This window comes from Manacus vitellinus, unplaced genomic scaffold (genome assembly GCF_001715985.3).
Source record: "Manacus vitellinus isolate BGI_N305 unplaced genomic scaffold, ASM171598v3 scaffold_6_pilon, whole genome shotgun sequence".
NCBI classification, from domain to species: Eukaryota; Metazoa; Chordata; class Aves; order Passeriformes; family Pipridae; genus Manacus; species Manacus vitellinus.
In genome coordinates this window covers 34,770,474-34,842,120 of record NW_021940750.1, presented here as the reverse complement: position 1 = coordinate 34,842,120, position 71,647 = coordinate 34,770,474, and the positions used below count along the sequence as shown (strand labels likewise).

The window sequence follows — 71,647 nt, the reverse complement described above, 5'->3', positions numbered from 1 at the left end:
AGAGGGTTAGTCACTTGTTTATGCAGACAGGTGTTCCCTGACTAGTACAAAGCTGTTGTTACCTCTCAGTGGGCTCCACTTTCTATGGTTTGGATTCAGGGACTGGCTTGCATTGAGATGCTCCCACTGTGATATTCCTCACTGTTGACTTTTCAGGTGTAATTTATTCTTGATGATTATGATTCTTACAAGGATAAAAATAAGAAGTAGAAGAAATTAGAGATCTTAATCCTTTCTTGCACAAGCAGTCTTCTTGGTATAAGGTTCACTCTCTTCCTTTGAAATACATTCCTAGGGGTTTCCAAGGTCTTTCTACAAGCTGAGTTCAGAGAGGCCTTAGGAGAACAGTAATTCCTTGAAAGTTCCCCTCTTCCTTTTGTTTTGACTCTAATATGGCTACAAACATATGATGTCAAAAAATAGAAGAAGAGCAGAATTATTTTTGTTTGTTTGTTTGTTTTGGTTTTGTTTACAGCTAACAATATTTCTTTCATGGTATTTTACATCAATTGTTGTCAAAGTGTTTCAAAGGAAGCCACTGTCCCCATTTTACAGATGTGGAAACCAAGGCACGGGAAAATGGCTTGCCTACAGCCTCTTAGGAAGCCAGTGGCAGAAAATGAGTGATCTCAGTAGCCCAAGTTCACAGCATTTCCTGCACTTCAAAGAGAGCTTTGGCTGCCAAAAATCTGTTTAGTCTTTACAATCCACCTCTCCCTTATTAAGATCCAGCTACTGCTGTACCTTCATTTTCTCATATCAAAAACCTGGAAGCAGTTGGAAAAGGTTGGAAACAAAGTGAAAGCCCTCACTTCTCACTCTGTGACTGTTCCTGCTGCAGGCGGGAGTATGGCTGTGTGCTTAATGCCTGTGGGCTTGATCCTAGTGCTGGAGTTAATGAAAAAGCCCTCTAAGGCAACTGGCTCCACTTTTTGGCAGCTGCTGGGATGGCAAGAGCCTTGGTATCTGCTGCAGGTGGAGCCTGGGCCAGCAGCAGCAGCAGTGGGTGGCAGATGTGGGGGATAGTGCTGCTAAGACCCTTTTGCTGGTCTCTGTGCCCTGCAGCAAAACAGTGAGGCAGTTCCACCAAGGAACCATGTGAAGGTGTATGTGAAGTATGGAGATGAACTGTGAAAGGTAGGAGGCTGGGAGAAGGTGTGTCGTAGGATCAGTTTATAGAGACTAGGGGAAAAGTCCTCAAAACGGAAAGGAATTTTAAGAGTTACTTCAATTTGGGCTTGTATAGCTGAAGGGATTAGAGACAGGATATAATAGCTTTAATCTCTGGATATTTGCTAGGTTTGAGATAGGTCATGGTTGGGAAGAGATTACCGTGGTGGCTGCCATTTCATCTACATGCAGTTGTGCTGTGGTTTGCACTCAGGCCTTTGCAGGCAGCTGTAAGTACCACAGAACACTCCTTGTGGAGGTCAGGGTCCAGGTTTCTAAAAGCAAAGTAAAGCAGTTGAAAATACCTGAAGGGAGAAAACCCCCTTCTGTTCTGTTCTCCCTGGGGTCTCTTCAGTTAAAGAGATATTTTTAGAAAAACAAACCATTTGTCTGTTGTGGTAGGTTGACCTTGACTGGACGCCAAGTGCCCACCCAGCTGCTTTATTGCTCCCCTTCCCAGCCGGACAGGAGAGAGAGTAAGGTGGGTAGGGATAAGGCAGTTTATTTAAAGCAAAAAGTAAAGTGGAGCTTGCGTGCACAAAAGCGAAAGATAGCAGGGTTTATTCTCTACTTCCCACGAGCAGCGATGGTTGGCCACCCCTGAGCAGCAGGGCTTCAGCATGTGTGAGAGTTTCTCAGCAGGCAGCCACTGGAAACAATCAATGCCCGCCTTCCTGCTCCTTGCTTCAGCTTTTATATCTGAGCTGATGTCATATGGTATGGAATATCCCTTTGGTCAGTTTGGGTCAGCTGGCCTACTTGGGTCCCCTCCCAGGATCTTGCTCTCAACTGAAGGAGGAATGTTACAGTGCTGATGCTGTGCTCAGCAGCAGCCAAAACAACGGTGTGTTTTCAACACCCTTCTGGCTGCCAATGCAAAGCACAGCACTGTGAGGGCTACTGTGGGAAACGAACTCCAGCTCAGCCAGACCCAACACAACCTCTCCCAGCTTCCACCCCTGCCTCTGCGAATCCCATATTTAAGAATTTTAAATTCCACATTCATCACACAACCTTCCCTTACATAAACAAAGATAACAACCAACCAAAACAGAATATAACGAAAATTCCCCCCAAAAAAACCAAAATAACATAATCATAACACAGTGGACAATTTACAGAAAATTCACCCCTTCTACCTTTACCATAATTACAGCAAAAATTCCCCACGATCATTTAATTCTCTAATATTGTTCAGTACTTATTTTGCCCATTACCTCTCCCAGTCACTATCCTTATCTCAAAATCCTCATGACTTCCCCATATGGGCCACCAAAAAGACTGTAGTGGGTTGACTCTGGCTGGATACCAGGTACCCACTAAAGCCACTCTCTCACTCTCCCTCTGCAACTGGACAGAGGAGAGAGGAAAAAACTAAACAGCTAAGGATTCACGAGTTGAGATAAGAGCTGGGAGAAGTCAGTGACTGATTACCTTCATGGGCAAAACAGACTCAAAGCAGGGATAATACTTAAACTTATTACTAACAGGATAAGAGCCAATGAGTGAGAAATAAAAGTCTTTAAAAAAACACCTTCCCCCCACCCCTCCTTCCTTCCATGTTCTCCCTCCTCCCCCCCAGTGGTGCAGGGGGACAGGGAATGTCTGTAATCAGGGGTTACGATCAGGTGTTGTTTCTGCCGCTGCTCAGGGAGAGGAGTCCTTCCCCTGCTCCTGTGGGGTCCCTCCCACGGGAGACAGTCCTTGATGGACCTCTCCAGCGTGAGTCCATCCCTCAGGCAGCAGTTCTTCCCAAACTGCTGTCCCATGGGTCACTCCTCCATGGGGTGCAGTCCTTCACAGGTGAGCTGTACTGACGTGGGTCCCCCACAGGGGCCACAAGTCCTACCCAGGAAAAACCTGCTCCAGCACGGGCTTCCCTCTCCATGGGCTGCAGGTCTCCAGCAGGACCCCACTCCATCCTGGGCCTCCTATGGGGTCACAGCCTCCTTCCTGCATCCACCTGTTCCAGCATGGGCTCCCCCATGGGCTGCAGAGGCACAGCTTCTCCACCATGGTCTGCACCAGGGGCTGCAGGGCCACAGTTCCAGTGCCTGGAGCACCTCCTGCCCCTCCTTCTGCACTGACCTTGGGGTCTACTTTGTTGTTCCCGTGTTCTCACTACACTCTCCCCTGGCTGGAATTTCTTCTGTGCAACAACCTTCTTTTCCTAAATATGTTATCACAGAGGTATTACTATCACTCCTAATTGTCTCGGCCTTGGCCAGTGGCAGGAAGTCCATCCTGGAGCCGGCTAGCATTGGCTCCATGGGACAGGGGAAGCTTCTAACAGAAGCTACTCTTGTAGCCCTCACCCCCTCCCCCCCCGCTACCAAAACCCACCCACAGAAACCCTCTACATTTGTGATTCAGGATGGATTTGTAGACTGCTGGTACGGTCTGCTAAAACCTTGAACTGTGAAAACCTGAAAGAATGGAGATTAAAAAATGTGGTGAAATGCATAGAAAAACCTGTTGGTCTCAAAGGATCACTCCTTTGTGTGCTATTGGGGGTTTCATTTAGGTTACAAAATTGAGTAGTGGGTTTCAAAGGTTTGAAAGAACCCAGACTTTGTAGAGCTACTGCCCTTTTTGCATGTGCTGCCTCTGCTTCTCCTCTTTCTCCATCTATTCTGACTGATGGATTTGGTAATTAATTGTCACCAATTCATGAGTAAACTCATAGCAGATTATGCTGTATGAAGCTTCATAAGTACTAAACAAACACATCAAGTTCTGCATGCCCAGAGCAGGGCAAATCAACCATAACTGTAATGTAGGTGTCATCAGTGAGGACTGCTGATCCTAGAAAAAAACCCCTACTTTTACAGGCTGGGCATGTATCTAAACTGACTTGATAGGAGCTGACTGCCACAGAGTGATTCTTGTCTTCTGACTTTGAGTAATGCAAGCTGAGCCTGCTTAAAGTCTCCATTAAGGAAGTGCAGGGCTCCTGCTAATTCCTACCGACATCTGGCTCTGTATGAATTGTCACACACAGTTCTTGCAGGAGCTGTTTATGCTGCACCAAAGTGAGCATTAGAGAGTCCCTAATGTGAATTAAGTGCCAGCACAGCACGGATGAAGGGGTGAGTTACTCACAGTGCTGAATATGTTGAATAACTTCCAGTGATCAAAATCTCTGCTGCTAATTTAAGGTCTGGTACCTGCTCTGAACTAAGGAGTTGGAGACCTTTTGCTGTACTATGGACCTAATTTCCATTGCAAATCCTGCAAATCATGTGGTTATTTTGCAAGATTGTCAGTATGCAGTAATTGTGAACACCTAGAGAGGTCCTGTCACTATCTCTGCCCCATTTTTAACCCTCTGTAGTTATGCTTCTAGACACGGGAAAGCTGTTTATCACATCCTACCCACAGCTTGGTTGTGAGGTGACCAAACAAAATGTGGTTTGTGATGGAGCTGTTTCATGACTGTATTTGCTTTCAGATACATTATGTGGACTAACACGTTCACCCATATTTTGTGGCAATGACTGTTATCACACAGACAGAGTGAGCTAGGGTTTGTACAGTGCTAATGTTTAGCATTGGTAAATTTGTACGTTGTACTTTGTTGACCACTGTGTACAACAGCAATATGATGCCATAGATCCAGGCTTGATGTTTAGACAGAATGAAAACTGGCTAATTTTGATGAAACTTATGCATTTTTCTTTTATTTAAATTTATCTTCTCTCTTTCTAACTGGAACAGAGAGTGTTCCTCAGCCCCCTCTGCTCTACAGAATGTAGGGGAGGACTAAATGGTATGCTCAACCCAAAAGATACTGGCATAGCTTTGAGAATTCAGCCATGCTCTAAGTACAGTCCAATGCTGTGGTGGTGCTCCATTTATATGTCTCTGTTTCACAGAATCATTAAGGTTGGAGAAAACCTCCAAGATCATTGAGTCCACCCTTTGACCAAACACCATGTCAGCTAAACCATAGCAGTAAGTGTCACACTGAGTCCTTTCTTAAACACTTCCAGAGATGGTGATGTCATGTAGAGAGAAAATTAGAAAGGTAAAAGCTCAGCTAGAACTCAATCTGACTATACTGCTGTGAAAAATAATGAAAAAGTGTTTTTATAAATACATCAACAACAAGAGAGGGCCAAGGAAAACCTGCACCCTTTATAAGATGTGGAGGGGAACACTATCACCATGGATGAGGAAAGCGCTGAAGTACTCAATGCCTTCTTTGCCTCAGTCTTTAACAGTAAGACTGGTTATCTTCAGGGCAATCAGGTAGACAGGGACAGGGAGCAGAACAGAACCCTGCAATCCAGGAGTAATTAGTTAGTGACCTGCTGCACCACTTAGACACTCACAAGTCTATGGGGCCAGATGGGATCCACCTGAGAGCGCTGAGTGAGCTGGCAGAAGAGCAAAACAATTGGTAATTATTACTAAGTATATAGAAGAACTACATGCTTAGGTGTTCTGTATCCTGTGTGGGAAATATAGGACTTAGATGTACAAATTCTTGTGAATCACAGGTCTTCTCCATCCCCACCAGAGAAAGGAAACTCATCAAGTACTTATTTTATTCTAAACTTTGAAATATTTTCAATATTGAAATAAAAAAAAACAAATGAAGAACCAAAAGTCCCCAAAAACTAACACTGAAAATCCATCTCATTAAACATATCTCATTTTTGATGTCAAATACTTGGAAAAGACTTTTGTTGATTTCTCTCATACTTTCATTTTATCTCATAGCCAATGCTTAATTAAGGAATATGCATTTATTTGGCAGCAAGAAGCTTGTGGTGGTCACAGCCTGCTTTATGTACTAGAGTCCATGTGCAGTTGTTGTAATATACCACAAGAATTCTTTTTTGAGGTCCAAACTCACTGTTGGCTTAAATAACCACAGTCCTGTTAAAGTAGCTATGAGTGATTTTTTCTTTTATGGGCAATTAATTTGGCCTTGCAACCACTGAAAAATCTTCAGGATTATGAGCTTTATTTCAAGCTCACAAATGGAGTAAAACTGCACATCTCAGTTGAGCATCAGTCTTTGGCCTGCTCTGATTCTGTTCCCCTGCTTTTCTTAAATAACCACTGTAATGGAAGCAGAGCTGCTCTGGAGTAATAAATTATAAATACTGTGCTTGAGTCTGCTTATTGGGATGTGACTGAATAGATAATTTAATATAGTTTTCACAGATGACTGTTGAACAAAGAGCCTCCAGTGGCTCAAAATTACCCATTTCTCTGTAAACTCTTAAAAGCAGTGGGAAAATAATGCCAAACATTCTCTCTTTGAAGGCCAAGGTAAGAACACAGAGCAATAAAAACTGGCTGTGGAAATGAGTAGCTCTCTCTGAGTGGAAATGGGTGGGGGAAGCTGAAAGATCCAGGTGGAGAAATGGACACATGCTGCAGCATCTGAAGCAAGCAGCTTTTGAGTCCATCAGCAGGCAAGGTTCCCTAGGTAACATAGAAAACCTGTGTTGTTACATAGACCAAAAAACCTGTTTGTTACACAAAAATCTGTTTGTTCCCCACTCCTGCATCTCCAAATGGTGTTGTTCCTGTTGATAAACCAGTGGGGTGGTGAGGAGGAGGCTGGCTGTGCACTGCTAGCCTGGGCTGCAGGCTCTTGCTGGAAACCTGGAGGTTGCAAAGCTGCTGGGAAAATGCATTTCATACTCAGATTTTTGTAGCCTGGGGTCTAGTCTGTGAGCAGAGGAGCTAGACTGAAGAGCAAAAGGATGATGCTTGAGTGATGTGCTCTGAGACTGGAAAAGAGGGGAAAAAAGTGGAAACCTGTAAATGTGATGGAGACAATCCTGCAAGTCAAACCTGGAGTGAGTGCCATGGTTCTGCAGGGAATGGTGGGAGTATGCCTGTTTCTGCCAGCAGGAGTGGGTTTTCTGCTGCAATGGGGCTGTGCTGCTCTGCAGGTTCTCCTGTACTGAACCTGCCCATGTGTCTGCTCCCAATTCATCTCTGCTTTTGTTGACCAATTCTCAGTATGCTCATAGCGATGCTTTGGTTAAAGCAAATCAGTTTCGTTTCTAAGTTTCCAGCGTTACAAGGACATTACAAGTCCTATTGAGCAAAGCCTGCACATTAGTCTAGCCACAGTGAGTTGCAATATAAAAGAATAGTTCTGAAATGTACCGAGCTCTTCCACTTGATTCATGTTTCAGCACAGTATCACACTATAGTTCAACAAACATAGATCATTTAAAATGGACAGGTATGTACAAAACTATGATACAGTGTTATTACAAAACTTGAGAAATAAAGCTCTGTATTTTGAAAACACAATACTGCACAGTCCCAGTTTTAAAGCCAAAGTAACATGACTCAAAACATTCTGCAGTTTGGACATAGACTCTTGAGTGCAAGCAGCTGACAACAGAAGTCAAACCCAGAGACTTACTAAGGGATAAGCTGAAAATGTGTCTGGCAGAGCACTCTGGAAAACATCTTCCTGTTGCTTTAATAAGAGAAACTAGGCCCCTGGTTCTCCAAAAGTTGATGGACACATCAGTGTGTGTGACAAGACTACTTAAGACTACTGACGTGCTTCAACTTAATTGCACATAAGTATCATGTAGGAACCAGACACTGTTTATATGGCCATATGCCTACTAAAACATATCTTTTTTCTTTTACATGTTTTTTTTTTTCTCCCTGTAACTGATTTCCCTTGCTTTAAATGACTGAGAGTAAAAATACATTTGTCTCATCTGGGTCTCGGACCTGATCCAATATAAATCGTCAGTGGGCGATGAGAGGAGGGAGTTAACACACTTCCACCTGTGGTGGTACAGCCACTGCTTAATTTATACCCTTAATTTAGTTGAGGCACTGCTATTTTTAACATTTCTCTGAGGGCTAAACACTGCAGTCCGTTCTTAGGCCACACTCAGCTGTCATTTCAAGAAGAGTTTGGCCTAAGAGCAGGTTGAAAGACTCAGCTTCCAGGATGGTGGATGACAGGTCTGACCCTTTCACTGCTGCCATGTGCAGAACTGTCCCCCATTTCCCAGATGCCCAGTGTAAGGCATGGGCTGAGGGGTCCAAAGTCTCTGAGGAGGCTCTTTAGGTCCTCGGGAGGGGAGGGAAAGGCTGCAGGAGGAGAAGTGGTGCATCTAGGTGGGGCAGAAGGTGTCCATGGTGGCATTTCGTTGATGCAGAACCTCGTTTCTGACAAGCTGGCAGCACTCCAGGGGCATGAGAGTGGTTCACTTGGTCCCTCTTATACCTTCTGCCTTGCTGTGACACCTGCAGGAGGAGGGGGAAATGCAAATTATTTGGAACTATGAACAGAAGCATCTTTTTGCATGCATGTGTGTCTAATGGGGCACTACTAGGGAAACCAGTTTAATCTGTTCTTCAGATAACCTAAAAACAGGTAGAGTTTTATGTATTTAATAAAAACCTCATGTTTCCAGAACCAATCCTAATGCTCAAGAGTTTGGGCAACTTTGCTTTCAAGCTGGGTGCTAGTTCAGTCCAACAACATATATTTTTCTAGATATTAAATCGCTGAACTTAGTAAATCCAGAGGATTTAGCAGGACTGTCAGAAGGCTGGGGCAGCACACTGACACTTTTAAGAGCCTGTCTTACTCCAAAACCAAACCAAATACCATTTCTAATGGCAGACACGAAGGCAAAGGCCAAACAGGAGGATGACATTCTCATGGTCCATTTAAAAACTGCCCACAGACAATACTGGGTCTGCAGAAAGGGAGGTGAAGCATTTGTTCCTCTAGAATTAAAGAAAAACCTTGACTGTCAAACACTTCTGTCTCTTTGCAAGGGTTGATGTGCTGCTGTGCCATGTGCGTGTCAAAGCTGCCCTTCTGCCCCTTCCCTCCCTCCTCACCAAGCTGCGGTCTCTGAGTGCTGGCCTGTGCTCCTGGTTTGGTTTTTCTTTTATTTTCTAGGGAATAAATCAAGTAGATTTGTGAGCAGGGAAATTGCCAAAGCCCAGTTGCTTATGGACTTATGTTTTCAAGGCTTTTCTTTCTCCTAACTTTTCCAAGTAACATACAGATGGGAGGAGAGGAATAGGGAAGCTGCACAAACAGACAAGAGCATTTGTCAGTAGGAATTCTCTAGAGTCTAAGCAAGGAAACTTAAACAGCAGCTCTCCTGAGTTCAGGCATTGTTACAGTCCCTCTTCTGTTTGACTATCACCTTTGTTAAATGGTCCTTCTTCCAGCTCTTTCTGAATTTGGTTGGAAATGAGTTCAGATGTTACCAGTGTGCACACAAACATAGTATACCCACCTGTACATTGATTTCAGAAGAAAACCAACTAAACCGTTTCTTTCAGGAATATGAAGATAATGTGGGATATTAATCTTTGGGTGAAAAAGCTGACATTTAAGGAACATCAACATTACCACAGAAATTTCTGCATAACAAGATATAGTCAAGGTGAGGCCAGGACTCAATATCTGCAATATCTTGTACCAAGATGGTGACTTGAACAGATCAGGTGTGCTTGTGCCAAAACATAGAATAAAATAAAAAAAGTCAGGTGGAACATCCTAGTTAAAAAGATTGAATGGGAGCACTCCAGGCTTGCTGAGTCTGTCATATGAAGAGGGATGGACCTGATCTGCACTTGAGAGAGGAAGCACTGTGGTGGGAGACAAAGAGAAGCAAATGTTTTTTTTTTCCTGCTGACCTTGCTGTGTGACATAAAGATAGGAGGAGTAGAAAAAGAGAATTGTAGATTTCAAGGTGCAGCTCATCTCTGCCCTCTTGGCATTGAAGCCCATGTAGATGTTCCTGGTGTGATGACAGGCGCTGCATTCCAAGGATGCATTGAAACTCCTGCCTCACTTGGCCACTTCATAAAGGCACTGTTTGTCCAAGCCTTCCTCTGTGTTGCATTCCTATGTCTTCTTAAGGACAAAGCAAAGCTGTCTGTGTTTTTTTTGTTCTTTTTCTTTTTTTTTTTTTTTAATTTTTCAAAGACTACGTTTTTAAGACTGCATGCTGGAACCCCAGAGCTTGAAAAGATACATAATTTGTATTATGTATTAATACATATAATTCTAATATGTATTAATAAGCTTAACTCACAGTTCCAGCTGCCCTCCCAGTGCAGCATGACCACTGGTCCTGATGTACTTCCCACCTATGCTTCACTGCTACTATTTTCTGCTCCTGCAGTAAATCTTCCTTAGGATTTTTAAATCCACAGAGCTACTTCCACTTAATGTGATCCTGTGGTACTGCACAGAAAGGGCCGAGAGGAGGGCAGGAGTAGTCAGGACTGTAACTACCCAACGCATATCCCATTTTCTTCTGCTAGAAATGATAATCCAGGTGCAGGAACAAAAGCAGTTCTGTGGGGAAATCCTGCACAGATTCCTCTGTTCTGCCATCCCAGGGGCTGGGGCTGATGGGCTGTGTGGGAGCAGGGCTCCCAGCTGGGCTCCCAGCCCCAGGGAACTGGGCATGCTGGAGAATAAATACATTCCTTTGAGGAAATGAGACAAAGAGCAATTTGACAATATTGATTTAGTTCATAAGAGATGCTCATCAGCATGGAAAGGGCAATGCGTAACTATGCAATTTCAGTACAGTGGGTGTTTTGGTTGTTTCTTTTTCTTGCTTTTCTTTCCACTTGCTGTAAAAGCAGACAAAGTTTTGCAAAGGAGAGTCTCATCCTGAAACTGCTTTTGAGGGGCAACCATATGTTGGCAGCATCAGTGGAGGATGCAGGGAACTTGTGTGCAACTCTGGAGTCGTATTTAGCTTTGAGTGGGAGCTGGTATCTTGCCCCAACAGGTACTTGTTCCTGAGTCCAGTGTTTTATCCCCTTTTCCAGATACCCATATTTAAATGGTGTTACAGAAAGTGGTTACCCACAAGCAAACCAACCATTCTTTGCTGGAGGTAGGTACTGAAATTGCATTTTTACAGTTTTTGAGAAAATAATGGGATCAAAGCAAGGACTTTGTTCATCATGTGAAGTTTGATTATTTGGTTAGAATAATTATTCTAGACTTTTAATTATTTGCAGGGAAAGGCAGTTTGGCTGCTGCTGACACAGAGGATGAACATGAGGGCTGTGATCTTGTGTTGAAGGGAGGTCAGCACTGACTCCACTCAATGCAAGATCAACACCCTGGAGAGTAAAAATCAGAGTAACAAATTTATTTCACATGTATTCGTGATTAGACACAAAGACAAAAAGCTTAGCTGATATGCTGAATACTGATTAGGTCTGTGAAGTCCCAATGCTGTGGTTAGTTCACACAAAAACACCTTTGTGAGTTTACATACCTCATTGTGTCACACAACCTTTTTTTGTTTTATTATCTCCAGTATCACTCTCAACCTCTGCTTTTAAACAAAAGAGAGACACTAAATATATCTGATCATGGCAAGGCAAAGGCAACAACAGGGAACTTTTGATGATGAAAATGCTGTCTAATAGCAGAGACGTTCCCAGGAACATGGAATCATTGAATGGTTTGTGTTGCGAGGGACTTTAAAGATAATCTGGTTCCAACCCCTCTGATGCCATCCCTGGATGCCCCAGGGAACCCTGTAGCTTTTGCAGGATGGGGGCAGTTCTTAAGCTAGAAGTACTAATTTCAGGTGTCAGGAAAACATCACCAGGTCTGGGAGCATGGGATGCTCCCATTGCTGCAGCTCCTGCCTCCTGGGAAGCAAGTTTGGATACCACTGTTCTAGGAAACCACTTCTGTTTTGTGGCTTGTTTTTAACTAGGGGAAAGAGGCAGGTTTAGAAAGGTAAATAACTACAGCCTTGGGCCATGCTGCATTAAAAGGGTAAGTCCCTCTGTGGTCGCTGCTTGACCCATGCTGTCTTTCTCAGAAATGGATGCTCAAACCCTCCTTTCCTTTCTCTTCCATTTTCCTTGGAAGGAAAAACATTAAACATTGATAAAAAGAGACTTTCCCACTTTCCTGCCCATTTGTTTGACCCCAGGATCTTGCAGAAAACAGGTTTTGGACAGTATACTGTATCTTTCTAAAGGCTGACAGACCCACGTCTTCCCTATGAGTCATCTCTAATTTGGGACTAATTAGCCACCCAAAGGTGGCTTCAGCTCGGTAGAGTCTAAAGGATTGGGACATTCTTCCCAGTTTTTGGACTGGGTGTGGACTTCTGCTGTGAGGTTGAGACCTGTGTGGCTCCAGCAGCTGAGCCCTCTCCCACCAGCAGGGCAGCCCAATTCGGGGGCAGAAGCATCAGCAAGATGCTCTTTTTTAATGATTTTTAATGACTTTGTCCCCTCACCCTGCAGTAATGGTTTGAGGGCCTGATGTTCAGGAGCTACCTAAAGTACCCCTGGGGCAGGCTGTCAGGCAAAGTGCTCTTTCAAGGAGGCTTAGCAGGGGAAAAACCAAACAACCCCACGGCAGCACTGATGTTGCTGCCTTTATGTGTTTATAAGTAGTTCAGAGGGGGTGATCGCTGATTAAGTACCGAGTATTAACTGCTCTTAATCACTGCTCTGGAGCCTAATGGAGCTCTTGTTTGCACATAACCATGCCTTGTAGCTGTCTTTAGCACACTTGACAGATGTGCTTATTGCCATCCTTACTGCGTATGTGTAATGGGCTTTTTAATTATTGATTCATCATTACCCGTTTATAAACTACTTATAAATGTCACACGAATGAACTATGCTTGGGTTTTTCAGGTTTAAAAAAATAATAAGCTCTGTGAAACAGTGTGGCTCTAGAGGCATTGGGCCTTGAAGTGGGGAGGAACATCTATATGCAAATATATGAGGAGGGCTCCCACACTTAAGTCAGTTCCCAAGGGCTATTTATGACATAGGCTACCTGAGTAGCTTTTGCTGTGCCTCTTCTTCTTCTTCCGTTTCCCAGGTGGCCTCTGCTTTTCCCTGTCGGTGTGAGTTTGCTCTGGGGTGAGTGTTGCCGAACAAGAGGAGTCAGTGGCTGGCTCCTCTGAGAAGGACTTCTCCTGAGAGGTGTCCAACAGCGAGTCTGTACCAGGGTCTTCATTTTCTTTTGTCATCTCTTTTGACTCTGCCTGATGAGCCTCATTGCAGGGAGCAGACTGAGCGCTGCCGGGGTCCATTCTGGTCTTGCTCAGCTGGGGTTCTGGCTCCTGGGCCAGCCTGTAGCTCTCTGAGCCATCAGATGGGCATTCCTTGTCCTGGCCTTCTGAGAGGGACCCATTAGTCCAGCTGAGCTGGTCTCTCAGAGCAGTGGCTGAACTGCTGCTCACAAACCTTATCCTTGAGCCTGTGTCAGCCAAAGAGAAGGCAAGGGAGCTGCCCTTTGTGCTCGGCTGGAGGCTTGCCCAGTTGTCTGTCTGCTCCATCCCAGTGCCAGGCATGAGCTGAGCAGCCCCATCAGCTTCCACCAAGCTCACGGATGGACTTTTGGTCTGGGACTCCAATGGCAAACTTCCTCCAGCGCTGTTTTTAGGTAACACCTGGTCTGAAGGTGAAGCATCTGTAACACCTCCGCCCATCTCCGTCAGGGCAGTGGCTGAGGGGGGAGCGCTTTCTGAGGGATGACCATCCTTGTTTTGTTTGGTCTCATCACTGATCTGCTTCCCGGCTGCTTGTGGATCCTTAATGCTCTTTCCTTTAAACAAAAAACATGCAATCAGCCACAGCTGCAGAGTTGCACCAGGGATCAACCAAGATGCTTCTGCCACTGGGAGAGGTTACAGGTGAGCAGCTGCCTGCAGAGGGAGCACTGACCCTGAAGCAGCTATGCAGAGCAGCACTAGTTTATCCTCCCTGTACCTCTCCCCGCCTTATACCCACGTGGTCGCCCTGGCTGGACTACAAGGCTCCAGCTCAGCAAAGCCCCTGCTTTGTCTTCAGCAGGTGTGTTTTGCTGCCAACTGAGTGATTTCCATGGAAACTCCTGGACTTGCAAGGAGGCCTGAAGGTCTATGGCAGGAAGAGAGAACCTGCAAGGTCCTGAACCAGGTTGGACTGCTGGCTTGGCTGTGTGAGGACTTCAGAGCTGCCCATTAACCAGTCTAATCCTGCTCTTGCAGAACAGGTCAAGGAAAGCCATGGGCTCTGTGGTAGACCAATGTCCTTGGACTTACCTAGTGTGCACTAACACTGAGGTCAAGAGACCAAAGAAAAAGCTAAACCCACGGGCTGTCTCCTCACAAACACCTGAAGAACTTGGGTGCTTCTGCAAATAGGGTTTCTAATCTTTTCTGAAGGGCTTCTTCAGATTCCCAAGCATAGACTAAGATGGGGTGCAGCAGACTCCAAGGCAGTGACACACTGTGCTACTGAGACTCAACAGCACGGAGGGGACTTGTGTGGGGATAACACCAGTGCCCCATCAGCATGGTGCTGTGGCTGACACATGGGTCAAGCATCTCAGAGGGCTTATCAGCACAGGTGCAAGGCCATACTGCTCCAAGTTCCTGCTAATACTGGAACAGATCTGTCTGGCAACAGCTCAAGGCTCTCTGCTCCTCTTCTCCTCAGCACTGGCTGCAAAGCTTTCTTAAATAAAATGCCCCAAATGCAAACGCAGAGGCTTCTTGCTGGTGCTTGCTTGGCTCAGGCTCAGAGGCAGATGGGAATGAATAACAGCAGTACAGTCAGGTCTGTGCCCTTACCAGACTGGCTTTCCTCCGGGCTCTCCTCAGACAAGGGTTTAGGAATTGCATCCGACTCGTGCCTGTTCTTTGTCTTTCTCAGTGTGAACCCTTTCCTGATGTCGGCCAGCAGTGCATCGATGACACACACCTCGTCCTGCTTCCCCAAACCCTTCTTAACTGGGAGAGAGAGAGAGATGAGTGTTAAATCTGCCCATGGGGTGGGTACTGCTGTCCCAGTACAAGCAACCACTGGGCAAGAGCAAGGCACCAATATCAGGCCTGGGAGCAGCTCATGCTCTGTAACCCCACAACAGTGTGTACGAGCTGAAGAAAAGGCATTTACTCCAAAGTTTCAGTGCTACAGGCTGGCACCAGTGGTACCAGCTCAGCCCAGATGTGTCCCTGGTTGTGCTACGACCTTGAAATATGCCCTGTTTCTTATCCATGTTGGTAGGGGACTTTTTTTTTTGGAGGGAAAATACTTTTGATTTTTCTATCCTCTCAGCTTCTTCAAATCATATTTTGCAGTCTTTTGCTTTCATCCAGAGATGAAAGTTATAAGTTATATGCAAGATTTTTGGGACATCAGTAGCCTGTGATAAAGAGAAATTATTCAAGTGTGTACAAGGTTCTTGGAGGAGAAGACAAATTTCTTGTTAGATTTGGTATTCATAAGTTATGTTTAGAAACTGAAAAAGTTAACTGAAATGTTTTAATTTCTGGTGGTTTTTTTTCTTCTGCTGTTCAGTCAGCAAACCTAAAATTAACTTCTTTGCCCAGCTGCAACTGCGGAAAGTCAATTCTTAGCTATGGCTCTAAGACACCTAAAAGCCTTTAGTCAGCTGGCACCTGGAAACCCACAAAATAGATTACCACTATTGGTCCATTAAAGCAGGACCAGCAAAGAGCTCCTTTGGCTCCATATCTCTTTTTTGAAGCCATTTCAGATACTCACTGACTTTTCCATTTTCTCCCTTTTGTCTCTTCCCCTCTTCCTCTTCCAGCTGTTTTTTCCTCTTCTCTGCTTTGGCAGCTTGCTCCTTTCTGTCCTTGTTTTCCTGCAGTGAGGTAACAGGGGCATGAGAAGGTTGGCTAAATGTCTGCTAGAAGCTGATGAAGAGAAAGAAGATCTATAGATGAAGTAGGAAAAATTCTGGCCTTATCCTGTGCAATAAATATAACGGGCACTGGGAATAAGGGCTGCTTGCCAAGAAGGTGAGAGGGGCCAGGTCAGGAGCACCACCCCTGCACGAGGATGCAGTGGAGAAGGGTTAAGACAGTGCTTCACTGGGTGCCTCATGCCAAGTGCCAAAAGGAGGAGCCCATAACCAGCATCTTCCCCCCACCAGATTCCAGTGCCCATCCCATCCCTGCCTATTGGAGTGGAGGATGTGCCAGTACTAAGGATGCTCAGCATCATTCCAACCTTCAGAGCTCGGATGAAGAGATCTCTGAAGGTCTTCATGATGCTAAATATGTCCTCTAAGGACAACTTGCTTGGGTCTTCACAGAGATAATTTGCAAGTTCTTCTCTCTTCCTTTCAATGGTTTCGAATTCTTCTTCCAGCTTTTTGGAGGCATCGATGCTATCCTGAAATGCATTAAACACACACAGTAAAACACCATCCAGAGGACAAGGAGTGAAGTGCACTTACAGAGAAAGGATGTAAGAGCTTGGAGCAGGACTCTGGGTCCTGGCTTTTAACTGAAGCAGAGCTTATTGGAAGCAGGTAGGAAGAAATGAAGATTTGCAGATGATCTTTGCTCCTGGTAACCATCCTGTGCCAGTTTAAAGGGGTGGCTTGAGCAAGACATGGAAAGCTCCATGCAGAGCTTAATCCTGAGCAAAGGGCTTTACTCTGGTGATCCCCACAGCGGGTGAACATCTTCACTTAAAGTGAGGAGTTACACAAAAGCATGGAGAGAGCAGCTGGGACGTACACCTCAAGAAATGGCCTCACCAAAGGTATGTAGTTTTGGAGTGGAGCTAGCAACTGCACAACAACAGTTTGTGTGGCATTGCAGCCTATTTCCACATCTGAGAGCATGTCTTGTGGCAATATTTTCCCTCCTGTCTTGAGCCTCCTCAGCTGCAAATGTACCACGCACAGCTTCTGAGTGTGTAATGAGGGAGACTTAAGTGAGCTCCATTACTGACCTGGATTGGCTTCTCATACTGTTGTTTCACGTCATCATTTGATGATAAGACTTTCCGCTGAAGCTCCAGCAACTTCTTTAAATTGGTACTGGACTCCGTGCGTATAATATCAAGATTAATTCTGAAATCATACAGAACCCTACCGTTAGTTGACACTCCAGCATCTTGTGCTGACCAAAGAGTGGGCAAGTCTGAGCTCATGGTTTCGATGTCCCTCTGCTTCCCACCACTTCACTGAACTGAAACCTGAGCTCTGAACTCTCTGTACAGTCCAAGCTCGCAGAAAACAGCTTCCTTCCACAGACCTTATGGAAAGGCTGTCAGGTCTACCTAAAACTTTGTGTATTGGATAGATGAAGGCCAGAAAAAGTCCACCTGTTCACAAAACTGTTATCCACCTGGAGTGCTCAGCATTAGCTCACTTTCCCTGGCCGAAGGCACTTCAGAAATGCTTCTGGGTAGCTGGCCTTCACAAGCTCCTGCCACCACAAAGGCAGTGCATATTTTGGAAGGGTCTGGAAGGCAGCTTTAACTGAATGCTCTGCAAATTTCAGCCCTAAGTGTTGCCAGCTGTAGTAGAATTATTATATATTAAAGGGCTTTCAACATTCATCAACCAAATCTTTTGGTTCAAACTATATAAGATGCCATCTTGTTAATATGCTATGCCAGCTGTGTGTGTCCTAATTTCTGGTATATTGTTGATGTTCATGCGATTTATTTTTGTTTTTAATTCAAAGGAAGTGACACACAATTTTACCCTGCTGCTTTTGAAACATATTCAAGATCCTTTGGCAGTTCCAGTAGGTCCTTGTGGCTGTTTTCTACTTCCTGAAGAGGAAGAGAGAAAGAAGAGTTATTTGCTGTGTGGCAGGAACTGGGGGGAAGCTGGGGGGAAGGAACATGGCCAGAAGTGTCCAGGAAGGATAACTGTGCCATGACCTGCTGCTGCCCAGCTGTCTGTAGTTTGCACATTTGGAGAGGAAAAGCATCTCTCTGGGCTATAAAAACATACAAGAGGACTGAACCCTGAGAAATACTCATAGTTCAAAGCAAAGCTAAGCTCTTCTTTTGCCCTTTTTTGAGACACCTACTCTTGAGGATGGGAGGAGGCAGGACTTTGATGCAGTCTGACACTTCCTACAGTCTCAGGAGGGTACTAAAAGGCCTTGAATCTTATTTGCATTCTTTACTTTCTCAGCTGTCCTTGCTGAAGCTACTGCCAGCTAAAGTGGTGCTTGAACATGCATAACCAGAACAGAGGGACCTTGATGAATGAAAGTGGCAGAGCAGAGCATTCAGAAAAAAGGTAAAAACAGCATTGCAGGGAGAAAGAAAGCCACAGGGGCTTAGGAAATAGCATGAAAAGCTCAAGCATAATCTGGTGGAAAAGGGAGAGGCCATGGAAAGGCAGAAAGGCTGAATGGGTACAGAGCAGCCAGGACAGCTTTGGTAGTCACACGCTCTGTGGTTTGCAGCTGCTGATGTGCAGATTGCACAAATATGAAAAAGGAAGTTCCAGACATTGTAGGGAAAGATTATGGAGGGAAGCAGAGCAAGTCTTAAAATAAGGAGATTCCTGAGTAGTGACAACAAGCAACCTCCCCCAGCCAAAGTGATTCAAACACTCCTGACTTGTGACACTCTGTGGGTAGCCGGGGAGGGTATGAGTATGAGCATGTGGCATTAACTGGAAGTAGAGTAGGAGAAACGGTTTGTCCATAATAAAACCCTCCCTCTTCCCTATCATGCAGGACTTGGCAGTGGTACCTCTAGAATATGGTGGAGCAGTGTGATACGGGTCTGGTTTGCTTTGGTTTCTGTTAGTTTGAGCAAAGTGCTGATCTTAAACCCATCGGCATCGCCTGTGTGACTCCCCTACAAGAGAGAAAGAAAGCACATGTAACTCGTGTCCACCCAAATTACAACCCTAAAGGAGATCAATCACAGACTGTAATGGGCGAGGGCAAGACAAAATAAGCCCTTACATAGTTCAGGAAGTTTCCAACTTTGAGAATCAGTTGACAAAAGAGTGGCAGGCGATGACTGGTCAGAAGATCTGAAAAACATAAAGGACTTTTAAGTAAAAGCCTCTGTTACACCAGAACGTTTCCTAAACTGAAACTGGGATTCTGAATTCCACCAAATCAAATCTGGTATTTCAGCTTTGCAGCCCAATGGCACAACCTCCAGAGAAACTGGTTTAAATAGATTCAATTCCACAAGTTGTACAAGCTTCTGTTGACTTATGTTTCTGTCTTCAATCTGGTCTCTCATTCCTAACAGCAAATAACCTGGAGTTGGACCCTCCTCGCTTACAGGCTTCAACTCACCACCTTCCTTGGAAGTGCCCCAGTGTGGGTGAGGGTAACTGGGCTGCAAATTTAATCCTGCCAACTTCATTCAGCTGTGCGGTGAAGCCAGTTCTGACAGCCCTGTGATTATCTACCAGCTGGTAAAACAAGACACTCTCACCCTGTTCTTGGTCTTGCATGGTGGAGGTGATTATCATCGGGGTGTGAAGGGTACAGTCCCTGTCCTCGCGCTTATGACAGGGTGCTGCAGTGGTGTGCTCTCTGAAGCACTCAGCTTTGAGTCAAGAACAGCTCCAAAAGGACAACTGGGCTGCTGGGAAGACACTTTTTGGGAGAACTTCAATTTATCCCAGCAAGCAGCTGTAATGCCAGCTGGAGAAACCCACAGCAGGAGTTGGCGGAACCAGCTCTGTAGGACAGGTAACACTTGACAGTGCCAAGAAGAGCATCCTGCTCTCAGTGGAGTGGGACCAGAGGTTTCTGCCATAGGAAGCCAAAACCTATTGCCTAATCTCCCTGTGTACTCACCAAATTTGAGCATCAGCAGTTTTATAACCCAAAATAACAAGCTTATTCTTCTGGTTCCATTTGTAGGCAGGGAAATATTAAAGCACCACTACTTTCTGGGGGAAGTTTGGGGTGGACTTTTCTGGCAGCAGAGAAAATTGCTGTATGAAGGTCTTAACTTGGCAAATAATGCTGGATGGATGAATTAGCTGCAATGGGGCCAGCTCTGCTGCCTAAATTCAGCTCCTTTGAAAGGGCTGATGAGTTTCCAGCGCTTCACCATTGTTTCAGAGGAATACATCTGCTGCAGAAAAAGAGGGCTGAGGGTAAGGGAAAATGATCTTTGGTTCTGTTAATGGCCTTAACCATCACTAGAAATACCTACAGCTTCACCTCATGTGCTGCAACAAACCAGTGAATGGACCATAGGGGAGTTCTTTGGGGATTTGGGGATTGGGTAGTAATATTGCAGAGCTCCAGGGCAGTTTTGGGGTTAACAGTGCAGTGCTCCAGGGGAGTTTGGGTGGGGATTAAAGCTTCCTGTCATAAATCAGATCCAGAAATAAGCTCAGGTCACTTACCTTCGCAGGCTCTCCGGATGGCTTCAGCTTTAGGCTGGATCATGTCCAGCACGACGATGGTCTCTTCACAGATCAGCATACACTCAATGCGCAGCTGATAGCTGAGGATGGAGATTGATTCACAGTGTAAAGGAACTGGGATCTTGGCCACCACAGCAGCCCTCTTCCCACACCACCAGCAAGTCTGTGCCCAGCCCACAGCACTGCTGCCCACCACATCCACATCAAACCACTGTCTGTGGCTTGTGGAGGGAGGCGAAGGGCTGCCTCTCGCCCTGAGGGCCAGGGGGGATGTAGGTTCTGCTGACACACTGTGATCAGCAAAGAGAAGACTGACCACTGTGTGAGAGGTGGGCTCCCCCTTCTTGGCACTGCATTTGGCACTGCCTTTTGGTAGGTTATGGAGCCTCCTCGGGCAGATCTGACCTTGCGTCTGGATCAGCTTCTGCTACTTCAGAGGGAGAGGAGCTGCTGGAGCAGGAAGAGCCCTCCATCTAAGGCTAACAGGGAAAGGGACAGCTCTAAGGTGGAAGAGGGAATCCACCAGTTATACCCATCAGTGTTGGTCTGTCAGGCTCCTATAAACAGAATTAAACTTCCCAGAGGTAAACCAAGAAAAAGACTGGGCTGAAGTTCATGACCAACATCCTTACCTGGGAATCTGAAGGAGGAGAAGATAAAACTGATCTGCGTTTGCTAGCTTTGATTTCTCTTCTTTGAAGGCCTTCAGGTTTTCTATCTAATGGGAAATAAAGAATTAAGACTGCAGGACTGCACTGTGTGTTCAGCTTTGTGAACCTTTGGTAAGGGTACCATTTTCCTCCTGACCTCATGCTTTTCAGGAAGCAGCTTCAGCAACTGCTTCAGAACCTCAACGTCGAACTTGGTCCGGTCCCCATTCCGGATCATGGCAGTCACCTCTTCATTGGAGCTGCAGGAAGGAGGAGAAGAGGCAGCCATCACCCAAAGACCACTCTTTCACTACCAAGACTTTTATCTGTGCAAGCACTCTGTGCTTTCCCTAGTGAGAGTCACAATAATCCAAAAGGAAAGATACCTCCCCACAATTAAATTAGAATCTGGATCTGGATCCCTGCTATGACCCAAATTTTGCTTCTGGCCCTGGTCAAATGACTCCAGGCCAGAGATGAATCCTGCAACTCACATCCTGTCTCTGGGCACTTTTTTATCTTAAGATAAAATTTAATTCTTAACTTTTCCATTGGACCTGTTTTGAGGAGGGATTTAACTTCCAGATGCATCTCACAGCCTAAGTCACCCTAAGAATCTGTGCCACAACTTTATCTGTAACATGGAGATGTAATGCCTTTGCCAACATATGGGGATGTTGTATGTAAAAACATAACTAAACCTCTAAACTCAGTATTTTAAAGGCACTGTAGGACCAGCAGGGGAATGTTCAGATGATTCAGTAACATGGACCACCAAAGCACATTGGCTAGAACAGATTTCGTGAGGACCTTCCAGGTACCGCAAAACCTGCTCAAAGTTTTGTCAACTGTCATGAAAACTGGCCATATCTTACCATTTAAATTGCTTCAAAAATATGTTCAAATTGAGACTTTTCTTGGAGTCCAAAAATGTGATCTTCATTAAAGAAAAAGAAGATATCTCACGTTAGATGAGCTGTCTGCAGTGATCTTTACTCAAAAGAATGAGTGGGACCTCCTCACCTCCTTTGGCTCTGCCTTCACTGGGGTGACTGTCTTCTCCTTGGGGGTTGGTTGTGGAAAGCAAAACAGCTGCTCTATGCTGGTGTAGTTGGGCTCTATAGTTTCCTCACTGCTGCTGCTCACTGAAGCCCACATCGAGTGACCCTCTGAAAAAGAGACAAAGTGTTCAGACTGGCTACAGGGACAGCTGAAAACTCCTGGCTCTTGGGGCAAAGTGAGTTGCTAGAAGGGACACTCCTCAGAAGATGAATGAAATAAGAAGGGGCGTATTTACTGTTGGATAAATGGTCATTATTGAGGAGGGGCAATTCCCAAACGTGGGATTCAAAGGGCCTGAAGGGCAATTCAACTTGGTGCTTTACCCCAGGATGTGCTGGTAAGGGGAGGCAGCACTGGGCACACAGAGGCTGTACAGCCCCACCCCTCTCTGTACAACTGCATTTTCCTTCAGGGTGGGCAAACTGGGTCAGCATAAGAGAGAGCTTGGACATTTCTTTTTTAGTCCCCTGGCTGATGTTATTTTTGCTTCCTTGCATGCTAACTGAGGGACTGGGCACAATCTGGACATTTTCTGACTCTGACCTTCTCCATTTATCATTTTATAATTGAGCTTTCTTGTATAATGCTGGCTATGGGACTGCTCGAATGAATTCCCACTGTACTTTCTTAAAATCTATTTAAAAAACAATCAGCACCCTAACATGCCTCTGGAAGTCTCTACTGAAATAATCCCAATAATTTACTGCTCTTGTGATTGAAAACATGGCTTATTTAGATTTCACCTTTGCCTACTTCTATGCACTGGATGCCTTGCTTGTATAGGACAAAGCTGACATTGCTTGTCCTGGCTTCTTCTCACATTTCATGCTCCTCTTTGGATCCACTAGGAGAGGGAAATGTAACCCAAAAATCAAGAGATATGTGATGTGATCCTCAAATGCACTCTTACTCATGACTTTAATATTCCAAGATACAAGTATAGACGAAGTGGGGAATGAAAGTTTGGGGAACTCAGATCAGAGTCTGTTGAGGACTCAGGCCTAAGGCATGTCATGGTGGATTAGGAAAATATTCCCATCTCCCTTTCTTTTCTTTTAATTTCTAACTATTTTAGTTATAAACAAGCTATCCCACAGTACTGATTTAGTTGGAATGGTTACTGTATTATACTAGTAGTTTCACACTACTTTTATTTATTTAAGCTCTGCAGGTCAAAAGTAAAGGAAATCAGGAAAGTTCTGTATCTAAATGGAGTCAACCACATTTGACAAACTCAAAGATAGTGTTTCCTCCCCTGGATCACCCCTACAGCAGCTGTGACTTTATGCCACCCACCTCTCACCACGTTGGAGGGCAGCTTCTGCCAGTTCAGCTTCTTCATTCTCAGCGTTGGCGTCTTCACTGCCTTGCGGGGAGGCCGGCCCATGCCAAGAGGGCAGCTGAACTGGGAGGCCACCACAGCTTCTATGTGATCTCCTGCCATGCCAGGCAGGAGGGGTGGAGGGGGTGGAATGCCACCCATGCCAGGCAACGGAGGGGGAGGGGGAGGGATACCACCCATGCCAGGCAATGGGGGTGGAGGAGGTGGGATACCACCTGTGCCAGCAATGGGGGTGGGGGTGAGGGATGCGGCAGGGTGGAGGAGCCCACCATGCCAGGCAATGGTGGTGGAGGAGTGGAGCCAGGCAATGGTGGTGGAGGAGGTGGGATACCCCGCAGGCAGATGGGGGGTGGGGTGGCAGGGATGCCCACCCATTCCAGGCAATGGTGGAGGAGGAGGGGGAATACCCTCCATGCCAGGCAGTGAGGGTGGGGGTGGAGGGACGCCAGGGAGTGGAGGGGCTGGAGGTGTATTCGTCATCAGGGATGTGGGGTTCATGGCTGCTGTGCCAGAGGGTGGGGGTGGAGGTGCCGGGGGTGGAGGTGCCGGGGTGGAACCAGTGTTGTGTGGAGGGTTAGACATCTCTGGCAAAGCAGAGCAGCCTGTGAACTGGCAGGATGAGATCTTCTTTTCACTGGCAAGTGGCCCTGAGGACGTTGTCGGTGCCTTGGAGGGGTTTGATGATCCCACTGGACTCCGAGCTGCACGTGCACATGGTTCTGGCTCACCCTGGGCGCCTCCAGCTGCACTCCCAGACAACCGGTTCTCAGCTCGCTTTTGCTTGTTTGGATGTTTCTTGGTAGACAGCAACCTCTCCATGACTTCTTCAACTGTGTTCCCTTGAACTAGAGAAAGGAGTCAGGGTCAGAGAAGGGAACGGGGCTCCAAGGCTGGTTCGTGTTATTCAACCCTCACCAAGCAGCAGATCTGGAGCCACGGAGCCCACTCCATGGTGTCACTTTACACAATTACACTTTTGGCTTCCAGGCAATTTCCTTCCCATGCTCCCAGCCCACAAACACTGTTTTGAAAAAGCCTGCCAGCAAGACAAGCCAGCGCCAGTGGCAGCATGCCAATGAGGACAGATTCCCAATGACTCCCATGACCCAAAGCTCAGGGATTAACCATGAAAGCAAGACTGTGAATCTGAAGCTCACTCCTAAAGGTGGCCATCCCACATGGATGGAGCTTCACATGAAGACTTGACCCTATACAGGAGGTGTAGCTTTGTCCCAGCTTCTGTTCAGCTCATATCAAGTCCCACAGATTATTTCCAGATTATTTGGGAATGACTTTTGTGGGCTGTGGGTGAGACAAGGTAAAACAAGAGGAATGTGCAAAGCTGGATGGATATGACATTCTTACTGTCATTTGCAAGCAAAAGGGCTCTGTTCACTACAGCATCCAAGGACTCCCACAGCAGGAGGCTGGACTGATGAGATGGTTCCAAGTGCAGCAGGCTCTGAAGGATGGACAGCAGCTGGATGGAGACCGGGGAGCGGCTCACCTGGAAGACAGGGCAGCTTTCCATCACAGCAAGGCTGGTTCCAAGCAAAGTGGGTTAACTTTGCCACTGTGTGACTTTGCACCCCATGGGAGAGCCTACTTACTTTATTGAAGAGAGATGAAAAGACCTCATGATGATCATTCATGTTTATGCCATCACACATCTTTAATAATTCCTCATCATCTTCTACCTTGAACTCCTCAAATGTATCACACTGGATAAGCAGATCCTCCTCTTCGATGTCTCTGCAATATTACAGCACTCATTTTCACTGGAGAGCCCTTCACTAATTTTCAGATGATTGTTTTTGTTTAAGTGGTTTTTATCTCTTTGCCTCTCAGACTCAGCCAGTCAGCATTCGAAGCACCCAACTGGGCCTTATATATAAAGGATCAGATGCCATCAGTGCATCCTTTCTTGAACTGAATATACCTCTTCCTACAGTCAACATAAACAAACGAATGGGACTTTTCATGGCATAACCTGTCCCAGTGTATGCTTGCTATGGAATTCTCCTTGGAGCTGTAACAACAGAGTGGCATTCCCACCTTTTTGAAACTGGGCCACCTTCTTTCTTCTTTTTTAAAGTCAAGACAAATTGAAAATATTCCAGTGACGTTTCTGCTTGAAAAACTTCCTTCTCTGTTACTCAAAATTGGATTAAAAAAAATCCCAGATACTCTAAAACTAACTTTTTCAACACTCTCGAAACCACTCTGTGTAAGAACTCTACCCTTGCTGCACTATTGAAAGGTTTTCTCTTCCCTGATTTTTATGGTGTTGGATGGAGCAATTCGAGTTACATGGATAACTGCAACTCACATATAACGCATTCTAGAATTTATCACGGATGTTTCTGACAGAACATAATTTTTAAATTATGCCCAGATATGCACTAGTAAATTGTTTTAGCTGGATGCTTCTGGGACCAACAGCAGCAGTGAAGAGGTTTTGAATACAGTGAGCTGCTCAGTGAGCCCACAGCATTGCTCCAGGCTCAGTCTGGAACACAGCCTCAGTGAGGACATTGCTACTCCATCTGTGCCCAGAGCCTCTCTCTGTGCCATCTGTGCCAACAGCTGTCCCTGTGACACTGTGGCTGGCAAGAGCATCTTAACACTGGCTGAATGCCTTTGGTCCCCCTGTAAGGGGTGCACACAAGAGTGGTCCACTCCACCAGGTGCACTGCACTTCACACAGCTGAAGGTTTATAAGTATTAAATTTTCACAGATACCTGACCGTGAATCTCACTTATAAAATAAATGTAACCAGTGATCCTTACCTTAGCTTGTCTAAAACATCCAACAGCTGAAGCCCTGGAAGAACCACAAAAAAAAAAAAAAGATATATTTGCATTATGACCCATTTGGTACTGATTTATTATGATCTTTATATAATGTTATGCTTATAAATACGTTTTGCAGAGAGAAAAAAAGTGAAAATATCTTCATATGGATCTATCAAAGTGGGTAGGGTCATTTGCTTAATGATGAGACACCTCAATACACATCTGCAGCAACTGTGTGAACTACAATCCCTGTGGAGTTACTGAGGGACACAGGCACTTCTGGGACATGAGTGACCTCAGTCCAGATTAGATATCTAAAATTAGTCATGGTCCAATGTCTCTTGCTCTTCACAGAAAGAAACAGAGCCCAGGATCACCAGCTCAGATGCTCCCATTATGTGAGGTGTATTTCAACAATGGTAACCAGGATCCCAGGATTCAAACAGTTGGAAAGAATTTCTGAGTCACGGGACAGCTTCTGTGGCTCAGCCGAGTAGACACAGAGTGAAGAAACCTCATCAACAGTTACAAGGAGTTGCAACATATGGAAATGTGGCCATATAAGATGGTTGGTTATAGAACTGTTCTGAAGAAGCTAAGTGATATAGTGTTGCTGGGATTCCAGAAAAAATCAAAGCTATGGGAAAGCAGCAAAGTTAAAAAAATCTGGTGACAGAAAGGTTATTGAGAATAGAGGTCAAAAGAAAGAGGAAAATTAGTATTTGCAGTTTTGCTCCCCAGACCTGTTCAGGCACCTTGTGGATATATCTGAAATAAAAACTGCTTGATAACTGACTTTCTCCAGAGAAAGTTAGGTGCAACAAATATGCTTACCTATGAATTCATTTCTGATTTGTGTCCTTGTTCTTAGCTCTTCTTTCCCCAGTATGATGGCATTGATAGCACTCAGCAGTGTCACCATGTATGGCACGTTGTCTGTGTTGGAGAGCTCGTTCATTATGATGCTGAATCGATACTGCTGGTTCTTCACACTCTGTTAATAACACAGGAGATATTATGACAAGAGGGCATGGCCAAGACAAGAGGGCATGGTCTTAAGCTGTGCCAGGGGAGGTTTAGGTTAGATATTAGAAGGAATTTCTTTACAGAGAGGGTAATCAGACACTGGAATGGGCTGCCCAGGGAAATGGTGGATTCTCCGTCCCTGGAGGTTTTTAAGAAGAGACTGGATGTGGCATCAGTGCCATGGTCTAGCAACCGCAGCAGTAGTGGATCAAGGGTTGGATTTGATGATCCTGGAGGTCCCTTCCAACCCAGCTGATTCTATGATTCTATGATTCTATGATTCTATGACAAGAATAGTCTATATAGACATAAATGTCTATCACTGTGGTACAGGCTCTCAGATGGAATTAGCACCTTAAAACATCAGTTTATCCCACTGTGGACAGGACAGGAAGACACAGGTAAAAAGCAGCACTCCTCCATTATGGAGCAGGCTCTGGTTGGCAGAGAAAGTCAGTGAAACATCTCTTGGATCTCTTCATGCTTTCTGATAACTGATGCACATACCTGTGCACTTGGGCAGTGAAACCTGTGAATGTGGCACCATTTATTTTGCTGATCTGGTGGTGCTTTTGCTGCCAGAAAGCACATTGTGGTTGGTAGTCATCCATCCAGACAAGTCACAGACCAGCACCCTAGACTTATGCTGACCAGGACTAATTTCCTACAGTTTTCACCTTATAAATTCCTGCTTCTTTTACTAAAATGATGCAAAATAAACTTCATTCCCACCCTTTTCTGCATGGATCAGAGCTGATCCATGCCTCCTGCTCCAACCCAACACTTGCCTTGTAGTGGTCCAAGGCATCCAGAGCCAAAGCATGGCCATCTGATGAGTAAATGCACAGTGCAGCCAGGAGCTCAAATATTTGCTTTTTGACCATGACATTAGTTGTGTCAAGTGCTGGAAGAAAAACAGAACAAAACAAAGTAGAATTTAAAATTACAATAATGTTCTGAATCTCAGTGTCTTCTGCTATATGGGTTATGACCAGTGGCAGAAAAAAGACAGAAGGAGGGGACCCACTACATGGAAGATGGGAAGAAAAATATCTCAGTGTCTAGATATCCCATCTCAATAACATTATGTGATAGTAACTTCTAGTGGGAACAGTAAATGCTACAGGTACCCTATTGGCATTTTGGTGCAGCCTGTAGTTGTTCATCTCTTCCATGTCCCAGTGGCATGCTGAAACAGCAGCCAAGATCTCAACACTGACAATCACACAATTCAATTCCCATTTTCACATATGGGTGTTTTCTAGAACAGCAGATGAACCATTTTCCTCGATTAATGACTCTTATTTTTAGTGCAGAAGAGACCAATATGCATATCAATTAGACCAATTGTTCTAACCAGTCCCCATGTATTCCCTTTTCCCACTACTCTTTCTCTGTGAGCCCTAGGAGCTGGGAGGGAGTGGATTGGACCATCTTATTTTTCCTTTATTAGTACACAAAGAAGCTCGAACACTGAAAAGCCCAGGATACTCCACTGTTTTTCACAGCATAAAAAGGCCAGCTCCATATTTCACACAGGTTAAAAAAATGCAGGGTGAAGAGGAAGGAAGGGGACTTCAAAACTGAAGAGGGGAGCAAGACAGCTTTCAGACTAAATGCATTCTAAGAAGATATTAATAAAGGTTTCTGGGTGCAGCTGTGATCTCCGTGGAGCAGCACAGAAGTCATCCTTCTGGCACCAGCACCATCAAGTGCTGTACAAAAAGTTCTAGGAGATGCCCTGATGCGTTTCATACCTAACGACGAGCCAAGTGAATGGTAAGAGAATGTAAGTGGTGTTACCTACCATCTTCTAGAAGGAAGAGATGGAGCAGCACAGAAAACAGGCTCTCTTGAGTCTAAACCATGCCACTTTCCCTCCTCTTTACAAGACTCCAAGCCCTTTCAATTCCTCTCTCTCTGCCCTTGGGGCTCACAAAGCCATAATAGCAAATGTCTGCTGTCAACTGAAGGGTCATACCTGCACACAGCTAAGGCTGGGTTTATCCCCAGCTCTCTCAGTAAACTATGACAATATTTGTGTGGAAACAGCACTGGGTGGCAAAGGTAATGTAATTTCATGGTAGTATTATTTTAAGGAAGAAAACAATCTCATTAGTCCATTGTGACCAACAATTTCCAACAAGCCTGGTACAGGGCAGAAGGATAAGCAACAGGAAGTCCCCCCACCATGCCATGTGATGAATGAAGCAGGAAGATGTCTTCTCACCTTGGAAGAGTTTTCTGACATAGCCCTCGTTGCTCACAATGTATTCGATGCCTTTGTGGGAGTTCATGACGGCTCGCACGCAGCTAATGCAGGTGAGCTGAAGCAAAGCATCGGATATCCTGGCCACTCCTCGCCCAGACAGCCTGTCCAGGGCCTCCAGAAGGAGGTCCAGCCCACACAGCTCCAGGAACTGGACCATCCAGGCATCGTCGCTGTTCTCCAGACGCTTCTTCAGCCCAGAGTAGTTCACCACCGATGGCATTTGCAGGAGACGGATGCACAGCTCTGGCTCTGCATTTTCCAGGTTGGCCTCTGACTGGTCAGTCTCCTGGGGTCCAAGTTTCTCCTTCAGGGCAGCCCACTTCTTGTGGGCACCTTCCTTTTTGATTGACATCGTGAACAGTTTGTTCTGAAAGAAAAAAAGAAGAGACAAAGTGAGATGTTTGTCTGGACTGAGCATAAACCATCCAGTAGCCCTGCTTTTTCTCCAGTTATCAGGATGTGAAGCCCAACTACAGCAGGTCCCAGCTCTTCAGCATGTAGAGAACACACTGGAACCAGCCCTCTATTGAAGAAACTCAATATATCCCCACCTTAAACACACACATTACATTCAGGCTCTGAAAACTCCACGGAGAGACTTTTAGCACATCCAAGCCAGCAAATACAGCTTTAAAACTAGCCAATTTAGGCCAGTCAATAGCCACCACCTATTTTCATGCAGTGAAAGGATAAGGTTGGTAGTGGCATTATCAGTTCTAAACTCCTAATGCCCATTAAACCACTTCAAAATCTCACTGTGCTGGAGAGGCTGTGCAGTTTCTAAGCATTTGTAATGGGATGGAGAAGTAATTCTGAGCATATCCTGCTCATAAGAGCATCTAATTACCCTGTTCTCTTTTGCTTTTGTTTCTTTTGACTGATGTTGAGGTTAATTTTATAGCACTCACTTGAATCACTTCCTGTCTGCTGTAATAACAAATATGTTTGCAAACGTGGTGTTTGTGCATGATTATGTGAGAGCCTGACAGGTTGTGAGCGCAGGGACAGCAGAGGGAGGCTGAGAAAACAGCAGAGCACCTTTTTGGAGATGGGCAGTATAGTGGATTTCTGTGGCTGGGTTTTGGTAGCGGGGGGGTGCTACAGGGGTGGCTTCTGTCAGAAGCTGCTAGAAGCTTCCCCTGTTCCATGGAGCCAATGCCAGACAGCTCCAGCACAGACTTCCTGCCACTGGCCAAGGCCAAGCCAATTAGGAGTGATAGTAACACCTCTGTGATAACATATTTAGGAAAAGAAGGTTGTTGCGCAGAAGAAATTTCAGCCAGGGAAGAGTGTAGTGAGAACACGGGAACAACAAAGTAGACCCCAAGGTCAGTGCAGAAGAGGGGCAGAAGGTGCTCCAGGCACTGGAGCTGTGGCCCTGCAGCCCCTGGTGCAGACCATGGTGGAGCAGCTGTGCCCCTGCAGCCCATGGGGGAGCCCATGCTGGAACAGGTGGATGCAGGAGGGAGGCTGTGACCCCATAGGAGGCCCAGGATGGAGTGGGGTCCTGCTGGAGACCTGCAGCCCATGGAGAGAGAAGCCCATGCTGAAGCAGGTTTTTCCTGGGTAGGACTTGTGGCCCCTGTGGGGGACCCACGTCAGTACAGCTCACCTGTGAAGGACTGCACCCCATGGAGGAGTGACCCATGGGACAGCAGTTTGGGAAGAACTGCTGCCCAAGGGATGGACTCACGTTGGAGAGGTCCATCAAGGACTGTCTCCCGTGGGAGGGACCTCACAGGAGCAGGGGAAGGACTCCTCTCTCTGAGCAGCGGCAGAAACAACAACTGATCATAACCCCCATTCCGCGTCCCCCTGCACAGCTGGGGGGAGGAGGGAGAACATGGAAGGAGGGGTGGGGTAAGCTTCTTTTAAAACTGTTTTATTTCTCACTCTTTGGCTCTTATCCTGTTAGTAATAAATATAAGTACTATCCCCACTTTGAATTTTGTTTTGCCCGTGAAGGTAATCAGTCACTGACCTCTCCCAGCTCTTAGCTCTCATCAGTTCTTAGCTGTTTTTTTTCTCTCTCCTCTGTCCAGTTGCAGAGGGAGAATAAGAGCGGCCTTAGTGGGTACCTGGTATCTGGCCAGGGTCAACCCACTACAGGCTGCAATGGCTCATCTCCCTGGAGGGCATGGCCTGCTCAGCCAGGTTGTTACAGCAGCAAGGAGGGTCAGGAGCTGATTCAGCACAGAGAAACTGTAAAGCCAAGTGTAAGTCTTGATGCCAGATTTTATGGTTTTAGGCAGGATTATTATTTTTCAGACCCACAACGATTAAGTTATACAATGCAAGTCCTTTTCAAAGCTGCATGCAATCGTTTCAAAGCTGAATTGCTCCCAGAGACGACAGTTTGCCCAACAAGAAGGGGATAAACCTGGTGGACCCAAAGCCATGTATGGATGTGACTTCTCCTCCCTGCCATGCCCCAGGACCTCTGTTCCCCTGGGCTGCTAAGCCCGCACAGGGCTCAAAATAACCTGGGGGCCAATTGGTGCCCAAAACTCAGCACTTAGGGGACTGAAGGGATCATGGGAGAGTCTCGTTTTTCCTTCCCAGCGCCAGCACAAGGGTTTCTAGCCCTGCAGTGAGTAGAGAAAAGGCTGGAAAAACCTAAACTGAGTAATCTCTGGAAGGTTTTATTTGCCAGACAGCCAAGACAAAGGATGGACCATTTACACATGGTTGGAAGTAATCTCATTTTAAAGCCTACCTTGTGATTTTTCCTGGGGACTGCACTGTTGGGAAAGGTCCTGGCTGCTTCCCCACAGCTGAGTCACATGGCTTCTGCTTTACCCAGAAACCCATTTTGGCAGTCACACCTTGGCAAATATACAGACAAAGGGTTTGCTCATTGATTTGTGTTAGGCATGATATTATAGGCCTAAACATGCCTCTTGGAAAGATGCAAAGCGTGATGGGACAGGATATTTGAACAATTTCCCTGAGAGAAGGTGATGGTGGGACTCTGTGGCAGGGGCACTCAGCTCACAGCATCAAAGTCTGCATTGAGAGGTCAGAGGAGTGGAGGAGTTAGCAGGATATGGCGACAGAAAATCCCTTTAGAGAGCTTTGGAGAAACTCTCTTGCAGAGTTTCCTTTTGCTTCAATGGGAAAGGAGCTGGCCAACTGCCCAGTTGTTCCCTACTCTGTTGGCTGAAAAAATGATGGCCACAATTGAAAAACATGAAGTTGTGGATATACCATCTGAGAACACACTGTACAGCTGAAAAGTGATAAAAAGACCATAAAAGAAAAAAAACCCCAACCAACCAAATCCCAAACAACAAACTCTCCTGCCAAAGCACAGGCTTGAGTTTCTAAGATTTGTCATCACTGACTGCAGCCCAGAGCCCTTACTCACTCTTGGTAAAATTCTTATTGGGATTAGTCAACCCCAGTCCCTCCCTTGTACCCAAGCTCAGGTATTTGGGTTAGGCTCGATGCAAAGAAGAAGAAAGATCCTCCCTCCCTGGAGGGAGAGAAGTGAGAGTGCCCTGCCTCAGGTCACTGATGAGGTAGTGTCTGAAACCTCTCACCACAGTGAATTTACAGTCATGGGGCCGGAGAGGTGCTCCTACAGACCTGTCAAATCCTGCTCCATGATGTGTATTGAGCCCTGCCACCCCTTCCCAGTGCCTGGGGTCAAGCCTGGACCTTTGGTGAGGGCAGTGCTGAGGACCATCTGACCTGGGTGCTGGTCAGCCCGAGGGGCTGCAGAAGTGGCTGCCAACTGCAAGCTTCCTCTCTCTCGTGTGACTTCTTTTTTATACTCAGCAAATCACTTTTTAAATTTGAGCATGTCTAAACATTTCTTATCAAATCAGATAACAAAGCAGGCTGGCTTTTTGCTCCCAGGTGTATAAATACTTCACCATACTGTATTTGTATTGTATTATATTGTATCAGCTACAGCAAGTCAGAGAAATTATAATAGCATTACTGACCTGAGGCTTAGCTGATTCCTGAAAATTAAGCTCCACCAGTGCAACAGGAGACAGGAAATACGGACAGAGCATCCTGTTTACCAGTGCATTTGTTCTGAATTATCCTTCCCTCCCACCTGCTCCACACAGATGTGAAGAGATGAGAAACAGAACCAGGCAGGTACCTCTCCAAACAGTCCTGGTTTGTGTTTTTATGCACTAGACTGAAAAAATCGGATTGACTAAATATTCTTCCCCACAGAGAGTGTACACTTTTTGTAGGGAAGAAAAAGAGATGCCTAATGTATCTAGTTGTAAAAAGGGAATAAAATAAATAGGAGCTGTACTATATAAATGGAAAGGAAATTAATATGGAGGAGAGGAGACAGCAGTACGATTCTGCAGATGGTGTGACAAATCTGTTTACAAACATAGATATGAGTGATATATTATGAATGAAACATCTTTCCATATTTTTCATGAAGCAAAGTGCTGCAAAGATGTTCAGATACATCCTTAAAGGGCTGGTAGTTTCACCTTTTATCTCTGACCACAGGAGCTTATCAGCAGGTAAATGATCTCAGCAGAGTGAGACGGACAAGGATTAAAATGGAACACATCTATCTGGCTGGCTCAGAGAGGCCATTTAGACTGTGTTGGCTGAGGGAAGGACAGTCCCCTGACACAACCAGGCAAGATGCTCTACTTCAGTGGCTGAATACACCTCACCTCTTGCCAGTAGACAGGCATGGGGAGCTTTGCTTTTTGCTGCCCAGGCCATAGAAAAGGATGTGATGGTGGGAGCAATGTCCTCAGACTCTGTGTCCAATCATTCCTGCAGCATCCATTCTCTGCTCTCCCCAGCTGTGTGCTCAGCATGGGTGCTGGGTGCGCTGCTCCCTTGGGCACATCCTGACAGTGTGTCTGTGCTTACTGCTGTGGGGACACCCACAGCCACAGCAAAGAATCATGGAATAGTTTAGGTTGGAAAAGACCTTTAAGGTCATTGAGTCCAACCATTAAGCCACTGTTGCCAAGCCCACCACTAAACCGTGTCCCCAAGTGCCACATCTACATGCCTTAAATACAACATTCTCCTCATCTTCTTCTCTCCCTCAGAGGTTGGTCAGGCCTGATGGGTAAGGACAACTGAAGAAGCATCAACGCAAAAATATTCTTAATTTTGGAATATTCCTTTTGGAAACATAAAGGCATCCTAAAGGCTTGCCCTCGTGCTCCCGGCCACAGCAAGACTGGTTCATGGTGCTGACTTCTTGGATCATTGGGTTTGCAAAGCTATAATATTCCCTGCATCCATCCAACCCAGTTCATAAAATTTCCTCCTCCTTTCTTTCTGAATCAGGTGCTACCCAGATTGAGTTTTCTGTGCCCCTCTGTCCTTCAAGTCAGCTCCTAGGGAGATGACATCTGTGAGAGATGAATCAGGGCACGTCAATACTTTCTCCATCCTGTGAAGCTGTGGAGAACAGAGCTGCACAGCACACAGTCTAAATTATTGCATGCCTCCAGGACGACATGGATCACAGCAAGGACTGGGGAGGACATGTAAAAAGAGATTTCTCAGGGCAGCTAAGTATAACTGAGTGAAAACAACAGGGAGAAAAACTGCAGATCAAAACTGGTCTGATTTTTTTGGAGCAAACTCGCTGCCTGTGCTAAAGAACAGGGGTGCATGAGGGGGAACAGTAGTTCCTTGCTGCCCTTCGAAGTCTGGGAGCATCCCTATCCCACGTTCTGCCCTCACAGCCCTCTGCAAGGCTGCTGGGGCACATTGCTGGCCCCTGAGAAAAGCTGCTCAGCCCCTCCTTCCTTCTGTGCCTGTTCCTGGCACTCAGGAGCCCGTTCTGCCTGGCTGACTGCTAATGACAGGTTTTGCTTCTGGGTAGTTCCAGCTTTCACTCTGCTGCTGGGAATATGCTGAGCCTTTGTATTTTGCAACATGTCAGACTACTCAGTCACTAAAAAGAAAAAACATCCTGGCTAAATCACTTTTAGAAGCGTGACGGGTTTTCTCCACCTCTCCTTTTGCTTTCATTTGTACTGCTGTGTTTTCCCGTGCAGAGTCGGAACAGCTCGCGTACATACAGACTAACAAAACCATCCTCCCACACACCAAGACTAGTTGGGAGGAACCACAGATCTCTATTTTAGAAACCAACCTGAGCCCCTGGTGTGGGCCCATTAGCCTCTGTAGGAAGCTGCAGTGTTCTCAGTCTCCCAGGGGAGCTGAGGATAAGGGTACAGTGGGAAATGCAGGAGGGTAAGACAAAGGTATTGGTTTGCCCAACCGTCCTCGGCTCAGCACGCAAACCTAGTGCTGCTCCACACTTCAGCTGCCATGGCCAGTAGCCACAGTAGCCTTTAGCTTTACATATTCTTTATCCTCACCCGTATCAGAAGCCAGAATGTGCGATTTATGCTCAAAAAATGAAAAGGTCTTGGAATGAGTGCCCAATCTTGTTCTTCAATACTGAAGAAGCTCCTGGGGTCTCTAGCACACTATGCTTTGCTGTGGCACACCCCTCATGTGAGGCACACAGGAGTTCTCACAACACAGTGCAGGACTGTCTGTGCCCACAGCAGTGCCACACCTTTACAGGGAGTGCTCTGTCTTTAGGAAATGAGAGAGCATGGATACACAGCCTGCTGCAGCTGGGCAGGAGCTGTGCCATCCACATGCTGACTGGGCCTGGCATGGGGCTGGCAGTGGCTTCTTCTGGCAGCAAACTTGCAAAGCAGGACTTCAGTGCATAGACAAAAAGTGGCCATAGTGATATAAATTTGTATGTATTTTGCCAGTATAGCTTATTCTTTCACAAATAAAGGAAAAACACGTTGTCCTGATTCAGTCCCATCCACCACTATCAGGATGCTGTGTGCCAGCACAACTTTTCTCTCCTGGGCAAATACAAGCTACAGTATTGTGTGATGTCTCCCACAGAGGGTAAATGTGTCCATTCAGTATGTCTTGGTAGTGGTGGGGTTACACCAGGTTTAACCACACTGCGAAATAAAAGTCACCAGTGCCTTCTTCCTCACAGTAAATAAACAAATACATAAATCATCAGGCTGCTACAGGTACCACACACAAATCAAGCTTAAGTGAGATGCTCAAGGATGTTTATGTCAGGATCTTCAGTGGCATCTAAACCCTTATTTATATACTGAAAGGTTCCATGAGCTTTGCTTTAAATGGGTTTAAAACCACTCATTGTTACTATGATGACACTGTGTGAAGACACTCAATAACCATATCCCTTGACCTGGTGAGCCAGGTTTAAACCAGACTGGTGCAGATCTCAGACCTTTGCTTTGGTAATGGCCACTGCCACTGGGGAGACCTGGCCAGAAGCAAGGCACCAGCCTTCCCCGTCTATATGAGTGCCCAGTCAGACAAACCAATATAAGAAGCTTTCCATGGTGGGTATGAGCCCTGGGCATCCTCACGCTCCCACAGGCCTTGGGAGGCATGGCGGATTTTGTGCTGGAGTGATGTGAGGTGGTAGCCAGCACTTGCCCCATGAAGACAGAGGGTGTCAGCACCCAGCTGTGCTGCAGCAAATTGGACCACCAATGCTTCATCTCAGCCTCACTGGAGCTTCCCCCCTGCTATCATCAGCAGATCCACGGGAGCCTCGGACCCCAGCTGGAAAGAAACGGGACTTAGGTCCAGATCCCAGGAAAACACTGATTGGGAGTAAGGCAGGTCTGGAGGACCCCCCTGCTCCAGTGCCCCCATGCTCAGGCAGCACCTCCACCTGCTAGCAATCCCAGCATCATTCAGCATTTCCGGATGCAATTTATTATTCCAATTTGGGGGTCATGCGAGAAGCAGGAGCTGTTACCCAGCAACATGGACAGTGCAGTGGTAACTTTCTAAGACTTCCAGCTTCTGCTCTGTGGGAAGCTGTCACACAAGCAGATATTATGAGTGGCAAAACCCTATTATTGCATTTTTTGTTGTTGATGTTTTTAAACACCTCCACAGGATGCCAAGAGGACAGAGAAAACTGTCAGAGAGAAGAATTCCTACCTCAGAGCTGAAGCCAAATAACTCCCTTGTCTCTCTCACATCGAAGGATCTTTCTGTACCAGTTGTGCAAACCTTCCCTTCCCCAGCCAGCTCCTTTTCTCCTTCTCTGCCAAGCAACCTTCAGTCAATAAAGTCTAAATCCCCAAACGAGCACGTCTACAAATCGCACGCTCTAAGAAAGTTCAACAGGATGTCAGTGTCTAATAGTATGCAAATACCAGCCTTCGGAAAGGTGCGAGGAAGTGACTTTTCTGTAGCCTCCAGGGAAGGCATTTGCATGTCATTTGTCACCCCTCTCATTCACACTGCACTGGGAGGGTGACACTTCCCCATGGGCTGGGAAGGCGGGAGCCTTGCACCCACTCCAAGTCCATCTGCCAGCATCAGAAAGCAGTCCTGCCATGGGGTGACTTAGAGAAGGGAAATGACCAAAGCAGGGAAATGATCTGGCAAAGGAAAGGGAAAAAAATAGAAAAGAAAAAAAGAGGATGCAGGATGGCCAGGGTGGTGGGATGGAGAGCATGGGAGTGGGTGGGGACAGCCCCTTGCATCTTTCATGAGCTGCACTGGGTTTTCTGGCTTTGTGACACCGGAGCTTTTAAACACTGTAAGATCTCAGGGCTCTTTGCAATACTGGAAGAGCCAGGACAGTTAAAAATACTGAGGATGTCTAACCCAAGGCTGCCCATCGTGGGAGCTGGGAGAGGATCAGCAAAGCAAAGATCGAGGGCTCAGGCAGTGTCCTCTGAGCAGGGGCTCAATGACGAGAATCCTGCCCTCGCTGGGCACCTCTAAAGTCCTGCTGAACTTCAGTCAAGCCCAGTTTTTACAGGCTGAGCAGGCTCTGAAGATATTAAAAGCTCTTTTTAACAGAAAATATCTCTGTGCCTTTCTGGTTGACATTTCACGTGGAAACTAGTTTGTGAGCCACAGCTGCCAAGTGCATCCATTCAGCCTCTCGGGAGGTGTTAACTGAAACCCAGTCATTATTAAATTGTGAATATTTCAACATGGCCCATTTTAGCATAGGCCTCCTGCCCAGCTCAGGGTAGCAGCCTTCAAATACTGCTTATTTCTTACTCTGTGAGGTTCTACCCTGAAATGAATCTCCTAGATCAAAAGTTGGAGCCCACAGCAAGAGTCTTCCTGCCTTAGGTGGGAAACTCAACCCTTGTGTACATGAGCACAACTCCACCAGTATTAGAAATCCACTGATCTGTCTGCCCTTTAGTCCAAATTCAGCTGGCCTTTCAGAGACCAACTACCACGTGCTTTCTAATTAAAACAGTTTCACCACAACAATTTAATGTCCAAGGAAATGACTCCACATAATTCCCCATCCTGCCACAGGAAACACTCTGGGAGTGTGTCTATACAATCCAAGACTAATGTTAATTCAAGATGGGTTTTACAACAGCAAGTGAATGTCCCTATACATAGCATTCACTCCTGAAGTTTAATCCTCAAGTCCTCAGAAGATTAGTTGCTAATCGGTTTCCTAGGAGCAGGACCAGGCTCAGAGCAGGTTTTAGGGAACAAAAAAAAAAAAAATAAGGGGAAAAAAAAGTCCTGCAAAGAAAGGATTGTGATGGTGCAACATTCCTGTCCCTGAAAACCATGGAAGAAATGTAAAAGGCTATCAGTCAGCTCCCATCAGATTTCATCTGAAGCCTGGATCTGCGAGAAATGCCAGAAATGCTTCTCTTCTTAGAAAGGCTGCATCATTTCCCACATAAAAATGAAAAAGAAAAAGCAGAAGCAGAGAAGTTCGGCTGAAAAGCAGAAAAAACAGCTCTAGAGCTGCAGTGGCTGTCTGTGGGCCCCAAGGACATGAACAGCAGCAGCAGTGGGCAGCATCTGAGAAAAATGAGGTCATTTGGAACCCAGCTCTTGCTCCCAAGAACCCAAGCATCACTCTAGCTGCTTCCAGATGTTTGCTGCTCTGCCTGCTGCAGACAGCTGCCCACACCCTCACCATGCTCTAATGCCAGCCTGAGTGGGAGCACCTCGTGGAAAGATGGATGTTCCTGCACCCTGCTGAGCTCAGCTCTGGCCAAAGTCCATCAACCTGACTGTCTGTAACTTGGCCCCAGCAAAGGTGTTTGCTTTTCACTGCATGACTAGAAAGAATCCAGGCATGGGGTTGTGTCTCTGATGGAATGTTTTGGGCACTGCCTGGGGAGAGAGGGTTTCCTCAGCACATATAGCCTACTCTTCCTCTAGAGGAAGCAGCGGCAGCCCCAAGCTGATGTGCTTGGAGAGGGGTGCCAGTGGGAGTCCAAAGGCTTATCTTCCAGGAGAGCTGAGTGCTAACCTGGGGAGTGAAGCTTTGCCCCCAAACCACAAGGATGTAGGGTGTTAAGGGCATAAATCCTTTTATGGATCCATTCCCTCATGTCTGAGCTTCCATCCTACCAACTTTACTTTGAAGTCACTCAGAGAGAGGGCTAATGGTTTTCCCCCAGCAAATCAGCCCAATTTTACCCCAGTTTTAGCAGATGATTTGGTGGTCCTCTGAATAGTAACTATACCAAAATCAGACAGATTATATCAAGAACTAAGAGTTTAGTCCCATGTTAGGTAAGGCAGAGCTGAGATCCTCTACACGTCAAGTATCGCTCTGCTGCCTCTGAAGCACAGTGCAATGGCTTCGCTGCCCACACGGCAGGTCCACAAAATGCAGGAATCCAATTAAACAGACATAAATACAGCCCATTTGCCTTTAGGAATTAGATTATTCCTAATTACAGCAGTGTCTTCTCACTGCTCTGCGTTTCTGTGACAAACCCATTCCTGTGCCAGTGGCTTTTCAAGCAAGACGTGTGAAGGGTTTTGGAAAGGAGACACCCAGCTCATTTCTGGCTGGCAGGGACAGATGCCAGCCAGAGGTCTGCTGAGTTGGCTCTTTTTAGGTGATCCTGCCTAAAATGCCTAGTATCACTTGCTACTAAATTACTAAACATCAGCATAGGCAGTATTCAGGAATTACAGGTGTAATTCGCCTCTGTATCTCTGGGACCAGATTACTGGCCATTGTGGTACCTATGTGGCCAGTGAAGACAACCACACATTTTTATAGGGGAAAAATTAGGGTACTGGAAAGAAATGTGGAAAATTGAACTTCTCTGTTCATCTGAGAACTGAGCTCTGAGTTAGGCAACCAGAAGTACCAGTGTCAAAGAGAGTGCTGAAATGGCACTGAAAGGGGATTTGGCCAGGTGAGGATATATAAATTTAGGGGGAGAGCCAAATCTCCCCCTTCACCGACAAGATGTCTGGCCTTTGCAACATGACCCTGTGCCATGGGGAAAGCAGGAGATGCCAGAAGAACTGCTGGGAAGCAGATGGGGCGAACGAACGCTGACCTTCCCAGGTACAGAAAGAGCACAGTGACAGCAGCTGGTTTGCTCCCTCCTTAGGGAGCAGAGACATCTGAGCATCCTCAGGAAGCCACAGAAGCAAGACAGGAACTGCAAATCTGGCTGCTGCTGGCTCTTCTGCTTACTGAATTTCTCTACTCTCCTCAGAGACTGATATCCATCCATCCCTCTTGCCACAGACCAGCTCTCTGACTGCTTTTCTGCTGAATACATTCACTTTAGAGGATGTTAAAAGGAAGAAAAAAAAGCCCTCTGAAGTAGTCTTTATTTAATGGATACTTCAGATAACAAAAATAAAAGACTTTGCTACTGCCAGCACATGCATATTTCGGGAACTCTGTATTTAATGGGGTCGATCTGCTTAAAACATCCACAAAACTTGCTCTGCAGTTCTTCTGGTAGGAAGCTTCTGCAACAAAGAAACATCCTGTTTTGGGGAGGGTGCTTCCAGCTGGGGAGATGAAAGCATTAACTGTGGAGAACTTGGTGCTTTCTTTGGGCAGGTGATGGCAAAAATCTCTGCCAAAATCCCAAACCGCACTAGCAGTTCTGCCCAGAGCAAAGGGCACAGACCCATGTACAGGTTTCTAAAGGATGTATGTGCACCTAAGCACAGGCTGAGGAAGGAGCCTGATATTTATACAGTTTATTTATCCTGCATACAGATATTGCACAGGTATTAAGGCTGCAGGGGAACCGCTTAGGCATTGCCAGGATGAAGGCTGCCACGGCAGATGAACTCTGCTCCCCTGTACAAACACTGGTGCTGCAGCAGCAAGAAGATGTAATTACAGAAGAAAGACCATCCAAGACTTGCCCACAGGGAGAGAGGCAGGCAGGTCCTGTCCTCTGTACTCTTTCAGCACAAACACAAGCCCTCCTCACTTGCACAAGGATGAAGACCTTCAGGGAGAGAATAGCTCTTCCTTAGAAACCAGTTTGATGTCAGAGGTCTGAAGGGGAAAAGGTTGAGGGCACCACTAAGCCAAAGAGCTACACAGATCCATATCAACCTTTAAAGACATCAGTTCTGGAAAAAAGCTACCAAGACACCAGAATGGTACAGAAGGGAGAAGCATTTTTCCAGCTGTTCTCCAAAAGGGCTGCAAACATAATTCCCTCCTATAGAAATCAGCTTTTCCATTCAACTGCTGATGAATCACGGTGGCTGGTATCTCATCTGGTGAACAGCCCAAAAGCAAACATTCTGAGTGTTTTTGTTCAGATAAGGTTGACCCTAGTCAGGATTCCTAATGGCCTGGGTGAAGCACATATTTCACACATTAAGGAGCACAGCCTCAGATACTGCCAGGTACTTTTCTGCGAGATTGTGAGAATGTGAACGCTAAGAGTAACCAGAAAGCATGCTCAGCTGCTAATTCAAGAAGTTAAGCATTTGAGCAGTTTAAAATAAATTCTTGAAGAAGGGCAGCTTAGCATGATTTCAACATAATCCAAAAGATTATGTTGAAATCAAAAGATACCTTCAGAGTATTTGCTCTTCCGTTGGGTGAAAAAGTCTGAAGAGCCTGTTTTATAACGCAGTAATCCTAAAACATTGACTGGCTTAACCCCTCATTTTGCTACGGTACTTGGTCCAGCTGTTTTGAGAGGACCCAAAGTTGTCCTCCTTGATATTATCTTTCCAGTTCTAAGTCAGTCTTGGAATTAATGCAAATAGATTTTAATATGGCCCAACCAACTGGAGGTTGATCCTGGGAATTTCTCATGCTGTGGCAAAATGACCTTACTGTACATGCAGGATACCTTATACTGACATTTTGATCTCTTTCAGTTTTTCCTGCAGTATAATTTAAATCACTTTAGAAATAAGTGATACCGTTTTGCTGTTTGCAAAGAAATCACTTGTTCAGTCATATCCTCAGGTTTGCATAGTCTAAAGAGCTGCAGTGCTTTATGCCAGCTGAACTTGTGCTGTCATTAATCTTCAAGAGGAAAATCACTGTATTTATCTAATAAATTAATACACAATTAATATTAGGATATCATTTTATAAGTGATTCATCTCTACACATATGGTTTGCCCCAACACTTGCTTACAAGTGTTATCAGAACAGGAGTTTGAGAATTACAGGCTTGTAAATCAATTTAGCTTTGTGTTAGCCCTTTCCCTTCCTTTCTAGATAAATAGAGGCCTTATTTAAGGCTTGGTAATGTTTGTGAAGGTTCAGTCCATTTCCAGTAATGGAAACAACAAAACCCAGAATTTATCCCCAGGCTTACAAAAGAAGCCTCAGAACTGGGTAAATATAAAATAACTCATGAATATTGGACAGCTTGTTCTGAAATGGGGAACTACAGCCCATCAGTGCATAAACAAGTGAGCAGAGCCAGGCAGGCTGGAAAGCTGCCTTTCGAGGGAGAAATGGAGTAGCTCAGCCAGGCTTCAGATGCGAGCTACTCAGGGAGCCGGCTGCCACATCAGCGTGATGTAAACCAGAAGGGAAACAAGCTATAAAATGTATCAGGGAATAAAAATATTTGTTCCCCAGTTCACCTTCACGGTGGGCTCAGATTTGCACTGTTTGTCATATCAGTCAAGAAGAAGACACATTCACAAATACTTCCTAAATTGCAGAGCCCACTGCTGACATACCAGGTAAATACTGCAACACCCAGTTTCTTATTCCTTGCGAACTTTCATGCTCTGGCTCAGAGCACACTTGCTTTACTGTATTGTGCACACAGTTGAAAGTTAAGCTGACCAATTCTAAAGGATTTATCTTTTTTTTTTTTTTTTAAATAGCAGAAGTAATTAATCTGCTTCAGAGAATGAATCAGCCTTTTCTGAGCTAGAAGCACACAAAGGAGAAGATTGTGGCTGTTTCTGGGGCGGGAGGGAGGCTTACTCACACAGACCATGCAGCGGAGGCGGCTGCCCAGAGTCCACAGCTGTGGGCAGTGAGGGGGGCAAAACCCCAAAGCTGGACCCCAAAACCCCCTGGTGCCACTTGGGGCCCCCAAGGGACCCGCTGGGACAGAGGGAAAGATCTCGGAGCTGGGCACTGCAGTGCTGATGGAAGAAATGGGCCAGTGCACAAGGAATGGTCCAGGGAGGGTTGTGTGGCTTTGCCTCTCCTCCTGCATCCCTCTGGGTTGCACACCCAGCCCGTGAGGGGCTGCACCCACTCCTTGGAGTAAATCCTTTGGCAGCAGGGATCATCCTTTTATTTAGGTGAAGTACCTTGATCTCGGCCAGACAGTGGAATGAGTTGATTTGCCACAATTTGACTTCTTGGCAGGGTGTGGGAAGAAAAGCATCACCCACAAAAACCTGCTGCCTTGTACAATGGGAACTTCTGTTTCCACTTGGGGCCTCTGTCAGAAAATAAAGCTAACGCTTAGCTCACTGCTTCCAGAGAATGCTGGGCAATGACTTAACAGAAAAGCAGGATGGATGAGGAGCAGACACTTCCCAGATAGGGGAAACCAGCAGAACAGAAGCAGCACGGAGATAGCTGCCTCATTAAAAATAATGCAATTTAACCGACAGAGTGGAGGGTAACAAAGTTATTCCTTAGCTACATTGACACAAGCAGAGATGCTCACCAAAGTTATAAATAAAGAAAGAAAGATGATGCCAACCTCATTCATTGATCTGGAGAGAGGAAAGGCGCTCTGCTGCTTCTCTCCCTTCATCTCCTCTGCTTACCAAGGTACACTGGGGAGAGGCTGTGCCTCCAGCAAGAGATGAGCTCACCGTGCAGTCCCTGGGACAGGGACAAGGCTGGATGTCCCTACCTCTGGGTAACACAGTGGGGGGACAGGTGGCCATGACTCCCCATGCAGAGGCTCCGTGTAAAACAGATCTGTGGGTCTCCAAACTCATTTGACCTCTGCAACCGCAAAATCCATTTTAAAGTACAACTAAATATAGAGGTTTTATGGCTGCAGGGTGACTCCTTTCCCACACTTTCCTGGAGTGATCTCCAAATTCCTCTGCTGTCCTCGCTTGTTAAAATGTGACTCAGCTCTCCCAGCTGGAAAAGTGGAGACCCACTTAGTCCCAAGGTGGCCAGCTGCCACTAGTGATGTCCTATGTTGGCGTTAACCACAGCTTGGGAGCAGCAGAGGCAACAGAAGGCTTTGCAAGTTGGATTTGGGGTGAAATCAATATTACTGAACCTGTGGGTACTCTGAGAGCAGCTACACAAACCATCAGCTGAAATTTCCTTCGTGTCCCTTTTGGGCAATTCCTCTCAGCACCAAGGGGTGACTGAGGACACCTGCTCAACAGACTCTAATGGAGCAGCAATGCAAAGAGCAAATCCCTCCTCTGCCCTCAGACATTCCCCCAAATTAATACCATTTACACCTCAGCTGAGGCAAAATAATGGCTGTGGTAAGAAAAACAAATGGGAAGTCAATGCCAAGTAGCAGGACCTGGTGATTCCCACTACAACTTTGCCAAGTTCAACATCCTGCCTTACCAGCTACAGCATCTGGCAGTTCTTCATTTGCCTGTACTTGTTTTCCTGGACATAGTGCTGGAGCAACGTCCCTTCTGAAGTGACTTGTTTCTTTTAGGGTAGTTAAACATTTTGGAATCAGCTGAGTGACTCCAATGCTGGGATGAGGACTTCATCCACCAGGTCTCAGTCCTCCTTTCTGGCTTTGCCTGATGTCCTTTATCTGGCTCACTCTTTTTTTGGAGCACCTTGAAATACACCATCAAATGCTAAAGAGGTTTTGCAACCACTATTGCTTGCTTAAGATTCTCATTGATCTGTGGCTTCAGCATTCCCAGGGCTTTGAAATGCCAGCTCAGGTATCAAACCAGTAGAAACAGCTGAATCTGGGAACAATATGTGTTCGTTATATCAAACAGAAAAACCATCATGCTGTTAGACGCTCTCCTGATGATTTCTGTAGATGTGAGAGGCTGGCTGGCAAAACAGCAAAAAATGTTTACCTGCCACATCACACAACCACTTACTTAACTGCGGGCACTCCTGTAGATGCCAGGCTATGACTCAGGGGCTCATGCAGGAACCCCACACCCCTATTTGTTTCCACATTCAGTTCCATTAAACCAGCTCATCTACCGCTGACGTTATCTGGTAGTAATTATAAGGCTTGGCTGTTGCTCACTAGTAATTTTTTTCCTAGGAAAAAAAGATGATACTAGCCCTTGACAAGAATCTTGAGAGGCACAGAGAAGTTGCCCAAATGCAGAGAACCCTTTTTCGAAGCATTCCCGTTTTGTGCTTCGCTCCAGCTCTTAAAGCATGCCTGCAGAACTGGAACAACTGGGATGCTGTGACAAACTCCACACCAGACCTACAAGTACGATGCTGGCCTTCATTAGAAGGAGAAAGTCAAAGCTCAAAATTCGACATGGCTTTTTTCCTTCCCCCAATTTGTTCTTAGCACTTCAGTTGACAGCACAGAACCCAAGAGGTCTCTGTATAATTAAAATACAGATTGTTTGCCTGCTCTGCACTTGGTGCTCTCAGTGCTTTTTCTGGCCACTGGGAAATGAAAGCAGGCTCTGCAGCAGCACACTCATGAGCACTGTGTGATAAACTGCTGCACATGCAGTGCTGAGAAACACTGGAATAAACTTGAGTTTGGTGGATAACACCAAAGGGCTTATAATATATTAGGTCAGAAGCAGGTAAGTCATGCACTGAACACAAGGAGCATCATCCTGCAGAACTGCATCTAGCTTCTGCAAAATATTTGGGGTTTTTTTATCTGATTATATAAAAAGCCATGTCCAATGTTAATGAACAGAACAGGGATAACTCCTTGTGAAGTGTTTATCTGCACATACTGGCTGTGGTATTTTGGACCGAGCAGAGCTGGATTTGTTCAGTACCTTGTGAGCTGACTTTGTTGATTCAGTGGGTGGTACTTCCTCTGAATCACTATTGATAGACCTTACTGCAAATATTAAGAGCGAGGATATTCGACTGGGAGCTAAATCTGAGCTCAGATATGAGCACTGAGTTTGTCTGAAGTTCCCGCAGCTGTTTCAGCTCTATGAATATTGTTCACTGCCCAGTCTACAGCACTGTGTTGATACCCACTGCTGAACTACACCCGTCTTCTACTCACGGCTGGTTACAGCACAATGGTGGGATTAAACATCCCTCATCAACAGAATAATTGTTGCAGAAAAAAAACACCCTAATAACTGATGCCATGGAAGTAAACAGGGGGAAAGGAGGACAAAATGCAACTTAGCTAGCTTCGGTAAGAAAAATTTTCTACTCAGCTACTTTGGGAAACCTACCCAGAGTACCCGGCACACAAGACAGGGGCAAAATTCAGCTTCAAACACATCTGAAGCACATACAGTCACTTGCTGTGCAGCTCAGTAAAATCAGGACTTAACAAACAAAAGATGACAAATCATAATAAATAGGGTACAGACCTAAAAGGATTGGACAGACAATCAAATGGAAGGGGTCAGTCTGAATTTGGCAGGGGTCACTACAAACTTAAGTTCCCCCTTCATGATGGAGCAAGTAGGAGAAAGCTGGGGGAATACTGTACCAGCACAGAACATGGGGATATGCAATAAAAAAAGGATTAATAAGAGGCCTGGAGTAAGATGAGAGCTGACAGCAGAAAACAAGTCAGATGGACATCTGAGGAAGAAAATCACAGTTTCCCACCCCCATCACAGGACAGGAGGAACCTGAGGAGGAGGTTAATTGCAGTACCTACCAGCTGAGGGATTTATTTCCAGGTGAGATGTCAAAACACGAGAGGCACAGGACAGACCTCTGAGCCTGGTAGCTCTGCTCATCCACAGGGAAGTCAGAGAATAAGAAGGCCAGCTCATGACTGCCAGGGAGCAGCATAAGCTGGAGCCCGTTTCATGAAAGCAGACAGCAAGTTCTATCTTGCATGGCATGACACAATGAAAAGCATTCAACTCCTATTTCTATATTGATAAGAGAGAAAAGCATCTATACTGGGAGAACTAAGCAGTCACAGTGCAAATACAAAGTAAGAGAAAACCATATATTGGAGAAAAAATTACGGTGTCAGTTCAGTAAAGTTGTGAAACTTCCCCTTCCCAGGAGACCAGGGACAAATGAATTACAGTGGTGTGCAATAAGGCATAATATCATTCTGTGTTTAGATTTGCTGACCTGCCAGGTCCCTTCCTGTCCTACATTTAGATTATCTTTTATACAATGGGTCTTGTACACTGCTTGCATTTTTTGAGCAATATACTTGGATGACAGCCTAGAAATGGGATTATTAACTTATAATAGGACAAAAAAAATCACATATTCTCATAGGTTCCTATGATCCTCTCCTCCCCCCCGCCCCCCCAGTTTTGCCAGCCTCTGTGTAGCAGAAAAACAAGTTTAAGTGGATGGCAGAGAAAAGAGATTAGTGGCCAGACAGCCCAAATTCTGAGCAAGTTCAGTAGGACGATGGCAACCTTACCGTAACTCTGCTGACTCCAACTTTTCTTTTCAACTGACTTAGGCCAGAAGTTTCCTTGCAATTTACCAGGGAGCCTCAGGTCGTTTCCCACTGTGTTTACCCTGAGAAATTCTTCAGAAATCCGAGAAAAGCAATGTACATTTCACAGTGTCGATCTGGTACTGGGAGGGATGACAACGAACACCGTTTTGGGGTATTCCTCCTAAGATCAGTGTGTCTGAGCACTCCTTCCCCACCCCCGAGCTCTGGAATTCAGCTCTGCGTGCTGATGTTGCAAGAAGCCATTTCATCATTGCAGAGTTATTGAGCAAAAGGGAGGATGAGGCTGGAGAGAAGTATGTGGGAAAAGTGGGCAGGACTTGGGAGACGTCCGAAAACCACTGGATAGGAGAATATTTCAAAATAAAAGCCTGAAAGTTGCCCAGCCCGGACACAGGCACAGCAGCCATACACTCTATGCTAGGAGATGCTCGGTCACCCCCCGGCACAGCAGGACCACATCCCACCTGCACATCACACCTGCAACCCGCACCACGTTGCTCCTACACGTGCAATCTGGACCACGTCATACCTAAACACGGTGTAGCTGCACCTGCGATCCAAACCACATCCAGCACCTGAGATTCATATCACATCCAGCCCGTACACGGTATGTTTGCAGCTGCAATCCGGACCAGCTCCCACCTGTATGCTCCACCGTCGCACCTGCATTCTGGTCCAGGTCCCACCTACCCACCGCTCTGTTGCATCTGCAGCCCAGACCGGCTCTTACCTCTCCCACGTCCCAGCGGGGAACACGTCCCAGCGATGCGCCCTGCGGTCACACCTGCAGCCCAGACCGGGTCCTACCTACATCTCCCTGCTCCTGTCGCGCCTCCATCCCCCCTGCGCTCAGCCATCCCTCCCTGCAGCTCCGAGCCGCCCGCCGAGCTCCGGCTCGCCGAGCTCCTTCCTCCCGGGTCACCGGGGCTGGGACCGGGGGGACGCCAGCGGAGGGAGGGGGAGATGCTCAGCCGGGCTGCAGCCCCGGGAGGGGGGTTCAGCCCAACTTCTCCCGGCTGAGAGGATCCCGCGATCGCGGAGCTCGGCCTTACCGCGGCGCTTTCCTGCGGCGGGCACCGACCCTGCGGCGGGCAAGGACCCTCCGCCGGCGCCCGCAGCCTTCGGGCTCTGCCCGCCCCGCAGCCAGCCTCGCCCCGTTCCGGGCGCGGGCGCGGGCGGAGCGGGGGGTCCGGACCGCCCCCGCTGGGGAAGTTTCTTCCACCCGGCCCGGGGGGTCCCGCTGCGCCGCCCCCAGCCGCGTTCTGCCGGGGATGTCACCCGGCAGCGCCGGTTCCTCTCTCTGGTATCGCGCCTGGCAGAGCATCCCCGAGGAAGAAGCCCTCCCCGGAGCCAACATCCCCCTCGCCGCTCCTCTCGCCGCAGAGAGGTCCTGACCCCCCGCAATGTACCCCTTCCTCCTGTGGCCCGTGGGCGCCCTGGAGGCGAGCGCTGCCCTCCCGCCCCAGCCAGAACCGTCTGAGAGCCCTGCTGTGCCCCGGTGTGTGCGGGTGCGCCCCGTCCCCGGTGGGGGGACCCTCTCTGTCCAGCCATGGGGACAGGCTACCCAGGCAGTCAGAGACCATGCACCTTCCTCTAGGCACCCCAGCACCCTTGTCTCCGCAATTTAAGCGCCTCAATTTTGACATGGAATCGTAGAAACATGGCATCTATTAGGTTGGAAAAGACCTCTAAGTCAATCAAGTCCAATCATTAACCCAGCACTGCCAAGTCCACCACTAAAACATGTCTCCAAGTGCCACATCTACACACCTTTTAAATAGCTCCAGGGATGGTGCTTCAACCACTTCCCTGGGAAGCCTGTTCCAATGCTTGAATCTTGTACTTGGCACCAGGTTAGTAAAGGTGATATTTGAGCGTTTTTCCACAGATTTTGAGTGTGTCATCATGTAAACATCCAGAGAGATACAGCCTAAAGCTGAAATCAATACAAGTTCAATATCTTGCAGTACTTCAGATCAATGGGCACACCCAACCAAGCCCTCAGAGGGGAAGGATTCCTTTTCCCTTAGTGAAACACATCAGCTCTAGAGATGAGCACTGAAACAGTGGAGTTAAATTAAATATTATCAGCCAGTGGGGAGAATTTGGTGGAAAAGTTTGTTTCCCTTTGTGGGTCAGAAGTGCTGTCTCCTATAGGCATTAGGGGCCAGAGTCAGTTTTGATTTCAGGCAGAGCCACTCAGCTTCACCATCCAGAGAAAATCTGGCAGGGAAAATTAAGAAGCAGGAAGAAGGGGATAGCTGATGTAAAAATCATGATAAAGTGTTTTGCAAAGGGCTGCTGCAAGCTGATGAGAGCTGAGCTTAGACCACTGAGTGTGATTACAGGAGACTGGAGGATAGTTACAGGGTAAGAACATAGGGCTGTGCATCTCTGAGACTCCAAATTGGAAAATGGGACCTGAGGTTTTACTGCTTGGCATAAAACACTCCTCTGTTTTTAGTGGAAGAGGAGACAAATGGAAAAAGACTGCCTCTCTGAGAGATGGCAGTTAACCAGAGTGGCTCATCGGTTTTTCTTTTACCCAAAATAAATGTTCCTAATTGGTATCTTATGCAATACTCAGGTGAGCATGTACTTAGCTTTACAAATCTACATAATAGGCAAAATGGATGTGTCCCCTGCAATCTTTCTCTGAAGGGTATAAACCCGATTTTGAAAGAGCTGTTTGTTGTTTAGGAAATAGTAATTGCCTTTGCCTGCTGCTGCTGTTCTTGCTTTAGCCTTTTTTCCATTCTCTGCAAGTTTTTCTACTTTGATGTGTGAAGAATAACAGGGAACTCAAATGTTTCCTGCTTGAGCGCATTTTTCTTCTTCTTTGCTTTTGTCTGCTCCCTTTGCACTCTGGGGCAGCCCTGTCAGGGCTGGCCATGCAGAAGGCAGTTAGGCAAAACACCTTGCTCTTGGCTGTGATGTGGCCCATGGGTCTTCCCCTCATGATGCCTCAGTCATAAGCCCATTTCAGGTATTTTCAGCATCAGGTTTGTGGCCTCTGTCCCACATGGTGTGTGCTGGGGCAGTTGGCCAGTGGATCCTTTAAGCCACTTATCAGCAGTGTTTGTAGGACCAGGGGGTAGCAGGGAGGCTGTGGAGCTGGGTTACATGCAGGAGACCTACAGTTCACACAGTGACCTTGTACTTGGGGCAGATAAGAGACAGCAAGGGAGCTCTTCTCCTTCCTCTGTGTGTCACTGCTTTACTCATTCTTACCCAAATGCTTGATGCATGTCAGTCCTGCTTTCTGACGTGGACATGAGAAGGACAGTACACATGGCCCTAAAAATTGCTCATGGAAGACCAATTATACCTGCTGTACTATAAAGGCTCTCACCATCTGATGTAGGAGTGAGGAGCAAAACTCAGAAAAGACAGGGCAAGGAGAAAAAATGAAACTCTGTGTAAAAACCCCTCATTTTTGCCAAAATCCCTTTTGACCAAAGCAGATATGACTGCGGGGGTGAACAGTGAACACACAAATGCTCCTTTGTTGGGATAAAGCCACATTGTGCATGTATGTCCAGAGTATGTGGTGTGGCCGAGGGGATGCAGTAGCTGGTTTGCTTCCCCAGACCTGTATCTGCAGTGTGCTTTGCACCTTGAAACCTTGCACTCTTGAAAAGCAGGCTGAACTCTCCTTAGGCTCTCCATCTGCCTACCTGGAGGGGCTGTGATCACTGAAGGTGCTGTTGAATGTCTGAATTGCCATTTCTATTTGATGCTATCACTGTCAGTTATGTCAGAAATGTGTAAATAGAACTCCACCACATGGTTCAAATTCTTCTTCAGTTACAACACAAGCCGCTTTTTTCTCTTCTAACCTTCCAGCTGGTCACTTTTTTTCTTTGCTGCATGCAAAAGAGCTGATAGCAAATCCAGTTTTGTTCAGCAACATCCTTGTGCTTGGTTGTTTGGTCCCACAGTAAAAGGGATGGAAAGAAACATCACTGCAGCTGGAAGACGGGGCTTTGAGCTTCAGGGGGATTATTGCCCTGGCTGAACTGAGCTCTTAAAAAGCAACTTTTTCAGTGGAACAAGCTACTTCCAAATAGTTCTTAGCTTGTATTGCTCTGTGTTCTCACTTCCTGCACTAATATAGAATAGAATAAAATAGAACAGAATAGAATAGGAATAGAATAATTTCAGTTGGAAGGGACCTACAATGACTATCTAGTCCAAATGGATCAAAGTTTTTTTTCTTCTGTTCTCTTTTTCTTGCTGTCCAGAGTTCCTTATTTTTTACCTGCAGTTGTGCCCTGCCCCTCAGGGGAGATGAAACATTTTTTGGGGGGCCTATGACATGAAGGCAAGGCTGCAGTAGAGCTCAGGAATGTAAAGACATGAATGTTTGTGCAGACTTTCCTTTTCCTACTAATGGACTGAGTTTTAGATAGAGATCTGCCACGCTGAGAATGTCATTACTGCACATCTGCAGGAATTGTTGTCCCAAGGTCTCATGATGAGAGCTGGTTTTGTGTTTGTCCCCACTCAGATTAAAGTGGGCCTCGTTTCCAGCAGTGGAGGTTAAGAGCATGTACTGCACAGAAGGATTCCTGATCTTTTGTTTCTTCCCTTCAGCGCTTCACAATGTTTGCAGCGAAGGTCAGAGCACAGAAGAAAAGTGCTTTTTGGTTTTGAGTCGCAAAGTGGTGGCAGCAGTTGAATTTTCCTGAGGGGGAGGTCCCAGGAGAGTCGAGAGCCTCAAAGACAAAGATATTATCTGTAATATCAAGCGCACAATAATCTTTGTGTTTTAGTGTTCCCTAACCACAGGAGATTAAGTAAGAACACTGGGAAGCAATGTAGTATTTGTAAGTCAATAATGGAGCATAGATACACAAGGATTTAGACACACATTTTCAGTTGTAATGGGAGGAAGATAAGAAAACCCCCACCATTTAAGAAGCCTAGAGACGCTGGATGGGTGAAATGCCTCAGATTGTGTAATTTAGATAAAGACTCACTGATGTCCTATTATATATTGTAACTAAGCACAGTCAATTTTTCTAAGATGTTTTCAGTCACTTTACTGCTTATTTTGTTTTGTTAGAGACGACACTTGGAGAGGGAGAGTCCTTTGTTTCCAAAGAGCTCATCTGCTCCTCTTGCCTACTCCCCACTTGAGAGCATTTTTTTCTTCATGTGCCATCATGTTTATTTCCCCAGCAACAGTGACTACATCTCAAACATGATTTCATAGAAATGAAAAGCTTCCAGAACAAGTGTCCACAGCAGTTAAAAAGCAGAGGCTGAAGTCTCCTTCCCTTCACCCCCAGATTTCTACCTGATCACAGGTTAGGATTAATGACTGTATTTCTCATGTCATGGAGTTTTAAAGCACTGTAGTTCTGGAACTGATTATTCACTCAAAGCGCAGACTAATGGGACATAATTTTTTATTGATTCAGTGCTCTGGCTTTCCTGTAAATCTCTTACTCCTTGTCTTCCTGGTATTCTTCCAGGTACACATCAAAGCCATGCTTGCTGTCACTTGCTATGGATAAGGGAACTGGTTACAAAATCAGGAGAGAATATTTATCCAGGTATCCTGTTCACTGGTGGGATGCACATCTGTCAGCTAGGCTGGGGGTACAGGTGATGTGTGCCTCCCTCCTCCTACCTCTTATCCAGATGATGTAAAAATCTTTAAGTCTTCTAGAGCTTGGAAATGTTTCCAGTTCTGGCAGGAAAGCCTTCTGCTTTTATGTCCGGCTTGCTGGAGTTCAGGTCCCCATTGCTAATAACTCAGCTAGGAGCATCCTTTGAAATGCTGTGTGTAATTCTAGATAATTCCCAGAATGGTGAATTTAAAGTGGAACAGATGCTGAGAAGGGGGGTGCTAGTGGTGGTTTACAGCATGAGATTAAAAGACTCTGGCTGACAAAGCGTAACAAAATGAGGGTTGAGAGGGGATGTGATCATCTCTGAGTATTTCAGGAAAGGTGTCAGTGCCACGCAGGAGCAAAATATCCCCAGCTATTAAAGTGTGTGAATTATATTGGCACAAGAAAAAATGGGTATTAATAAGAAATAAACACCTTTACACTGGAGAGGAGAACAAGGGTTTTAATGGTCAGAAAAGTGATGTGTTTGTTAGGAGATGAAAGGCCAAAATTCTAGGCTGAGTTAAAAGGGACCTTAATTGCTCCATGAAAAGTGATTGAAGAGGGGTTTGCCTGCAACCGCAGATGCTGGTTTCAGTGACCACAAAAGAGTTTGGTCCTAAATGCTCCTTTCCTTTTACTTAAATATCTGTCTATAGCCTGAAGGAATGAAGAAAGGCTGTGATATTGAATTTGCCCTCCCATTTTGTAGTGATCAAGGACAACCGCTCTCACAACATGAAGGGTGCTTCTGGGTAAGTCACCCCTCCTTTGGCTTCCTCCTCGTTCCTCTCATGTCAGGCTTAGCCTACATCTCCTACTTTGGTTGTGGTTCACATCACAAGGTTTTTCCCTTCATATCCTGCATGCCTGGAGTGTTTCATATGCTTTGAGACAGAAGGTGAAGGGTTATGGGCTCTGTAGGTTTGCCTGTCTTGTGTAATGGAAACTTCCTCCATCAGCTTTTGGATGGGCAATCCACAGCCACAGGAAGAAAGACCAACCAGCTCAAGACATGTGTTACAAGTCATAGCCAAATTACTTTGTTAATGACACATCTCCTACCTCTTTGCCCTTACCAGAATACTGGAGGTGCAGATATGGCAAAAAAAATATTACACTTCTGGGAAAGGATTTTTACAAATGCTTGGGCCCTACAATATGTTAGGCACTAGGACTGGATCCAGCAAAACACAATCCAGCTCTTTAGTGTCTTCTCCAGCAAAGATTTAGAACTTCAGAAAAAAACCCAGCAAACTAGAAGACACGTTCAAAGTAAAACACAAGAGCTTATCCCTCACATTAGATGACACAAGTTGTGAAACTGCCTGCTGCAGGATGTTGTGACAGTAAAAATCAGGGAAGACCAATCCATGAAAGAAAAATAGTCTGAGGGCTACTGAGATAATACTTAGGGACTTCTGGCTCTGGAAGTCCCTAAGGTGCAAAATGTTGGAGACTGAGGAGGTGTTATGGATGGGTATGACTATATGCTATAATTAATTATGGCATAATTGTTTATTATTAGCTTGGTATTATCAATTGTTAGACAGGACTAACAATTATGAGGCATCCGGTTTGGTCACTTACAGAGAATAAATGTAGGTCTAGTTGGATGGAGACTTTGGTGTGGCCTAGTACAGCTTGTCTTGTATTTTGGGCTTTCTTCCAGCCTGCCCTTTATAGGTGGAGGTAGCCCTCTACCCCCTGCAGAGCCTGGTTCACTTCCCATTCTTTGAAACAACGCCTGCAAAAGTTTTAGCCAAGTAACTTAATTAAAAATATATCTGCAAAAAGCTGTCACTGATTCCCCAGAAGGTCTTTGTTCTGGTTTGAGCAAGACATGGGGTTTTTTGTTTCCAGAGGCAGCTTGGTCCTAAGCTAGCACTGACTTAGCCAGGTTGCCTGAGCTGGTGGAAGGATGGAAGTACCATGGCAGGACAAGGCATGGCTCCTTCTCCTCTAGGATCTACTTCCACTCTCCTAGCTTGCCGAGAAGCAGCATGCTCTGCATGTTAAGTATCAACATGGCACCAAATTTCATGCGCGGTTTTGATAAATAAAATCTGTGTTCTAAGCGAAGGCACCCAGACAAAGCCCCTTTGTGAAAGCAAGACTTAGACCTAGTGTATGTCTTTGGGAGAAATGCAGAATTCGTTTTGGGGAGGGAAACTGATGCGAACAGCAGGCCATTTTCCTCTACAAAGGCTCTCTTTCAAAGCTGGTGCATGCAGCAGAACAAAGGCTGACCCCACAATAGCTTGGAATATTTGATAATTTGGCTATTGTACATGCATACATCATGCCTGGCCGTAAATAAATAGGGCCATGGTTGGATCCACTTTGAGGATAAAGTCAGCCTGTTCCCCATTAGCATTCTGGTTTCAAGGAAATGCTTATTTTGTGTCTCTGCATTCTCTTGGCCAAGGTATGTCCATCTTGCCACCAAGGCCAAAGGGTCTCAATTTCAAGCCCAATAACCAAGACACAAAAAGTTTTGCCACCATTTTAGAGGTAACTTCTTTACTGATGCTAAACTGGTTCATTACTTCTCTCTCCTATTCCTGTAACTTCTCTTTTTTCTTAATGACCTTTTCTTGGCTGAATTAATGGCCAACCAATAAGTAGCCCAATAAGAACTTCTGTCTTACAGGCAACTTGAGGCCCATGAGGTAAATATATAGACTAACTCTCCACTTCTGTTGTTCCTTGTGTGTAAAAAGGAGGAAGATACAACTGCCAAAGCCTATCCTTAGGTGCCTGAGATACTCCAACAATAGAAGAGTGTCTCTTGCTCAAGCATGTAAAGCAGTGGTAGTGTGCAGATTAGTGATGGTTCTTATAAGTTGTCCACAAAGTTTTATGGGGATGAAACATATTTGCTGAGAGCATTTTGTGGTTATGCTCATAATGCAAGGAAAATTTTGGTTGCTGCACTGGAAACATAGCAAACCACATTGCATTTACAATGTAAACATTTGAGCTTTTGTTAATATAATTGTCTGTAACTGGAGAACAAAACAAGCAGGGTGAGACTCTTGAATAGTCATCAGTTGTTTTACTGGATGAAACAATTTTTACTTGGACATTTTGATCCCATTCAGTTCATTGACTGGCATTAGGCAAGAGTTTTTGCAGCCATAGTTGTCAGAGCCTGGCATGAATGATTTGTCTCCTATGACATAATGTCACATGGCATAACAGTACATAAACATTTTCTAATATCGTTAAAGTCTTTGCACATGTTTTAATATTCAGGCCAAGAACACAGAGATCTGTTCCAGAAGAAGAGCTGATGACATGTATGACTCAGTACATGGAGTTGCCTCTAAATACACAAGGACTTGAGCTTTTTTTTTTTTTTTTTAGTATTTACTATTTGCATTCCTCAAATATTGTGAAGACACGTAGTGATGAAGGGGCAGAAAAGTACCGGAAAACTACATGGGGAAACTTCAGACTGTGGAAAATCGGTAGAAAAGAATAACAGAGTACTAAGTTAGTAGGGGGGGTAAATATGAAGCCACTTCCACGAATTAAGCCTGGTTAAAGCAGATGAAATGGATAAGGAATGGACTAACAGCTGGTTCAGCCTGGAGGAGAAGAGACTAAGGGGAGACCTCAGTCTACAGCTACCTGCAGTCTACAACTTCCTCATGAGGGGAAGTGTAGGGGTAGGCATTGATCTCTTCTCTCTGATGACCAGTGACAGAACTCGAGGGGGTGGCCTGAAGCTGTGTCAGAGGAGGTTTAGTTTGGAAAAAGGTTCCCCACCCAGGCAGTGGCTGGGCACTGAACAGGCTCCCCAGAGCAGTGGTCACAGCACCAAGCCTGACAGAGCTCAAGAAGCATTTGGGCAATACTCTCGGGCACATGGTGGGATCGTTCAGGTTGTCCTGTGCAGGGCCAGGAGTAGGACTTGATGATCTTTTTGGGTCCCTTCCAAATCAGGATATTCTATAATTCTAACAGACTGCTATAGTGGTTTATCTTGGGTTGCTTTTCTGCATATTCATAAGCAATCTGGAAGAGGAATGATGTAGTGGTTTAGGCCTCTTTCCTGGCAACCAGGTCAAAACTAAGGAAGTATCCATATACCACAAATGAATAAAGAAGTGACAGCAGTTCCTGATGATGCAGAGTTGACTGAGAATAATAAAAATTAAAACTGACAGTAGAGATTAACAGAAGGATCTCACAAAAGTTATTGGCAGAATGGTAGACTATCAGATGCAATTCATGTACTTAAGGAAAACAAAACAATCCTAACCATGCACAGCGGTAAGATCTAAAATTAGCTATTGCCACTCAGAAAGAAGAGCTTCGACTCATCCTGTATAACCCTGTGAAAATGTCAATTCAATGCTCAGCAGAGAGAAAATGGCAAATCAGATATCAAGTATTGTTCAAACAGGAAAAGTGCACAAAAAAGAGAAAACATAACAAGCTACTCTAGAAATGTTTTTCACTCACGGCTGGGAGGCTGCACACCCAGAGCAGTTCTTAACTCCCTCGCTGAAAAAAAACCCCAAGCTGAAATAGAAAGGATGTGGAGAAAGGCAACAGTAATGGTAACAGGAATAGGACCTCTTCTCATGAGAAGACTTTTTACTGACTAGGAAGAGGACTGATTGAAAGGGTCTGTGTTTGAAGCTGCAATGTCGTAAGTGCAATAGAGGAGGTGAATAGTGAACAAAATTATCTACCTTTTTCCTCCCCAAATGAGAACTTGGGGTCCTAAAATTAACTCTTTTTGTTTTCAGTAACAGAATTTTTAAACAAAACCCAGTTCTTTACACAGTCTAGCATTGAACAGTAGAATTCACTGTAAAAGCTCAAGAATAAAGGGCTTCAAAAAGTGATTATAGAAATTCAAGGGAGAAAAGTCCATTGAGACTGTTAATTGTAGAGGATCTAGTGTGGATCAGCAAGTCCAAAAGATGCTCATGGATTAGAAAATATTTGGATTAGAATGTCATGTCCTTATTGCCCAAGTGTTCACTGCTGCCAAAGACAGGATATGGTCCCATACCTCACCCATGGGCCAAGTGTGGTCCCACAGTAGGTGTCCTTGAATTTTCCCCAGAGCTGTAAAGAGCTCAGTAAATTTGGTGCCAAATGTCTTTTAAAAACTGGCCTTCAGACTGGTGCTAGACCTCAAAACTCTGACTTTTCCAAAGTTACAAATATGGTAACAGAGTCTGCAAGAGCACTCAGATCTCCCGTGTCTCCACGGGATCATGTCCCATAGGATGAGGCAAACCAACCCACCTCCCCTTGTGCACTTCTGCTTCTGTTCTTTGCAATTAAGGCACCATTTAATCATTTGCTAACATTTTCAAAACATTTATCCCATGCCAATGACAGATTTTGAGATAGCTGTAGTACAGAGAAACTGCTTTTTCAGAAACATCTGAAGGCAGTCACAAAGCTGATTTGACAGGGAGTTTCCATTGCTTGCTCTCGCTGCTCAAAGGTTTGCTTCCTATGACTCAGCCACTGATGTGACTTGGTTACTCATCAGAAACCTGCTTTAGGAAAAGACTAATTTTGAGCTGAATTTGATTAATATCTAAACAGTGGAGCAGAGACAGAGGCTCAGAACTGGGGTTAGCAATAGGATGGGGTAAGGAGGACCAACAGCTTTACGCACTTCACTGGTACAAGCTTCTGCTTCCATAACAAACCTTTCCTTCTTCCAGAGACACAAGAGCTGCACTGAGCCCCAGGGATTTGGGTTAACCTCAGAAAGCAGTGTGTTTAGTCCTGTAGCCTGCTCAAGGGACCTGTCTGCTTGTGTTCTTGGATGTGTATGTGCTGATGTGACCCCTCCTGCAGCTAGGTGAGCTGCATGCCACATCCCCACCCCATGTCTTTGGGACCAGGCAGCTGAGCCAGCATGAGAAAGGCTGTTATTTAACATTGCCATGGGCCAACAGAAAATACTTCTTTCAGTTGCAGGAGGAAACCAGAAAGGGAGTGGTGATTCACGGTGAACCTATGAGTCATAAGAGTTTGAGAGGATTATATTAGGGTAGGGCAGGATAAACCCTACTCCTTACTTGATGGAAAGCCTTCAAGTCACTGTCTAGCTCGTTTCCCTGCTATAATCAGCTGTGCTGCCTCGTGCTTGTTTAATTTGTACTATATTGCCTTGCCCTTTGCCTGACTGTTTTGATAAAAAGTGAAAATCATTTTCATGCCCTTGGTGTTGTGCAGTGAATTGGTTCAGGCTGGACAAATCTGTTCTCTCTCCCAAGGCCAGGCTCGGAATGAAGGATGGGTCCTTGTAGGAGGTTTTTGTTAGCAGCTGCAAAGCCAAAGCCCTGAGAAGCTCATCACTGATACAAGGAAGACCTATGCATCTGGCCCCCTTGATCTCTTCTTTGTCAAATTTTAAATCTCCCTGTCTCCTGCGTGTCTGGTAGACAGAGACCAGAGGGCACCTGAAGCTGGTGAAAACAGGAGGGAGAAGTGTGGCTGCAGAGTTTGGCCCTTGCCTTGCCAGCAGCAGAAGCCGGCCTGAGTGGGAAAGCTGGAAAAGCATTTCCAGTGTCGTCTTTCTGCACTTGGGATTCATACAGGTTTCAGAGGAATCACACCTGCTGAGGGATTGTAGGTGAGTTGACAGCACTGCAGCCTGCTTTCACCTACAGAACTTCTTGTGTGGCTGGAGCAAACACTGAAGATGGCTCATGTCAGGCTGGCAAATCTGAAGGATGAGCAGTCCATGACGTGTCTCCCAGTTGCACAGCCCAGATCCTGCAAACCACAGCACTGGTGGCTGTTCTTGGCTGCAGACTTGTAACTCTTCTCCAGAGCAGAGGAAGACCTGAATCCCAAAGGCCATACTGTAGGAAGTCAGACCAGATACTGTCAGGGCTGCTGAAAATTGTTGTGAACCCTTGAATATTCATGTAGTCAATTATTACTGTAGCTGTGACTGCTCTGAGGATGTAATCCGTGTGAGACATGCAGGGAGAGAGATCTTTTGTTATACTGTCTTCAGCTTTCTTTTATTTATTAAGAAATCTGCACAGGGCTCAGGAAAACTGGTCTTTAAATCTGTCATCAGCTTTTAAAAGACAAGCCCCAAAGCTCCAACTTACTATTATCTGAGAAACTTGTGAAATAAAAGCTGGGGAGGCATGTGGGTGCTGAGCTCTGTTTTCCAACTCCATGAATGAAGCTGTAAATGAATGGGGAATGGATAGCTCGTGTCTCCTCCCTGCATCAACACCTCTGCCAGGAAAGGGCCTGTTTCTCCACTGAGCTCCCCCTACTAGAGGTGATTAGGCTGTTGTTAGACACTACCAAGACAGAACAGCAGATTTGTGTGATCTCCCATGCTGGGCATGGGGTTTACTCATTTGACTTCATCTTTCCATTCTGTCCCTATGGAGGCAGTGTATTCATGGGCAGTATTACACTGTGGTAGCTTCTCTGCATTGGGATTCCATGTGTCTGATGCAGCTGCTTCACTGGGTCTGTGAATTCCTCATCAAATATGTAGAGGCAATCTCAGATGGGAGGGTGGAGTCAGGGTCCCTACAAACACCTTGCAGTCATTTTCACTTCAGAAAGTCCAGATGAGTAAATATCATCCATGAAGTGGTTTCTTATAGAAACAGCATGTTGTTTGCCCTAAAAATGAAGAGCCTTTTCTCATTTCCAGAAGCAGCATGATAAATATTTTCATTTCAGTGTGATTTTTGTTGGGAATCATTTTCATTTAGTTTCTTATCACAGTGACTTGGGGGCTAAGAATAACTAGAGTCTAGCGGTTCCTAGCTGATGAGACACATATTTTGAGAACTAGGTTCAAACTTGCATTACTCATAGGAAGCATAATCTGCTGCTGCACTGTGCTCAGCAACATGCAACTACTCCAGCCTCTTTGCACCGAAGGAGCTTGATAACAAGCAGGACAGTGGTAGCTGCCTCCAGCCCTCTAGCTGGGAATAGCTGATATTTCCCAGATAGCTGCTGCTGCTGGAGATACCCACGCAGAGCTTATTAGTGCCACACTGGCTTCTGTTTTGAAGGTTTCTGAAGATGCTCCATACGCAAACATCTGTATTTGAGTGCAGAGAAGCCTTTTGCAGCCAGCAGGTTTGCAGTTCACTGGGGACATGGCCTGATCCCCTGCTCAAGTCAGGCAGCTGGAGCCTTCCCCCAGCAAGGGGGCTGCCTTGGGCCTGTGGAGAGCCACTCCAGACCAGTGTAGCAGTGTGCAAATGTGCCTGTTTACACTGGCCACCTCTTATCACCTGGCAGTGGTCTAGTGTGTTGTGTCTGGTCTGTGAGAAGACACAGTGGGGTACGGACCACAGAGCACAGGCCACATGAAACCTGTGGTTTGGTGGGTGAGCTGCTTCCTCAGACAGCTGGATTAAAACTGACACAGGTCTCTGGGCTGATGTCTCACTTCTCCTTTACAAGCATGCTCTCCAGTCAGGTACCCTTTTTTTGTCTTGGAGTGGTTTTATTTTGTTTTGTTTTGTTTTTTTTTTTTATCTTCAGATGGTCAGAGAGGGGAGAAGGGATATAAGGCAAATGCTTTCCAATTAGAGATGCTCAGCAGGGCTCTGTGTGCTCTGGATGCTCCAAGTGTCCAGTACAGGGAGTTGTCCCTGTTGGGGCTTTAACCAGTCAGTGTTATGTGTGCCCTGGAGCTCCACAGCTTGGACATTTGCAAAGCCTTGGGACTGGAGGGAGCAAATGAGGACAGCATGGAAAGGTCTGGGTTGCCTGTAATGTGGGAGGTGAGCAGAAATGCCAGAGGAGTCAGGCACTTGGAATGGGAGGGGGCAGATAAAGCCCGCAGGACTGCCTGGGAGGGGCAGGAGAGAGTGTGGGAGGCTTCACTGCCATGTCAGGGGCAGGGGAACTGTAGAGGACTCCAGTTTTCAGCTTAGAGGTGGGATTGAGAACCTCAATCCCTCTTGCCTTCTTCAGGCCAAAGAAAAGTTTCTGTTAACTTTTTTTTTTCTTTTTTTCTGAAATTCAGATTTTGATGTGAACAGGACATAGAAAGGAAAAATAGCTTGTGTCAAATGAAAAAAAAAAAGGAAGCAGAAGCAAATATGTACACTGAAGTGTCTGAAATATGGTGTGAAATGAGTGGCCAGTTGCTATTTGGAGTTGCAACTGGCTGAAGGCAGTGTCACTGCAGTGAGGTGAATGAAGTTTATTAGATTTCTCTGCAATGGATGAGACTACACTCCCAAGAAGTCAAAAAGGAAGCTGTGAATCTTGGCCATTTTTAGAACCACAAATCATTACAGGGGGAAAGAAATTTGGGATCCGATTTAAAACACAGAATCATAGAGTATCTGTAAGCAAGGACTCATGCAAAGGTGCACAGTGCAGTGGTGACCCAGAAATACGGGTCCGACAGGATGCTCTTGAAATTGGACCACTGCCAGCAAGCTGTGGTGCTCTCCAAGAGGATGCAGGAAGATGCTGATAGTAACCAAAAGCAGAGAAGTCTTAGAAGGTGTTCAAGGTTTTCATCTTGTTTGGTGGAAGTGCTGCCACACTTCCTTCATGTAGTAGGTGTTGATGTGGTGCACCCACTGGGGAAATGATGGGGGCAACCAGGAGGGCCAACATCTGGCCATACCTGCGGACAGTGGTGTGACTGGTTTCAGAGCCCTTTAGGTGCCTGAAGGCCTTTGGAGGTGTTTATATTTGTCCCTATGCCCTTCCCTTGACAAGATACATCCTATTTGCCTTTGTTAAGTGCTTTGAGATCTGCTGAGTTGTTAAGCTCTGAGTTATGATTCCTGCCAGTGTCCCTCTGGGATGTGCAAGGGTCCTGTTCACAGACTGTGTGATCATTCTGCTCAAGCCATCACTGGCCCTGGGAGGATCTGGGCATCCATACCTGCCAAGCCAGGCCCCAGGCACCAATGTAAAGATCAGAGAGGGAGATGCACTTTGTCTGGACAAATGACTGACTATTGTTTGAAGGAAGATAAAAAAAGGGCTGCTGGTGGTTACAAAATGAACAGCTATGAGTTGTGGTATCAGGGGGCCTGAGAGGATGCCTGCACAATTTGTCTTTTTTTGTTTTGCTCAGATTTAGTAAATACTAGCTAGGGAGAACTTAAACAATGCCTTCAGTCTCTGCTCTGTGCAGGTCAGATATGAGGTTGGTGGGATCAGCAGAGACTCCAGTAAATTCCCTTCAGAGGATCAATCTAAGAGCAGCAGTAACTCCAGCCATGCTGCCACAGGCCAGGTGGAAATTTCTTGCCACAAATGGAAAAGTGAGCTTGGGAAGAGCTAGGCCATAATTTCTAGCAAGACACAAGCACATGTGCTTATTTATTGTGCCTGTAACTGGATGTGAACTCCCTTCTTGAATTCACACTGATTTAGAGGAAAAAAGCCCCTCTTCTAGCTGTCCTCAACGAACACAACAAAAGCATGCCTTGCCAGCTGATTTAGTTCTTTCATGGGGTGAGATGTGAACAGGCAGCCATGTCTTCTCTGTTTCCAGGTCTTGATGCTGCTCTGAGAAGTCCTGTGAGTACTGTGGGCAGCTGGGGAGGCACAGGATCCACAGGACAGCCCCAGGGGCCCTGCCTGCAGGAGAGACAGGCAGGAGGAAAATCAATGGCACTGAAATTAGGAGGGGTCAGCTTGTGTTAGGCTTGTTGGGAGAGTGGCATGACTGGCTGCCAGGTTCTTTCCTTCTCATTTTGATTGTGGTGCAGGGGCCAGTCATGTTGCAAATGGATGCTGAAGTGGTGAGACCTGGTCTGCAATGACTGTGTCCATGTGTGCAAGGAACAGGTGTGATCAAACGTCCACATGATGTGACCAAATGTGACCAAAACATCCGAATGCAAGACATTGCTGTGCCAGAGCAAAGAGACTAAAGGAGAGATCTGAGGTAACCTGCCTCAGCTACTGACTGATGCTGTGAAGCCAAGTAGCTTCTGCACACACCTACCCTGTGTGTGTGTGTGTGTGTGTGCCCAGTGATGGCAAAGGCAGAGCAGCTTTCCTTTGAAGCACACAATTCATTCACAGTGTTGGGTGCTTTGCTGGAAGGAACCACGGCTGAGTGGTTCACACCAAACTGTGCCTGTCTTGGGGATGCTCAGGGTTATGCCTTTCCTGAGGCTGGATTCAGCGTGGATGGGACTGAGCTGAAGGTGAGGTCCCTGCAGTGTGGGTGTAGGTTGGCATGGTACACTCAGGGCTCTTGTTCAGCGCAGGTAAACCTGGTTCCAGGTTCGGAAACCTCCAGGCAGAGATGTGCAGGTGCTCATTCCTCACTCTCATACCCATCTGCTCTCAGTGACCACACACTGAGCGCTTTCTTTCTACTTCCCATTTTTGCAACTCTGGTTTGATTTCTCATGCAGACCTGACCTTGCTGCAGGTTATGGCTGCTCTAACAAGCTCCAGCTGCTGTTTAGGAAGGGCACCTGGAGCCAGAGCTGCAGGAGGAGGCTGTGTCTATGCAGTTGGTGAGAAGGGTTTTGAGCCCTGGCTCTCACTCTTGTGTGAAAGCTCTTCCTCCTGGAGGATGGGAATGAAGGATGGGGCGTCTTAGGCCTGAACGGGAATGATTGAACACTTGCCTGTGATGCTGGCAGCATGACAGCCCTTTCTCTGTGGCCTGGGTAGAAAAGTGCCTTGGCTTTCTCATAAAAATTATGTTGCATGGGGCAACATAAGCACATAGACCTGTTGGAGCAAGTCCAGGGGAGGACCATGAAAATGATCAGAGGGCTGGAGCACCTCTCCTGTGAAGAAGGACTGAGAGAGTTGGAGGTGTTCTCTTCTGGAGAAAAGAAGGCTTTGGGGAGAACTTATAGCACATTCCAGTACCTAAAGTAGCTACAAGAGTGTTGGAGATGGACTTTTTGTGAGGGCATATGGTGATAGAACAAGGGTTAATAGCTTCAAATTGAAAGAGGAGAGATTTAAAGTAGATATTAGGAAGAAATTCTTGAGGGTGGTGAGACACTGGTACAGGTTGCCCAGAGAACTTGTGGATGCCCCATCCCTGGGAGTGTTTAAGGCCAGGCTGGATGGGACTTGGAGCAATCTGGTGTAGTGGAAAGTGTCCCTGCCCATGGCAGGGGGTTAGAACTGGATGGTCTTTAAGGTCCCTTCCAACCCAAATCATTCTGTGATTCTATGAAACCTTTCTTATCAGGAGGAAAATGACAAATGTCAAATTTTTGAGAGAAAACATTTCCTTGCTATGAATTTATCTGCACAGAGAGGGAGAGGCTGAGACAATCAACTGAAAGAAGAAAGCCTGGCCCTTGGGGCCCTTGTTGCTGCTCTGTGGTCTGAGTCGGCACTGTCATGCTGGGGCAAAATTGGACAAACCAGCCACAGCCCTATTTCATTTCTCCATTATCTGAGAAAGGGCTGAGTGAGGTCCCTGACCCTGGGCCAACAGCTGAAGAAGCCCTTCTTTTCTCTGCCTCTGGCCTGCTGGGGTGGTTCTCTCCATGGCAGGGTTTTGGTTGGACTCTCTTCCCTAATGTCTGTAACAATGTGGCAGTGCAGGCATGAGGAGATCCAGGCAGTGTCCAGAGGGATGAGAGCCCTGGCCCCACTCACCAGTGAGCTGCCTGCACTGAGGGAGAGGATGGCCTTGTAGTAGTGCTCAGAATGACTGCTATACTAGAGGCACGATGAAATCACTGTCTAAATCCCCCCACTTGCTACTTAGGGCACATACAGGCTCTATGAGGAAGCTGAGGCACACGTTTTGACCTCAAGTAAACATCCCTTCCAGAGACTTTCCTAGGTAAAGCTGTCAAATGAGGATCTACCCATATGAAGTGCGCCTCAACTTGTCTACCCCTCCTTGGGGTCAACAAGTGAGTGCCCACATCATTTTCCACGCTGCCTTTGTCCCCGTTGATGCAGTGCAGCTCTCTGGGTACCACACTGGAGTACATCTCCCTTTCTCTCATTTGTAAAGGAGTTATTTATTGCCACTGACTGCAAGATGGTGAAGTGGCTCCTGGCAGCCATGTAAAATGCCTTAACAGATCATTGATTGCCACAGATGAGAAGGCAGCAATTACACTATTTACACCACAGTTGTTTTGTTTTACAGCCTAATTCGTATTCATTCCCCTGTAACAAACTTCAAAGAAAAAGCACCCGTTCATTGGTGTTACTCATCTGTATAATTAAACAGTTAGCCCCTGATCTGTCAAACAGATAAAGGTTCATTCAGGTTTTGCTTGCAACGTGTTTGCTCAGTGGAAGGGTGTAGCCCCTCAGAATTGGCACAGCTGCATTAAAACCAGCTCTGTTAAAGTGATGAATGGGGGTTTGGATAGTTATGCAGGCTGCTCTTACAATGGGAATGGTGTTGATTTTAGACCACAGGGTGTTTGCTTAGGTTTTGGGGCTGTATTATCATCCCAAAGCTTCCTAGGTTGAATAGGCTGAGCATTCAAACCACTTCAGATGAAAACAGAACCAAGCGTGTCCCACACCTCCAAATCCTCTCTCTTTCCTAGAGTACTGGAAGGGATATGAGTGTGACTTCTTCCCTTCTTAAATCTGAACATGACAGTTTCCAAATGGGATGATCTTGTAACATCTCTTTACCATCTCTGTCCTTTGCACTGGGATTGCAAATAGGGAGTGAATAACACTGATCACTCCAGATGGCACTGCTATTTGATTTTCTGGTTTATAATTGGCTTACATTTCCTTTTTGCCTGCCTTGTGCTCTTTGCATTTTACAGGGAAAGGATGGAACTATGTGGGCACAGCTCTGTCCCAGATCACCCTGTCCGTGGAACAACCCTGGGGGAGACTGCATTGTCCTGCTCTGACCACCTCTTTGTGGCTTCATTTGAATCCCAAGGAGATGCACCTATGAGGTTCTAATCAATGCTAGCCTGGCTTGCAGGGTCTGATTTATTAGTGTTGGATAAGCTTTGCCTGCCTATGTTGCTTTCCTTTAGGTGGTGTGCCAGACTTGGTGTCTGCATCCCCCACTGAGAGTGAAATTTGTTTTGACCAAGGCTTGAGCTCTTATTCTGCCTCTTCTCAGGTCATTTGGGTGCCAGTGAATTCAATGCAACCATGAAAGACCTTCTAAACTCCTTATAATGACCAGTGCAGTGCTCCATCACTCTGCTTGGTTTGACCACTGCTGTCTGTGTCTACCTTTTTTGCACTTTATCCTGTTGCTGGATTTCACCAGACCAAGGTGAAAGAGAAGATCTGTGCTGGGTTCTGCTCTGGGACCTGTGTGGTCTAGTGACCAGCCTTTGCTGTAAATCAGCCTGGTGACAACTTTTAAGGGTTGTTTTTGTGGTTTTGTTTGTTTGTGTTTTTTGTTTGGTTTGGGGTGTGTGTGTGGGTTTTTGGTTTGGTTTGGGTTTTTTTTGTGTGTGTGTTTTGTTTCTGATTTTTGTTTGTTTGTTGGTTTGGGTTTTTGTTTGTTTGTTTTTGTTTTGGTTTGGTTTGTTTTTTTTTTTTTCCTGAGAATCACTTATCTAGTCCTTTCATGGTTTTAGAGAAGTGATACCTGCTATTCCTGTGCAGGCAACACTGGGGGCATTGGGTAGTGACTTGAAACAGACAAGAATCAGATCTGCTCTGCACTGCTGTGAACTTAGAGGAAGTAAAACCATCAGAGATGGATCAGACCTCTCAATCCTACCCACACACATCCTCCAGACTTCTGGCACCTTGACATATGCTGCTTGCCATGGGTACTGCTGGTGAGTCAGGCACAGAAATGAAGTGCTCTCCCCAGTTTAGGTGCATGTACCCTTAATGCAACAAATATATGTACTTCAGTAGTTTACATGTATAGATCCTTTTACATTTCTATCCTTTCTATCAGGACTTGTTTGTCAGCAACAAGGTGTGTGCCCAGCTTTTAGTTTTGATTCCTAATAAAACATTGGCTTGGGTGTCCAGCATGGGAAAACTAAGCTTTCAGTTGCTTGGAGAGCTATTTTCTACTTTTCTATTCAGAAATGTGGATTATTTGGGTAAATAAATGCCTTTTTGCTGAGAGGAGACAAGAAAAAAAGTCTGGTCACTCTGACCGGACCCTCACTTAGTACATCTCTCTGTCTGTTTGCTTTTTGGGCACCTCAAACCTCCCAGAGCTGCTTTAGGTGAGGGCAAGAGCTCACCATGAGTGCTTAGCAATTCATTCAGATTCTCCCCTCTGCCCACTGTAATAACATTTCCCCAGCTCTCTGCCATGTCTCATTTTGAACAGAAATAGCTCCCGAATGTATTGAGATCGCAGAAGTTTCAAGTTTTTAATGTCCTTCATTTCTTCCAGATGCCCATAGAACCTCCTGCCAATTTGTGTCTTCTTTTTTTTTTTTCCAGGAACTTAGGTTTCATCCAACCAGCATGTCTGCAGCTTCAATTAGGGATTAGGAAGCAATTAGAGTAAGCAAAGAGCAGTACTGGGAAAAGGCCAATGACCTTGAAGTTTTCTCCGGGGAAGCAAGAAACCCACTAAGAGGCAGGACAAGATTTCACTGGCATTACACTGCAAGGTCATCCTAGCATCCCTATTCTTGCTGATTTTCCCTTAATAACCTAGGCTACTCTGTGGTTAATTTGTGAATCTAAGAGTTTAATTTAGGCTGAAATTCCCTTTCCTCCTGCAGGGTCTTTGTCCCTCTTCAAGCAGCAGCAGCAAAGTCAGGAAATAACTTGTGAACCAACTAATCTGGACAGGTGTTCATGGGCCTGGGAAAACCCATGTTCATGACCCAGAATTTACTTCACTTCTTAGTTCCACATCTTGTTCCTAAACGACATGAGAAAGGAAATTTTGGGTTTTGCATGGGCAAAACAAGGTGTCCTTCCCCTTAGGGTTTTTGTTGGAAAGAGATAAATTAATTTCTGACAGATTTCTGAAATCCAGACTAACTCATGAGATATTCAACCTAAAATGGGTACACAGTAAATAAAACTTCAGCCCAAACAACAGATATTTGAAAAGCTGTAGGCTAGAAAACCAAAATATACCAAACCTTTTTTGAACCAATCCTACTAAGCTGATAAGTCCATAGCAAAGTGTTGCTCACTGTTGTTCTCCATGGTGTTCTTGTGGGTAAACACCACTCCGTTTATGTGATTAGATAGTCTATATCTGCAAATCCTACCAGGCACACAGTGAACCAGAGGAGGAGGTTTATCTCAGTTCTCAGGCAATCTTGTTCTTTGCGTTCTTCTCCCCTTTGATTTAAGATGTGACAACAGGAAAATAAGCCACCAAAGTTGTCAAATTTAAATGTATCATTTCTCTGCTGTGATTCTTGAGTAGAGGAAACATGAAAAGACAAGTATGTTTCTAAGAAAACACTCCTCAAAAACTAAAACTAAGGAAGTAGAAATTAGAATCTTCATAAAATATATTATCTCTGTGATGATCTCTCTATTTCTGTTGTTGACAAAGTTTACTGAAGTTGACTGAGTTTCCACTGAGATCTCAAAAAATATTTATGTTGTTCTGAGGGGTATTTCATCCAGGCCCCACACAGAAAATCAAGAAAAATAGTTCAAGAATCATCTTGTCATGCACAGTATTTTGTGTGTCCCACCCTCTGAGAGGTGTCTGAGTCTACACATACTCTGACTCTTTCATTGCTCCAGGGTCTTGGGCCACTTGTTCACACTCATCCTCTCTTGCAGCTTTTGTCATATGCACTGGCATATTTTTCTGTGGAAGCAGAGTGTGTTGGTAAAGGGTGTGAAGGGCTGGCACATTCCCACATCCAGCTCTGATAAAATACTGGGAAGTGTCTGCCATCTGGGAACTCCCAGATAACTTAGATTAGGTTTATCATAAAAGTAAATATGCAAGTCAGTTCAGGGACTGCACTGTTGCTCCTGCCCTGGACATAAGCCAACAGAGCCATGTTGATTGCACACCCTACAACACAGCCTTTCTGATTTGCACACCTTAAAACCAAGACAAAGCAAGCAGAGAACTCAGCCAGGAACCCACCTTGCTCTGGAAAGGGATGGGTTGTTCCTGCCAAAACAGGAGAAGATCTTAACTTGGAGCTGTGACGGTTTCATAATCGCTTCGGCTCCATAAACCAGGAAAAGAGCACTTTGGGAAAGACCTACTACAGCTCAGATAACAGTGACAGATATTTTGAGGTGATGTTACCTGTAATGGTCCAGGAGCTTATAAGAACAATGAAGTCACCTTCTCTGATGGAACTTCAGGCAGGTGGGATTTTGCTCAGACTATTCTCAGAGTGCCTTTTTGGAGGCACACCTGAGAAAAAGGCTTTTTGGTGACTGCATCCTTCCCTGTGACCTTCTCATGCCTCAGCCAAGACCCAGGCCTGGCTGTATCACAGCCTTCAGGATCCCCCATCCCAAGGAGCAAATCCAAGGATGACAGAGACAGTCAGAGGAACATGGCAGGGGGATGCCCTGCTTTTGTGTTTCCACCAGCTGTGCCTTGCTGAGTGGACCTCCCTCTTGGCTTCTGCAGCAGAGAAGTGTTTCAGGGCAGGGAGCTGGAGTGGACCAGCACAATGGCTGGGTCATACTGGCACTAAGATGTGAAGAGGAGGTTCCCTTCACACCTTTGGCTGCACACTGTGAGTGCTAGGCTGTTGAAAATGCCCCAGCTTTATTTGTGGCCACTCTCAGGGAGCTGTGCCCACAGGCTGGGAAGGCAGGTGCTCTGCCTGGCTGGGTGCACAAGCTCTGC

The 71,647-nt window shown here is 45.9% G+C and overlaps 1 protein-coding gene across 1 annotated transcript; it reads right to left on the bottom strand.

Moving 5' to 3' along the window:
* Positions 1-26,166: 26,166 nt before the first annotated feature.
* Positions 26,167-49,456, bottom strand: INF2 (inverted formin, FH2 and WH2 domain containing). Its single transcript, XM_018082875.2, has 5 exons — positions 49,363-49,456; positions 29,433-29,841; positions 27,991-28,106; positions 27,011-27,170; positions 26,167-26,204 (listed from the first exon to the last, which is right to left on the bottom strand). Exons 2-5 carry the CDS (start codon positions 29,824-29,826, stop codon positions 26,167-26,169), a joined length of 708 nt encoding a protein of 235 aa, XP_017938364.1. The 5' UTR covers positions 29,827-29,841; positions 49,363-49,456.
* Positions 49,457-71,647: the final 22,191 nt, after the last annotated feature.

Coding starts and splice junctions, on each gene's coding strand:
- INF2 (XM_018082875.2), bottom strand. CDS start 29,826: ATGTCAATCAAAAAGGAAGGTGCCCACAAGAAGTGGGCTGCCCTGAAG. Junction 27,171..27,990: donor ATGCCTTGGACCACTACAAG/GCAAGTGTTGGG, acceptor TGTTATTAACAG/AGTGTGAAGAACCAGCAGTA. Junction 26,205..27,010: donor AATCAGAAATGAATTCATAG/GTAAGCATATTT, acceptor TGGTTCTTCCAG/GGCTTCAGCTGTTGGATGTT.